This window comes from Wolffia australiana, chromosome 18 (assembly GCF_029677425.1).
Source record: "Wolffia australiana isolate 7733 chromosome 18, ASM2967742v1".
NCBI lineage: Eukaryota > Viridiplantae > Streptophyta > Magnoliopsida > Alismatales > Araceae > Wolffia > Wolffia australiana.
This window is the reverse complement of record NC_135852.1, coordinates 3,219,562-3,291,650: the sequence shown is the minus strand read 5'-3', so window position 1 is coordinate 3,291,650 and position 72,089 is coordinate 3,219,562. Positions and strand designations below refer to the sequence as shown.

Here is a 72,089-nt window from a genome sequence, read left to right as displayed (position 1 = left end):
AAAAGAAATATCATGTTTTCATCAATCTTCTGAGTGGATGGAGCTGATTGAAATCATGGTTCAGTGTGCAGATAGACATAGGTAGACGTCTGATGAGTTTGTACAGATCCCCTCCATGTTATGGGTGAGTAACTAGAACTAGAGTGGTTATATATCTATTCTTATATTTATTTTAAAATTTATTCTTATTGTATAAAGGTCTATTTTTTAACCTTCTGAAATGGAGTAGAATGATTTTTCTCGTGAATTGACATCATGGCAATCATGTCAAGATGGCGGTTATCTTGATTATGTTATGAGGGAAACATTTGAGGTGATGCACCATGATTCAATTGGCATGTGTGTTCCTAGGGAGTATTCCATCATAAGAGCAATATCTAGTTTACTCCCCCGATCATTCCCATGTTTCATTGAAAGTTTTGCATATTTCCTAATGAAACTGTTTAATGGTACTTAGGGTCATCTTCATCTCACCAAAAGGTAAAATTTATTCGAAAAGTCCACCTATATTTCATCCCATTGGTTGGGTTTTCTCATTATGGTAATGGGAACAAACTGAGGGGTTGAGTGATCTTCCAACCTCGTTTTCTCCTTTTCCCTAAACTCTCCCAGTGATAAATAAGTAGTTGATTTGAATAATGTCGCTTAAGCCTTTGACAGATTCAATAATATTTATAAAAAATTTCCTTAGTCTGGGTAAGCAAGTTCAAATTCACAAGGACCAGGTAATGAGAAAGTAATTTTTAATTTCAACTAGTTTTGCATCATGATGATTCTACAAGAGTCTGCAATTTTATGATGATTTTTATGGATTTTTCAGATTTTTGGAGCATAAAATCAATTTAAATATGATAGACCTCTAATAGGCAGAGATAGAGAAATGCCAAAAATCCAGAAAAATATGAGCCTTCGCAAGTATACGGCCAGAATTCCAACACATGAACAGTATAAGATATGGAGTTCTCTCATTCAGAAACAAAGGGGAAAGGGAAGGAGAGGGATAGAGAAGAACTGATAAGAGATGAGTGACTGGTTGGATCAGATGCAATTCTCCTCTTCCCTCAAGTTAGAGTATCTCCTTCTCCCAGTCACAACTATTGGCTAAATATTTCATTGGATATTTCGTCAAATATTTAAACAGACTTCCTCCCCAACTTGAAAGTCCACTGCACGATGCTTTTTATCTGCTTAAGATTTCATTATAGCTTTTGCCTAGGATAAATGATTTTTCAGCTGTGATTAGATATCACCTCCTTCTAATAACAAACAGTCAAATGACTCAATAGGAGTAGGTGGTGAACCATAACAGATTAGATTGGGGGGGGGGGGGGGGGGTGTCTTACATACACGGCCATGGAAGGTGTCATTCTGATAGAGGTATGAAAAGAGCTATTATAATTATACGCAGCCCAATGGAGCTAATGTACCCACTTCTTTGGACACTCTAATGAGAAACAACGTAAGTAGCATTCCAAAAAATGATTTGTAACGTCTGTTTGTCCATTATTGATGGCGCATGCCCTCGAAGATCGTCGACGACGTCGTCCACGCCGCCCGCCGCCATCGTCGAAGACCGGGTGAAAGATGCTCGATTATCACTTTGTTTTCATCGTTCTTTTTCTCGTGTTTTGTCTTTTTCCCGTTCTCGTCGCTTTGTTTTCATCGCATTTGCGATCCGCCACCTATGTTCGTCTTCCTCGTCATGGGAAGGGGCCCCAAGTCCTTTTCCCTTTCCCTTTTCTTTTATATTTTCAATCTCCCCTTTGTCTTTGTAATGGGGGCCCATTATATAAGGGCCCCCTTAATGGACCTTTTCTCCCTTGTTGACCCAGCTAAGGGGGGCCAAATTGACCTCTTCCCCTTAATAAGGGAAGAGGAGGCGCCCTAATCTTTCAGACCAAGAAGAAGAATATCATGTGTTTTTTTTATCTTGGTCTCACCGTCAGATCAGAGGAGAAGAGGCTTGGGAAAAGAGAACGAGAATAGGATAGGAGAAGACGCAGATTTGAGTAGGTGGCCAGGAGGAAGAAGATATCCCTCAACTTCGCACTGCCTGCGATCTTGATTCCTCCATTCACCGCCGTGAAAATTCAGGAGCATTGGCGATTCTGGCCAAGTACCCTCTAGCATCCACGCCGACCGTCGACTTGATTGAGGTTATGATCTCGGAGGTAACGTACGGGCATTTCGGGCCAATCTAAGGCGCGAGATTCCTCTCACCAATGTGGGAGGCAAGCACCATTGCAGGTACGGATCAGCGCTTGCTTCCCCGTCACGCGATTTACCGCCCAGATTGGCCCATCTGCACTGAGCGCTCGTGACGCATTACGCTGCTTGCCAGCCATGTGCTCGCATTAGCTGCCCGCACCTATCTGTATCGAATCTCAATTCAGTCACGCTACCGGGACTAGTTGATCGCTTGAGCCAAGCTGCCACCAGCCCCCTTCTCGCCCTCGCCCTTGCATCCAAGCTCCTGCTACCGCTCCGATATGCCAGCCGAGCCGTTGTGCACTCTCCGGCGCCTCTCCGCCACACCCGCTTTGACCACCGCTGACTATCGACAAATTCTGCACCACGAGCCACACCGATGAGGTACGCCGTCCTCTCCCGTCACTTGTTTAATTACCACTTGCAGTATATTTTTGTCTTGACTCCACCGCGCTCGGGCTAGGTAGGTGAGAGAGGTATTGAGAGAAAACTATGAACAAGTTTGAGTGTCTTACTGGTACATACGAGTATGTCCGTTACGTGCGAGCCCTACGGATAGATTTCGTTCGACCGTAGACACCTTCGTCGCTCTAACGAGGTTCGAGAGGCCAGTCGCCGTCGCCCGATGACCCCCCCTCCAAGCTTGGAGCTCAATGCCTCCCTCAAGTCGGAGCCTGCACGTACGACACGTAGGACATTCATACTTGCATCGTAATTGCATTGATCCATTAGGGTTACCCGTCGCAAGATGGCACCGTGAACGTTCGATACCATCATCACTTATTGGCACCAAGCCATCATACTCAATGCCAACTGGACGCCGTCCTAGACGACATCCAACATCAATTAGCTTCTGGGTGGTAAGAAGAGCTAAAGCGTAGTCGGGTCCCTTGCAAATGGTGTAATACCTCCCAAAAGGAATTGATAAACACACTACCACTGTCTGAAATGATGGATCGAGGAACTCCATCTAGTCTGACCATTTTTTTCACAAAAATTTTGGCAATGTCTTTTGTTGAAAACGGATGTGTAATAACTACAACATACGCAAATTTACTTAGTCTATCAATTAAAACCAGTACTGTAATGTAGCCCTTAGAATTTGGAAGACCTTCAATAAAATCTAAAGATATTTCTTCCCAAATTTTGTCAGGTATAGGTAATGGTTGGAGAAGACCTGCAGGAGATAACATTGATTCTTTTTAAGTTTGGGAAATATGAGAAGCTGAGACGTATTTCTTTATGTCTTGCATCGTACCTTGCCAATTAAACTGTTGCTAGACTCTTTTGTATGGTTTTAGGAAACCCCCATGGCCCCCAACTTTGGCATCATGAAGTTCTCTTAAGATTAATGAAACTAAAGGACACGCTCTAGGTATAAGCAGTCTTTCCTTGTAAAGTAGTAACTTCTGATGAAGAGAATAGGATGGATGCTTTCCATCTTGTGAGGCAACAGATTTTTGGATAGCAGAAATTTTAGCATCAGTATCTGATAATCTCAATTTTAGGGGTTTAATTTGTCATTAGTAATTTAGATTATTGAATAAAAATCAGATTTAACCGTACTTAAGAATAAGCGTCTCCACAGGGAACAATGATTAAGGATTTAACTTTCTCACTATCGTGATAATCGGTATTAGAAGAGATAAATATGAGAATAGCATAGGCGAGGTAGTGATATCAAGTAAAAAGATGCAAGTTATATGTAAATTTAACTTAAAGAAAAGATTAAGCGAATGTCACACACATGAGAATGGTCAATGATATGAACAAGGATAGTGGTTGGATGTAGAGTAGTACAATGGAGAGCATAGAGAGACAAGATAACGGGGGCGTAAGTAAGTGAAATGATAAATGAAAATTTGATAAAAAAGATTAATAATGATAACAATGATGTCGGGAGAGAAATAACGTAAGGCGTAGACACTTACCTTAGATCCTTACATCCCGCCAGGATCGCCATGATTTGCGAGTACCGGTAAGCTCAACCTCTTCTCTTATGCTTCGTCCCACACACCCAAGACACCAAGAACACACTTGATGGATCTCAAAACTCACTATCTTTCAATCAGCCCACACAAGAAGGAAGCAAGTTCAAGATGAATTTTACACTGATCCAGGCCTCTATTTATAGATCAAAGAATATGGATGGAAAGAGGAGAGGAAGACAAAGCAAGGCTGAAAATTTCAGCTCAATCAAAGTTGCAGATCAAAAGTTATGGCCGTTTGAAGTTGAGTCAATCCTAGCCCTTGATTTCCTTATCTCTCCTTGTCAGCGTCCTTGTTTTCAATGCCCGCTAAGAAGTCAAAGTGCATGGTATTCTGCACTTTTTGTATTCCGTGCGGGTGTTCTTCGTATTCCGCACCGTGTGTACCTGAAAAAGGACAAAGAAAATAAAATAAAAAGCATTAAAAAACTCTTTCTCGAGTGCTGACGTGGCGGCGCATCAATGCACCATGTCACCCTTTTCTTTCTTCTCTTTTGTGTTTTAAATGAGTGGACGTGAGCTTGCCACATCACCCTACGCCAAAAAAAGCCAAAAATACTTCAAAATTTCTTATTAAATAAAATAAAAGCCAAACAAATACGTATGAATATACATTTTGACTTCGAAAAATCATATCTTTTTAAATTGAATGTCTAAAAATTCCAGAAAAATCATATTCTGTGCCAAAACTTATATTCTTTTAGAATCTATTGTTATAAAAATTCCCAAAATGCATAAAATTCATAAAATCATTCTAAAAATATATTTAATCATTTTTAGTTTGATAAAATGCAAAAAAAAATGATTTAATGCAAATATACATGTAAATATGATCATATTGAAGCACTAAACATGCATGTTATCACTATCAAGTTCACGTTCTAGTTGAAATCTGTCCAACCAATGAATTACTAATACATGGTGCATAGAAATAGCATTCTGAGTTCTAGAGAGGGAGTCAGCAACCACATTGTTTTTGCCAGCTGCGTATTTTATCTCAAAATCAAAACCCAATAATTTATGTATCCACTTATGGAACTGTTGTGATATTTCTTTTTGGTCATTGAGAAATTTTAGTGTGACTTGGCATGTATGGATATAGAATTTTTTGAATAGGAGATAATGTTTCCATTTATGTACTGCCCATACCATAGTCATAAGTTCACATTCTTAGGCAGATTTAGACTGAGCTGTAAGAGAGAGAGCTTTGCTGAAGTATGCAACTGGGTGTGATTCTTGAAGAAGTATGGCACCCACCCCATAATCAGATGCATCTGTCTTAATGAAACGAGGTGTTGAGAAGTCTGAAAGGCAAAGGACTAGAGTTAAAACCATAACTAAGTTAAGGGTCGTAAAAGCTGGTTTTGTTTCTGGTGACCAGATGAATGAATTCTTCCTAAGTAGCTTAGTCAATGGTTGAGTTTTAGACGCATAATAAAGCACGAAAGGTCTATAATAGTTGGTGACACCGAGAAACCCTCTCATCTACTTCAATTTTTTGGGTGCTGGCCAATTCTGAATGACATTATTTTGTCTGCATTAGTGGAGACCCCCTATGTGGAAACCCGCCCCGAATATTCTGTTCGCCGTCGGAGAAAATGATACTTGTTGATGTTTATCCTAACCCAATTCTTCTGAAGCAAATTCAGAACCAATTTAAGGTGATGCTGATGAGCTTCTGAACTGTTGCTGGATATCACTATTTCATCAAAGAAAACCAACACAAATTTATGAAGATAAGGATTTAAAATAGAATTCATCAAGGCTTAAAAAGTTGCTGGGGCTGTAGAAAGCCCGAATGGCATGACTGTAAACTCATTGTGGCCCAAGTGAGTCCAAAAAGCCATTTTGTAAATGTCTGCCTCGTACATACAAATTTGATAACATGCAGATTTAAGATCCAATTTGGTAATATTCTAGCTCCATGAAGTTCTTCTAATAGTTCATCAACAACACAAGTGGGGAATCTATTAGGAACTGTGATTCGATTCAGAGTGTGATAGTCTACACATATGCGCCAGCCACCTCCCTTTTTCTTGATCAATAATGCTGGGCTGGAATCAGGGCTAAAATAATTCCAAGTAATTTGTGAATCAATGGGTTCCTCTATCAACTATTGTAACTCATTTTTATGCAAGTGAGAATATCACTATGGTGTGATGTTAACAGGTTCATGTCCAGGAATTAAATGTATCCTATGATCACAAGAGCGTTTGGGTTGGTATCATAGTGTCTCATCAAATATTGTAGGATAAGAAACTTTAAGATTATAAACATAAGAAGATAGTTCAAGAGAGAGTACTGAGATTTTCTCTGGATCACATTTTGTGTGGAGTCAACAGACTTGCCCTTTGTTCCTCAAAATTTGTTGACCTTCATTTGATGAGGAAAGTCAGCTGGTCTGAATTCTTCATCTGTTTGTAGAGTATATATGTGATTGTTCCATAATATTTTGAGAGTCAACATTTTATAATTGGAAATAAACCAGACTAGAGATCTAAGTCACTGGACTCCTAGGATCACGCCAACATTAACTATGGGTAATGGTAATAAATCCTGCTCGATAGTTAGCCCTTGTATGTAAATCAGAATATTGAAACAGATTCCATAATATGATTTCATGTTACTTTCTCTCAGCATCACGTCAAACCTTGGTCCTTCAAATATAGGAATGTCCAACATAAGCAAAATGGTAAGATTAATAAAATTATTAGTGGCTCCTCCATCAATGAGAATAAGTATTTGGAATCCCCAGATACTACCTGACAAAGCAAAAATGGGGTGTGAATTTTGTGTCCTTGTTATTATTTTTGCTTCAATCAAATAAAGTTTTTAATTTTTAAACTTACTCAGAATTGTATAGTGTTGAGTAAGGTTGTATCCACAGGGATTGGATCTTAAGGTTGATATTAACTATGAGTTGGAGAGTAAAAAAAAGGAAGGATCTAATAGGAAAATACTATCAGGGAATTTAATGATTATTAGTCTTCACTTGCATTCAGAATTAGGAAGTGTGGTGAATCTTTAGAAGAAGATTAAGTGAAGCTTTGATAAATTTCAATGGAACTTTCCACAATATTGATAAACAAACACCACTAGGTGTTTGTTGTGATGTCTAAGAGAAAACAAGGAAGAATTTAATATTTTTTTATGAATAAAGTCCTCTCCACAGATTTTATTTAGACTTCTCGATTCATATATATGTATTAGATATATATTAGTGATTTTAAGAAATTTTTGTATAATTTTTAGACGTCATTTGATAGGATAACTTTGAGGATCAAGGCATTGAGTAAAGGTGTTTGATAAAACGCTTTAATGAAGAAAAAGTGATGGCGCACGCCATCTTAACCCATCAAAAACGTCACCCAAGCCGCCATCACTGTCATCAACTGCCCGCCGTTGTGCTTGGCTGATCCGCACACCAAGGCGCCAACGAAGACACCCGGTGCTGACAACCAGGGTGAATTATGCTCATTTATCGTATTTTGACTTCGCTCGTACTCGTTAGTCGCGTTTTGTCTTTTTTTTGGATTGCCGAGTTGCCTTCATTGCATTGTGACGCGTCTGTCATTTTGTTTGTGTACTTGTGTCTTTGTCGTTTTGTAGGGAGGGGTCCTTAGCCATTGGATCTCCTCCCTTTCCCCCTTTCTCTTTTTATGTTTTGTTTTTTCCTATATTTTGTAATGGGGGCCCATTATATAAGGACAACTATATCCTCCCCCCCTTGTTGTGCTCCTACAGCCCAATTAACCTCCCGCTTATAAAGGAGAGGGGCGCCCTAGGAGAAAGACCAACCAGGAAGAATAGTATTGAAGTTGATTTGTTATTTTCTGGTCTCACCCCTCGAGAGAAAGAAAGAGGAGGATAAAGAGGGAAGGAAGGAGAGGGTCAACTGAAGAAGCTGGGAGGGGCAAGGGACTCCATCATCCCTGTCGATGTTCTCCCTCCGAAAGATCATCGCCACCGCCGTGCGTGCATCAACCACCCACCGATATGCCCGACGCCCTTCTGCGTGAAAGATTCCAACCACGTCGTATGCCGCAGAGCGAACAGAGAAGAAGAGAGACGGAGAGAAGAGAAGAGGGAAGAAGATGTGAAGAGGCTAGAGAGGGAGAGAGAGAGAGAGAGGAACAAGACACCCACACAAGCGATTCAATGATCGTTGTATTCCCCGCACTTATCATCTAACATTGGTGGTTTATTTATACGTTTATGAGTAGCTAAATATAGCAATGTATATATATATCCGTTGTGGCTGTTACAACGGATATATATTCGAAATACCGTTTAAAGATCTTGACCGTTATAGTGATTGGGGTGCACCGATCCAACGGCTGGATCAGTGCCGTGGACATTTCATTATAACGGTACAATAGAAATCTAATCCTGACCGTTGGATCCTGTTCTATGTTTAATCCTAACTATATTTCATCCTATCTATGTTTGGACTTATATGATTTCCTAATATCTATTCTCTAACGAGTATAAATATAACATCAATCATTACTAATCTAATCTTGTTTAGAGTCCTATCCAGCCGCTTCGTCTCCGCGAGTCTGCGACTCCTCATTACTGCAGATCTACAATCGACAAACGACTCGCGGACGTGCGCGGACCCGGAATTCCACCGTGTTTCACGTGTGAAAGTCCAACCGGACCAGTCCGCTACCGCAAATGATTCATGACCCGTCAGCGCCGAGTGCACGCCATGTCCATTCGGCCTGGACTTGCGACGGAGGGTGGAAACTGCCCTCCCAACCGGCTCCGTGCTGACCGGGATCACGCACCAACCAAGTCAACTGACGAAGGTGCGCAAAACTCCCGTGGACAACTGGCGTCTATTGACTTCTCCCGACGTCCTCAGCGCTGCGAACGTGTTCGGTGATGTTCTGGATTAACGCACCGTCTCCGCATCGCTCCACTGAACTGTTGACCGCCGAATCTCCCTGCTCAATGATCCGCCCAAGAGTCCGCTGTCAAGTGCTCTACACCCCTTTGCTACGAGCTCCAATCATGCACACAGGCTGTTTGATGACATGCCCTGATTGTGCCTCCCCGAAGACGCTTCCATCACGTCTACTCGTACAAACGAACACATGCCCCGTCCACCACACTGTTGGCTAGGGGCGTTGTATCACCGTATCGTGAACGGTCGATGTTGCTTCAGTCCACTGACAATGAATCAGCCATCCACCTATGTGTTGTCTCCGGCCACTGCGTCCACCACTTGGCCTGCCAATACTGACCTATCCCAGGTCGTGCTCGCCACTCGAGCCTGATTGCTCGGGTCATGTTGATCCCGACTTGCCCCTTCCCTTTCCATCACCTCCAGATTCCTCCGACCGCTCCTGTGCTGCGTCGCCAGTCGAGCTGCCGACGCTCTCCGGTTCCTCTCCACCGCAACCACTCCTGGCTGCTGCCATCAACGAGGACTCTGCACGACAAGGCGCACACCGACGAGGTGTGTCGTCTCACCGTGCTTCTTATATTATCCTTTGAAGTTTACTTTTGTATTGGCTCCTCCACGCTTGGGCTAAATAGGTGAGAGAGGAAAGCGAGAGATAACTCTCGATCAACGGTTGTGACAGAGCCGTTGATCGAGAGTTTCCGGAGGTGATCTTTAGCCGCCAAAACTTTGAATTGATCTTTTGAAATTAAATTTCCGGAGGTGAAGATCCTCTCGATCAACGGTTGTGACAGAGCCGTGGCCTGAGGGAGATTAGAAAGAGGGAATGGTTTGATTATCCTAATACTCTAAATCAATTAAACATCTAACTAGAAAAATCAAATCACTTACCAGATTTATGTACCAGCTTGAGGTCGCCAACGGCTCCAGATCCCATTTCGGCTGCGTTGTCCTTCAAGTAAGCGTTCTCGTTCTTCGTCTTCCATTCTTCCCTCTTTCTAATCTCCCTTCAGGCCACGGCTCTGTCACAACCGTTGATCAAGAGGATCTTCACCTCCGGAAATTTAATTTCAAAAGATCAATTCAAAGTTTTGGCGGCTAAAGATGGTTTTCGCGGCAATTTACAATGTCTTTATAGATCAGGAACGGTCCAATGACCCTCCTAACCGGTATGGGATAATTCTGGTGTGTCTCTGGCGATGAATCGGCAGAAATTTGGCTTCTTGTTGACGGAGTGAAGTCTTTGGCGACAAAGACGGCGGTGGGAGGAAGATGATGATCGAGAGTATTCTCGAGCGTTGGATCATCTATAAGAGGGATCAATGGCTACGATTAAATCGTAGCCATGGACCCTCTTTAGCTCCAATGGACCCTGCTCCATCAGCGGAACCACATCGAGCGTCGGATCATCAATTGCCCATGTGTGCGCATCTGATTTTTCCACGATAGCGTGCCTGCTGAGTTGTCACCTGAAAACAGAAGAAAAACATATTAGGAGATGATCTTGACCGTTTGATCTTCAAAAAGAAGATCGCCATTCAAGATTATATCAACATCTTTAAGAAAAGCCCAAACCAACACGGACTTCGGGCCCGGTTGGCTCGAAGCCCGATTTAGTTTTTGCTTTTATTTTTATTAAGATCGTTGTCCGATGGACTGCGATCACTCTCTTGCCATTTAGGGCCCAGCCCAAATCCTTTGAAAAATGGTGTTAGTAACAATCCCATATTACAGATTTTAGAAAGCAAGAACAGTATATAAATTTTGAAATCCATTTCAAAGCGAATTGAAATAAACCTCAACTTCCCTTGGGCACGGGCTGCTCTTTCCCTAGGGCCCCTTTGAGGAGCCGACCTTGGCTGTGGCTGCGGGTGCCGCATGTGGTGTGCCACCATTGGCTGTGCGCCTTGGCGGCTCCGTAGGAAGCCTTTTTATTTATTATATATATTTTATATTATTTTCTTTTATTATTTTTTATTTTATTATTTTATTTCTACTTGATCAAAAATTTTCATAATATTTTTTATCAACGCAAAAACCCATTAAAAACATGACATTTTACATCATAACTGACTAATTGCATGAAAATGGAATTCAACATAAAAATGCATGTTCATTTCATTATATGCCTTCATAAACCCTTAAAAATGTTGATTTGCATGCATGATTTATGGTACGTCACTACCCCACATTTTGAGAGAACTTGAAGAAAGAGGTCTATGACCTGGCCTGATATTGACCCTTGCAAGAAATAGTGCCCCTTCTGTGACAGGTTCTTCATCAGTATGCACAAGAGTGTCTAGTCCTTTCAAAGTCAGTGTATTGCATGACATCTTCTTGGACAACGATCAGATTCAAATTTTCTTACATCTATGACCTGGAGTAAAGCGATCATTGCAGTAATAACATAAGCCCTTGTCTTTTCTTTGTAGTAATTATGTGTCAATAATTCTTAAATTTCATCTTCTGGTATATCTTTCATATTGGTGGTGAATTTCTGGAGGGTGTATAACATTAGAAGAACTATCGCCTCTCTCTAGTCAGATTTGTTGCCTTTGAAATTGGGTATTAGACAGATGAGTAGTCAATACTTGTGCAGTCTAGATACGTAAGAAGCTTGAATTTTCAAATCAGCATAAGGAGGAGGTGTCTTCCAAGCTCGATATAATACCCCAAAATCAGCTTTAGTTCTAATAGATAAGTCTATCATTTCCTTGAGATTATAGAGCCTGCCTTTCAAAAATTCGTGTCTAATCTCTATGGGAACCCTCTAAGGTATGAACTCTCTTTTATCTCAGTTGCAACTAGTGGTAGATGTGAGACAGTGGTCTCAAATTCTGTATGATGTGCACTAACGGAAGCAAAATGCTTAACTTCAAATAAACTTTGATGAAGTGAGTGAGTGGACATATCGTATCTCTCAATGAGTTGTCTTGTATCTGACCAGGTAATCATGCTGAATTCTACCTCTGCGTATAGAAACCAAGTGAGGCTGGGTCATCCAAGTTGAGTGTTATAAGGTTCATCTTATCTCTGTTAGAGAGTGAATGGAGGCGAAAAAAAATGTTCGACACTTTTAAGCCAAGATTCCAGTTGATAGCCTCCAAATATTGGCAGATCACCACATTCAAATGAGATTCAACCTTGAACATTCTGTCTTGAGTTACTTGCAGTACTAACAGCCTTTGAAAATCCAGATCTGCATCACTGTTTCCCTGATTTACTGATATGGACCCCTTGTTTTTCATTCTAGCTGAAATCAATGCCACCTCTTGCATCAAGTGGTCTAATAAATTAGCCACCCTCTTTTGATCAGTTGTGACTCTATTTGCGAGATCTTCAATTCTCGTCTCTAGATCAGATATGATCATCCTAGGATTGTTAAGCTCTGATACCAAAATGATAGGACTCTAATAAGCAAAGATAGAGAAATGCCAAAAATCCATAATAATACAAGCCTTCACAAGTATATGGCCAGAATTCCAACTCACGAACAATGTGAGATATGGAGTTCTCTCCTTTAGAAACAAAGGGGAGAGGGAAGGAGAGGGATAGAGAAGAACTGAGAAGAGATGAGGAGTGATTGGCCGGATTAGACACAGCTTCTGCTCTTCCCTCAAGCTGGAGTATCTCCTGCTCCCGCCGCAACAAATAACTTCCTCAATATTCTTGTTGTCCTCCGTCAATACGCTGCTGCTTTAAAGAAACCCTACAAAGATGTTAGTTTGGTGCCGCACGTGCGGCTCCCCCAGCATGTTTGGAGTCAAAGGTCATGTGGCATGTTTTCATTCTTTGATAGGTCCACATAGGGACCCTATCAAAATAATTGATGAATTCACTATTTATAGCATCAAAATTTGTAGATGGTTGCACTGGCAAGAGCAGAATTTGTAGGTGGCGGCAGATGTCGAGCGTTAGAATTGATCAGCAGCTTGTAGTGGAGGAGAAATGATGTCAATTTCCCTACATGCAGAAAGTTTTAGCATCGTTTGATGCGTTGCAAAGCTTATCATATAGGTTATGCACTGAAATATCTTAAAAATGAGAGAAAACTTGAAATCCAACATACATGAGATCACAGAAACCTCATTATCACTTCCCCCAAAGGGTCAAGCGGTGCTTGTTCTCCAATAATATTATTTAAATATTAATCCTATCTCCCACACTCTAGGAGAATAATAATAGATCAAATAAATCTGATTCATCAGGTTGAAATAATTTGGGGGGGAATCTAAGATGGGGTATAAAGTGAGATGAGTAGACTTTAAATAGGAGCGCCCTAACTCTCCAGTCATTAGGGTTCTGTTCTGAGGTTTGGAGGTATTACTTGTTATGGAGGGAGAGAATGCACTAGGCTAGTAATGACAAGTTGGGAGAAGAAATGTAACATGGAATACAAAGTAAAGAGAGAAGAGTTAAAATAGGAGTGCCCCAACTCTCCAAACCTTTGAATTTGATTCCAGATATTTGTGGGGCTGGGATTACTTGATTTCTAGCATAGATCCATATGCCTTCATTTACATATGAAAAAACTGGATTTTCAAATTCAAATTTGGGGTTAGTTCCACTATTCATGCTTTATTTGATTTGGTTCTTTAAAAGTGATGAAGAATTCATCATTTATGATTCCAGACTTGTCTTGGCTTTATTTTTGTAATCTGATATGTGTCTTGGTTTTTCTGTTTCCTCCTGTTCTTATCCAAAATTCATCATTTTATTCAACTAGGTCCTATATTGAAAATAAATATCTAAGAAATGTGAGAAAATGTACAAGACTCTTATAAGTCAAGAGGTGTTAGTCTTAAAAGGAAATAAAATATATAATTTAGAGCTTAGGAAAGTAAATTAATCAATGCATAATGCAAGTACAAAACTAAAAAATAAGTGATAAACAATGAAGTATAGACACATATTTTTATTGACCTAATTTGATGGTATTATACATCCATAAAAAATTAATCTAGTCCAACTGAATGTATCTTGAGAGAGAAAATTTTATTTCTCCCAAAGTGGGTAAGAAAACATTTACAAGTGGATCTTATATTGATCTCTGGTTCATATTTACTCAACCAAAATTTTGATAGTAATTTTATTTCCAGTTCATGATTAAGTTAAGAGTCATTGCTTGATGTGATTATCTATTGAGTGGATGTATACCTCATACTTATCTGTGACACCAAGATCATATGGGAAGGTATATGAGAAACGTAGTACTGTTCTTGATTGAATAATGTTTACCTATGCTTCTAATTATGTCTTCTCATGAAAGGCATCACCAATTCTCCTCATTATCTTCACTTGTCTTCAAAAGAGAAAGCCCTGATTGAAAGTTTTACCTTGACATAGTTGAATGTATATGTAGGTGATGTTAGAAATTCTAAAGCATATATATGAATAAAATACCACTATGATAAAATAGCATTTTACTAAATAAGTATTTTGTCTATAATAGAAATTTAAAACCAATATCTAAGTCACCATTACTTTTCAAGACTTTATTTGAGTTAGCTCAAAAAAAAACACAATTTTAACTCTAAATCAGGTACACTAAAATTACACAATCGCCAGCTATGGTAATAATTTGATAAACAAAATTAAGGGGTGTAGAATTATATGGATGTCTTTAATTTGAGTTTAATTAGAAACCTTTGTAATAAACTCGGTGATAAGGTGACGAGTAAGTCCAACTCCTTAGGTATTGGTAAGAAGGAATAAACGTATCCAAGAGTCAGTTCAGAATTATGATCCTTCCATTGAGAAAGAGGATAATGTTACCGTAAGGGTCATAAAGAAAGATTGTGACGAAGAACAAACTTGTGCTAAAAAATTGAGAATAGGTAATAGAGATATAATGTATTGTCTAGTAGAAGTATTTTTTATATAATCTATGGGGGACATAAGGGAAGATATATCTATTTTTTTATAATGCGTGGGAGATATATGAGGAGAGAAAAAAAAAGGGAATGAGAGGAATACTATGATATTTAAGAGGTAATGCAAAGAATCAGTTCAAGAATTGGTTTACATTATTTCTGAAAAATTAGAAGTGAGTTAGGTATGTAAATTTTATTATTTATTTATAGTATTATGATTTTGAATTTGAAGGAAAAATAATAAATAAATGTCTAAAGAAACTTATATTAGATGATTTGATTCAAAACCCACTCAAACTATATCAGTCCAATTTCAGATAATCTAAAACTCTAAAATTCATCCAGATTAAGGTCAAGGTAACCTCTATCATCTTAATTTCATGATGTAATGGAAAGGGGAATGATTGACAACCCCTCACTTTTGTGTGCTTCATTGGGCTATGTCCTCCGTGCTAGCAAAAATGCAGACGTCCTTGAACTTCTCATGCACCCCACCAAGCTTCCTCAATGATACAGTCAAACTACAGCACAGATTGTCTTGAGAAGGAATAGATCTTACGGAATTAACTACCCCTAGATAGTGAGGTAGGATGAGAAGGAATACGTAAAGCATGGGAGGTAGTGATTCAATCAAGATGGTGAGATTAGAGAGGAGGGAATAATGATTTAATTAGGATGTGACAATTAATTAGACTAGAAGTATGTAGGATGAGATGAATGGGATGAATAGAATTCAGGAAGATAGACAAAAATATAAAAGGAAGATGATGGATGTAGAAAGTGAGTCAGAAGAGAGTGAGGAAATAAGTGATTTTGGGTTTATGATTTGAATGGAGAATAGAGCAAGGGATGTGATAATGATGAGGTAAAGTATGTGTGATGATGATGTATTGGAATTGATGTGATGAAATGATAAATATCTAGCTCATGAATGTGTTGAAGAATCATCAACCTAAGGCAAGAGACTAACATCCAATCCTTATGTGTTGTCGGGAACAAGACAATTTCCTAATTTAAATCAGCCTTTCCCACTTCTTTTTTTATAATTTTCAAACCACTTGGGACACTCAGCGACCTTGATGGATCTTCAAAAAATTTTCTCTCTTACAATCAGCCTCTCTACGAGGAACTGAGTTAAAATCAATTTTTTAACAAAGATCAGGGATTCTTTTTATGGATCCAATTTTACGAATAGATAGCGGGGAGCATTTCTGGCATATGAATGGACAAGGGGTAGACTAATGTTTCCTCAATATTTCAGCTCAATTGGCCTTATGGATCATCAAATCGTAAGCCTAGAAGTTGGACAACTCTTGGTCCTTGAATTCAACCACAGATTTCTCTCTCCTCATCCTCATTGATGCTTATCGTCACTTTTAGGGTTTTTGTCTTTAGCTCAACATCAAATTTAATGATTGACCAGAATTAGTATGCATCATTCTCTATCAACTTTTCTTCTTCCAACATGTGTCCCTGAAGTAAAAAGAAAAAAAAGGAAAAATAAATAAATTAAATACGTTTGTTGTGATGTGGCACCACGTCAGCATGTGCCACATCCATTTCTTTTAACGTCCTGTTAATTGAATAGCTCCATGTTGCACCATGTACACACATTTGTGCCATGTCTGTGCGCCGCTTTTCCTATGTGTGACATGTGTCCTGCACATAAATTTTGACTTTTTAAAAGTGATTGGGAAATTATTATTTGATTCTCCCTTTATCTACTTTTGATGTCACATTACTTGTGAATAGAATTGGGCATTTTGTGTTGGGTCATGCGATACCAAGCATTTTATTAGGTTAAAACAACCATATTTACACAATTATTTGCATTAAATTTATTTTATATGCGTGTTATCAAGCCTAAAATGATTAAATTTATTTTTGAATGATATTTATAATTTTATAATTTTTAAAATATTTTTACTATGCCATCAAATTCTGAAAGAACATAATTTTTTAGTGGGAACATATTTTTCCTGAAATTTTTGGCATTGTATTCAAAGAGAGATAATTTTTTGAAATTACAAATGTAGATTTCTAACACTTCAACAAATTAATATATATTTTTTTGGAATTATTTAATGGCTATTTGACTTTTTAGCCTTCTAAAGTCAGAGGAGAGAGAAAAGCAGAGGGTTGAGATTGATCTAAATTTAAATCCTGATATCTCACGATCTAGAAGGAGCTTTGGGCTTAAATTTTAAGTGCATCTTCCTTTTGTCTTCCTCTTTCTATCTATATGATTGTATCCACAAATAGAGCTTTGAATTTTTTAAAAAATACTTTAAACTCACTTCGTCCTAGAGAATCACATTGAAATAGAGTGACATTTTGAAGGTCCATCAAGAGACTTCTTTGTGTCTTCAGTGCTTGGAGAAGGTCAATATAGAAGTGGAGAGAGTGATCTGTGTTAGGAAAATGCCTTGATCTCCATGGAATATAGAGATCTAAGGTTAGTCTCTTGCCTAACATGGGTTTCTTTCCGTCACATCCCTTTAGTTAGATCTATGTTCTTATTTTCATCAATTGATTCTCCACCATCTTCCATCCTCTCACCCTACCACTGTCATCTCCAATCTCGATCTTTTCACCTTATTCTCTTATCCAGGTCATCATTCTCTTCTCCATCTCACACCCACCTATGCATTCTTCCATCACATCCATTTGATAGATCATTATCATTTCTTCTTCCGCCATTCTATTTCACCATTATCTATCCACATCCACTCACATCTATTCACCTATTTCATTATCATATCTTCTTATTAAACTTCTACATCCATCATCAATTCATGTATTCATCTATCTCACTCTCTCATTTCCATTTAATATATCCACGTCCTCCAACATGTTCTTCATATTATTTTCATATTTTCATTCCTAAATTATTATCAACCTCCCACCACCTCGTATTCATCAAATTGCAATATCATATATAAATATTTATATATGCCCTCATCCCTCTTGAATCATCATGTAAAGAGTATGTAAACCCTAACATCCATTTCCCTGTGGAGATGATCCTTTCTCATCACCAACTAATCAAATCGTCAATGCGTGCCACGTCCATTTCTTTTAAAATTCTGTCAATTGAATAGTTCCATGTAAAACCAAGTACACACATTTGTGTCACGTGTGCCTGAAGCTATTTGTATGTGTGACACGTGGCAGTCACATAATTTTTGAAAATTTTAAATTGATAGGCATGCACATATTTTATTCTCCATTTCTATATTTTCAATGTTGCATTACTTGCAAATAAAATTAAACATTTTTTAATGGCCATGTCACACTTGTGATTAAAAAATAAAAAACCATTAGAAAATTATTATTCGCAATGAAATCATTTTTTAATGCCATAATGACATTTTTGGGAAACATTGGGGATCTAATCATCACAAAAAATGGTCATTCATCGCCTTTTAATAATTCAAATAGTGCCGCCTGGGATGGCATAATGATTAACCCCAAAAATCTTTAATTTATTATTATATAATGAAATATAAGTATAAAAATAAAAAAAAATTAACATAGAAATTCATATCCACATGATTATATTGACCCAAAATTTAGGAAAATCATATCTTTACTCAAAAGGTCATTTTTGTTGAGAATCTAATGTCAAAAAATCCACTTGGAGCCTAAATATTAAATAATTTTAGGATTGATAAAACCAGGAAACGACAAATATCATCTGTCATGTCATTCATCATGGTAGTGATATAATGGTTGATTATATAATTATATAATCGTATAATGGTATAATGGTTATAATGGTATAATGAATGACATGATAGTGACAGACGACCTAACAAAATATATGTAGCATGTGACATGACAGTGTCAGAGGGTCTCAAACGGGTGATGTGACGAGAGGGCCAATACAGATGAAGATGGTGACAAATTTCAAAATGATAAAATGAAGAGGAAAAAGGGGGAAAGGGCATAATAAACGTGTGTTACGTTTAGAATTAAAGGAGAGAGAGAGAGTCTGATAGAGATTGAAGTAGACTGGGAGAGAGAATGAGAGGGAGTTGGAGTGGGAGAGAGGGAAACCAACAGATAGAGAAGGAGCCCAAGCGAGATAGAGGGTAACATAGAGAGAGAGAGAGAAAAAAAAAGACGGAGACGGAGCACGAGCATGAGAGAGTCCGAGCGAGACGGAAACTGAAAGAGAGAGAGGGAGTTCAAGATCGAGAGAGAGAGAGAGAGAGGGAGGGAGAGAGAGAGAGAGAGAGAGAGAGAGAGCAAGCACATAGAGAGAGGGAATATGAGAGAAAGAGGTAGTCAAAGGGATACCGAGAGATGGAGAGAGAGAGAGTCAAAGGGAGACAGAGAGTTGGAGAGAGAGTGGGAGTCAAAGGGAGACATAGAGATGGAGAGAGAGAGAGGGAGTCAAAGGGAGACATAGAGATGGAGAGAGAGAGAGAGAGAGGAAGTCAAATGGAGACAGAGAGTTGGAGAGAGAGAGAGAGTGGGAGTCAAAGGGAGATAGAGAGATGGAGAGAGAGAGGGAGTCAAAGGGAGACAGAGAGATGGAGAGAGAGAGAGAGAGGAAGTCAAATGGAGACAGAGAGTTGGAGAGAGAGAGAGAGAGAGAGTGGGAGTCAAAGGGAGATAGAGAGATGGAGAGATAGAGAGAGGAAGACAAAGGAAGACAGAGAGATGGAGAGAGAGAGGGAGTCAGAGAGGGAGAGAGAGGGAGAGAGATGGAGAGAGAGGGATTCAAAGGGAGAGAAGGAGACCGAGAGAGAAGGAGAAGACGGGGAGAGAGAGAGAGAGAGAGAGAGGGATTCAAAGGAAGAGAAGGAGACCGAGGGAGAAGGAGAAGACAGGGAGAGAGAGAGAGAGAGGGATTCAAAGGGAGAGAAGGAGACAGAGAGAGAAGGAGAAGACGGGGAGAGAGAGAGAGGGATTCAACGGAAGAGAAGGTGACGGAGAGATAAGGAGAAGGCAGAGAGAGAGATAAGGGATTCAAAGGGAGAGAAGGAGATGGAGAGAGAAGGAGACAGAGAGAGAAGGAGAAGACAGAGAGAGAGAGAGAGATAGAGAAAGTAAAGGGGACAGAAGGAGATGTAAAAAGAGGGAGATGGAATGAAAGACATTACTTACTCCACATCACGATCTTGTCTGTCATCCCCTCACATCTGAACCATCATGTTCAGGACCTGTTGTCCCTTGATAACACGATATATAATCAATTTAATACAAATAAATATCTAAATTCAATCATATTTACCCATTAAAGATGCATGTTATCACTAACAGTCACACAATTTTTCACCTCTTTCATATGCTTTTCCAATATATGAGAGGGTTTCCCTTCAATTTTCATGTTCCCAAATAGAAGATGCCAAAGATCCATTAAAACTAAAACTTTAATAGCTTTGGAAGGAGATTGATTGCATGGGCCACTTCTGGGAGCTACTATGGATGATATAGGATCACTTATTAGTATCCCCATTACCAGAATATAATGTATGTTTGAAGGGAAGGGTATCTGTAATGGAGACTAATGGATTTTTCCCTAATTATCTAATAAGCTTAAAATTAGTGTTGATTCAAGGTGAACTTAATCTGTAGTTGGCTATTAAGTTTATGCAATAAAATTTATAACTCTCTTTTTCAATTTGCTGATTAAAATGATCAGAAAATATAGGATGAGAAAGAGGTTGATCCACAGGAAGGCTTACATATATGAAATTCTAATTTTATAACCTGATATAAATGGTTTAAGCTAATAGAATTTAGTAATTACTTATAGAATTCTTGTTTTATGGTTTTCAAATTATTATGAGATTTTTATAGATTTTTCATTTTCAGACAAGGTTTGGTATTTCAGCAAAAGCAGAAACCAATTTGCAAATATCAATTAATGTTAGATTAAACTCCTAATGTTTTGTATTTATTGAAGAATTTGAAGAACAAAATTGGAAATTCAAATTGAGGATGGAAACGAACGAATTCTTTTCTGAACTTTTAGGGAGAGACAAGCTAGATAGGAAATTTTTAAGACCATTAAACTCCAAATCTACAAAGAGATAAAACAGAAAGAGTGATCTAGAGTGATAAAATAGATAAAAAGTGGAGAGAAATTGGGGAAATTAGATGTTTAGAATTTTTTGATATAGATCTACGAATATCAGATGGTAACTGAGATAAAAAAACATGTTAGATAAGTTGTTCGTGCTTGGATCTTGATTTTGAATTCAAATAAGCCCTATCAACACTCAGAAATCTTCCTAGTGCATGATCATGATGCACACACATTGGAGTGTTTGTAACAGCCAAGAAGTAACTTACATATTAGATCAAGAATCAAGTAGTTTCGACTTCAGAAGCAGCAACTGTGTCCTTCCAGGGAAATTAGGTTGGTGTGAGCTTCTTCAGTATTTTTCTCTGCCTTCTCATCATCAATTTTATAATCCAACCATATGGATGGATAGAGGGGAAAATTAGGAAAATTCTTGAAAATTTTCAACTCAATCAGACGGTTCCATCTCAAGATTTCATCATTTTAATTTTGTTTAATCTCCACAATTGGGTCTTTATTCTCTCTCATCCATGCGGCACCACCTTCATCAGGATCCATGATCTGATTCATTAATAATTATTCCTTGTTTTCTCCACGATGCAATGATTGGCGGACACATGTCTTCGCCAGACAGAGAGAGAATAATTTATAAAAAATGAAAAACAAATGAAGAAAGTATCCTTTAATGCCCTTGTGGTGCTGATGTCAGCATCTCAAGGATGCAGTCTGGCCCAAGTAAGGTGCCACATGGTGAGGTGGCATTAAAAATGATAAAGCCATTAATAAAGGGAAAAAATGCCTTTCTGTTTTCTAAAATCCATTTCATAGTGGTTTTGTCATTTGAAAATTCTGAAAAAAATTCAGAAAATTTTTAAATTTAAATTAATATATTTAATAATTCAAAAAATATTTTATAGATAAAACTAATAATTTCTTAAGTAATTTAGTGTCATAAATTCTGGAAAATACCAGAAAGTATAAAAAAATCATAAAATCACACAAAAGGGTATATAAATCAGTTTAATCCATGATATATTAATCCAAATTTTGATATGATATGTAGAATATGTAATTTTTAATGTGCATGTTATCATTGTCTGATACTAGAAAGAGCTGGTTCAAAAGCTGTGGTTAAATCATTGGTGTGGACCCTTATCAAATTGTAGCCCCTCATCGTCATCATCTAATTTAACCAGTCACCATATTTCAACCTGTACTCCATCCTCATTAGCAACCCTCCATCAATCATCAACCTGTGAAAGAGAGAAATTATTAATGAGATTAAAGCATTTGATTTAACCATCCCTGAGACTATAACAGGGAATTTTAAAGTTGACATGTCACAATGTAGGCTTTGGATCTGATCGGCCAACCTGAACTCTCTTTATGCCTTGCTTCTTTAATGTTTCAACCCTGTCATGCTGTGATCATCTCTCAAAATTTTTGTTCTCCATCTCAGATCTGCTACAACTGAAAGGAACAAAGACTTTATCCCCATATCAAAGTAATGTTAAAACATGGACTCTGTAAAAGCTTCTCCCCATCCTTTAAGTTGTCTTCTAGTAGCCTATGTTCACATGGGGGCCATTAACTAAGCCCACCCATTTTCTATGCAAATGACTGTAGCACCAAGAGCAGACTTTCAAAAATATGGGGCCAGCTCGGGAGTACCCACCAATGGGTGCTGGCATGTGAGACTGTTTGTGTTGTTCATATTGACCACGAGTTTTTTTCCATGTCAGCTTGGCCTTTTTGATAACTTTTCCTTATTTTATTCAATGCTTTGCCTATAATAAGTGTAGTATTGATAAATCCCATATGCTTTTGGCTTTCTTATTCCTTATCTGTTTTTTTATCATTTGGTTCTTCTCCAGTTAAAAGCCTGAAAGTCAAAGGCTCTCCAGGGAAGCATCAAATTTGCATCATTTTTCCTAGTAACATGAAACAGTCATAACAACTTGATGGAATCGTCATTCCAGGACTATGTAAATTTGAATTCATGATTAAATACTAAATTTTAGCTAGAAAAATAAATTTACCAATTTACTTCAAGATTTAAAATGGAAGGATTATTCAACTTTTTTTTCATGATGTCCATTTAAGTATGAAACTTTTGTAATCATAGTAATAAATTCAGGCATTAAAATTTACTTATCAACCCTAGAACAAGATGGTTTCATTACAAGGTTGCAAGTAAAAATTTAATTCCGTCCATAAATCTTCTCAGGAGCGAGATATTAGAATTTAATCAGGTTTTGTATCCCTAATTGACCTACATCCTCCAAGAATATGCATTCCAACTTCATTTACACTCCTTTTTATTGGATAATAATCCATTAACCTAATAAATTACATATACCATGAATAAGCTACATTGTAAACTTGGAGCTAATTTCATCCCATACTTTTGGAAAAGTTGCAGGATGAGGGATAATTACAACCTCCATAAATATAAAGCCTATAATACATGCTTTGACAATATGTTTATTTTTTCCCATTTATGAGACTAAAAATAGTTATCACCACAACGTGGTGGAGTTATAACTTCAAGAATACCCAACATTTTATTTTTATTTGACAAAAGTTTTGGAAAGTTAGGTAAAATTAGCATAATTGGCTATCCAAAGAAACTTACATCTCAAGACATAAATACTGGCATCTTATGAAAGAATGATGAAATAATATTAATCATGCAGTAAGTCAAACGGTACAATACCTTTTGAAAATCCTGCATTTTTTGAGAATATCCTTCCATGATATCATGTGAAAATAAATGAGCGGGTTTATTTTTTTGAAAAAAAGCCCTGAACATTTCTAATTGTAGGGACCAAGAGAAACCCCAAAATCACTTTAAGAATTAAAGGCAAGGTGTTGATGCTTCTAGAACTAGTATATGGATATTTTCATGAAGTAGAGAGTGGGATATTCTTTATTGTACAGAAGATGTTCATGTATGATGCACACACGGTAAAATATTTGAGGCAAAAAATGAATAGAAATCATAATCAAATCCCTACGATTAGAAAATGGTCACTATACTTAGATAGCATTAAAAGTTTTGAGAAAAATTAAAGTCACCAACAAAAAATTGAATATGTATCTGTGCACCAAAAAAATAAAGCATGAAAGTACCATAAAATTATAATACTTCCCAGTTCAAATACCGCATGGTTATTGCTATAATCAATACACTAAAAATAATAAGGTAATAAAAGTATAATATGTGGGTTCGAATTTGTTCTGAAAACCATTTCACTGATACCTCTATTATTGATTGAAAAACCCTGGAAAATGTATGAAATATTCAAGATGGTGAGATGACTTCTCATCAATCCCATCCAAATAAAAAACTAGACCCTTGAAACTAAAATTGTTTCATTAGTTGATCAAAACTTCAAGTTATCATTGTTCATCGAGTTAATCTGTATAGAATATCATCAGGGAATGGAATATAAAATATTGATTTCGAAAATATTTAGGATGGGATTACCTTATCTGATCCCTCTATGGATGAATATACTAGATGGTTTACCTTATCTGATCACCAACATGATAAGCACAGTTATTTCTTTGGATGACATTAAGTTTTTTGGTTGATATAGTTATGTATGAGTGTGTTTTGAGATAAAAAGGTTAGGCCTTCTTTAGAAAAAGGTCTATATCCAACTAGAAGTCATACACATTAAGTTCCCACCCAGACTTGGATAAATTTCGTGCACAATGTTTGGTTATTGGTCACATAATTTCTATAATCTACTCAAAATGTAAACTTATAACATTATTGGTGTTAATATCAAACCTTTTCAACCAGCGTTCACTATTTTGGACTCAAATTTTCTTAGACTGGACTAAACCAAAATTTTTGTTTTGCAATTCTAGGGTGGACCAGCTGGCCAGTCAATTTTTGGTCTGCGGGTCTAACTAGAGTAAGGATTCATAACATGCAAATAAGAGCTAATAAAGTGTTAATATCATCATTTTTGGGGCTTTTAATGCTTAAAAACATTAATATTTAATGCATGTTATCATGATTTTTGGTTAAAAGAAGAATTTTCTTAAATTTCAAGTTAAACAACACTTTGGACAAATAATTAGGTCAATTTGTACATTTTATATGTTTTTAAAATGATGTTTATAAGAAACTAAATGTTTTAATTGACCTATTTCTATAAATAAAAAAGAAATTAAACAATAAAACGGATTTTAGATATAAATAAAGTAGTTGGTAGGCATTAATAAACAATTTTTATGATTTTTTAAATTGGTTTTAAATAAAAAATATTTTTTTATCGAACTGGCCCTTATTGGGCCAGTTTAAGCACTAATCGGATGCCAAATGCACAGGAAACGCACCAAGAAGAGCGTGGGCCAATCACAGGCTGCGTTAGCGCCTTCGTGTGTGACATGCATGTATGTCACTCTGTGCGTGCCGTGCACCACACACAGCATCGTGCGGACCAATCCCGTGCAACTTAACATGCTGTGTGCGACGCAGCGAGTTAAGCTCGTGCACAGCGCTACGTGCACCAATCCGATTGCACATGTCAAGCTGACCGTGAATTCTCATCCGTGCAAATTGCACGCACACAGTGCTGTATGTACGAAGGATGACCAGTACACAACACCACGCGGACCAATCACGACGCTCCGTGCCACCTGCGTACAAAGCCTAAAAATCAAAATTGAGCTGGGGGTTCTTGATGTGGAAGCGAGAGGAGAAGTCCCGAGCTCCCTCTCTGACTCAAGAGCAGCCTGGAGAACTTTCAGAGCTCAATTGGGACAGAATTTTTGACGATCCGGCGCTGCATTCTGCCTCAAAATCAAGCATCAATTCAGTGGAAATCGGATAGTTCGTTGCGTGAAATTCACCCCAATCGACTCGAAATCGTTCCTGGCACTTGTCAGTTTATTCTGAATCAATTGTACTTTTGATTTCATACTCAATTTTAGCAATTTTGTAGTTCCGTTCATGTTTGCCATTTTTTTTCCTAAATTCCAATTCTAATCCTCTTAATTCTGAAATTTACCTTGTTTTCAATTCAATTAGTATTCCTAGAGTTAAGATTAATCATTTCAAATGATATTTGGCCTTCAAATCACTCATTTTATTCCTTTATTTCTCAAATTTGAAAATCGTATTCACGATTCGCTAATTTAGGACATCTTTGCCATTTTGAATTTATTAGGATGAAATAAAAATTCAATAAAAACCTTCGTAGCATTCCAAATCCGTGAGAAAGTAGCATTAGATCTGCAAAAATTTTAATCAATCAATTAGGAGTATTAACTTCCCTAACCCTTTCAAATTCACTTAATAACCTAAAAACATAATTCAAACTGAATTAAGTTTTTGGGTAAAACAAATGAGGAACACTAGTGGTAGATTTTGATTTGGGATTAGTGATTAAAACAATTTAGTAAAAAGTAATGCTAAAATATCTAAAAATTTAAGGTCAACTGGACACACAGACAATCTAGTTAGGAGATTAGATAGTAATTCTTATCAAGAATTGCTAACTAATCATCAATCCAATTCTCCTTGATAAAAATAAATTATAGAAATTAAATCTCTGATTAATTGAGAATGTTGAATCGGAAAAGGGTATAGGATTAAAGATAATTTTCTAGCATTGTTTTCTCTTGATGAAAAAGAGATCATAGAAGTTCAAATACGGTTTCTAGACCCTTATTCGATCAAAATTGGACATACCACGGCCTCCCTAGGGTTCGACCCCTTACTTAAGCACTAAGGGATAAATACATTTTAATGATTCAGTTCAAAAAACCCCTAATAATGACATATATAAACACGTATTTTGAACGTATCAATTGGCGCCTTTGCTGGGGATCGAACCCGGGTCACCCACGTGACAGAGGGGAATACTCACCATTATACTACAACGACGTATTTTGAGCTTATCAATTGGCGAACGCGTATTTTGAACTTATCAATTGACATATACACACGTACTTTTTGAACTTATCAAGGAATAAAGGTATTTAATAAACTATTTATTTAATATTTTAATCGTAAGACACTAAAATCCTCTCCACTCACTCATACCCTCTCCTCCCCCTCCATTTAATTAATGGCTTGATAAATCCAAATTAACGGCTATTGTCTCATTGCTTCAATCAGACTTAAAAAAATTAAATTTATTTTTCTACGTAATAATATATTGATATTATAGGTTAATTAATGCATAAATACACATGGAAACACAAATTTAATCTGAAACTTTTACTAAGCTTGAAAATGGGACAAGTTATTTTACGAGTAAAAGTTATATTTCTAGGATTTTTTGACATTTCATAGAATCTTAGATAAGTTTTCTCATGTTTATATTCAATAGGAAAGGTAAAAAATTTACCAAAACTAATTTCTAAGCTTTATTCCAAATTCTTTCATCTTGAAAAAGAAATTGTTCTGCATTTTTATAATTTAATATTATATAAATTTTTAATACAAATTAAAATTTTAATATAAAAAAAATTTGTCAATTTACAAGTGAAAAGTGTATTTTTGGAATTGATTTTGCATTTTATACAGTCTTATATAAAATTTCCCATGTTTATGTTCAAAAGAAAAGTTCTAAAATTTGCTAAATTTAATTTTTATAAGTTATTATATATTATTTGATCTTGAGAAAAAATTGTTTTCTTGCATTTTTATAATTTAATTTTAATTTTAATTTTTACATGAAATTTAAATATATAATAAAAAAATTGATGTAAACAAAATTAGTTATTTTACAAATAAAATTTATATTTTCAGAATGTTTTTGAAACTTTGTAGAATCTAATATAATTTTTCTCATGTTTATATTCAAGAGGAAACTCTAGAGATTTACTAAAATTATTTTCTATATGTTATAATAATTTATATCATTTTGGAAAAAAAATTGTATTTGAATAATTTAATTCTTAAAATTAAATTTTATTAAAAACTTTGAAATAATATAGAATTTTATGCTTACATCAACCATGCTAAGAGAACTATAATATTTTGGAGCCTTGTCTTGAAGGTTATCCAGTGCTAGATTGCATCCAGAATGAGGTAAACTTAGAGATGAAGAAAATATCTATATAGATTGCATGATTTCAAATTCCATTCTATTTCCTATTATTTCTCCTTCTCCTTCATTTATGTTTTCTTTTTGGTTGCAAGATTCATTGTTTGAATTTTATGCTGCACTTCAAAAGTAAACATTGAAGTATTTTCCAAGGGATCTAGGATGTTACACGAATAACCCTCTCATTTCTGCATTGAGACACAATACCAAAATGTATCCTGTCCATGGATTGTCTTCCTATTTAATTCTTGTAAATTTCTCTAAACATGGGACTTGAAAACACTCATCATCAATAATAATACTTGACATATAAGTCAAGAAGGGTTATTAAAAAACACCCAAAATATGCATAATTTGTAAATTATATAAAATTTGGAATTATTGAAAAAAGTAGATTTATTAGCATGATAAGTGCTTAAATTTATATTAAATGCCTGAAAGTATGGACATGGCTATATTCTTATCATGGTTCCCATATTGGTAGTTCACCATCCTCCTATGACCCTTCCCCTCAACATCCTTGCTCCTTCTTGACTCTATGTTATCCACTTGTTGACTCCCTGCTCGATGGCTTCCCATCCCCTTCCCCCCACCCCTTGCTCTAGTTCAGGCTCCTCCTACACCTTCTCAATACATGTTCAGACTCTCCCGTTCCCTTACCATACACTCCCCCCCAGGAATCCCTCTCTAAAGAGATTATCCCCTCTACTCACCCTCTTGCATGGGTTTCTCTCTCTCTGACATTTCCAAAAAGATGGTATTCTTGATTTACGTTTGCACGGAGAAAAAACCTCATTACAAATAAAAATATTTCCTCAGTTTGTTGGTGCTTGAAATCTTATTGTGATTGAAGACATGATATTGGCCACTTCAGGTAATTATCTCTTTGTAATTTCTAACTTTAAGAAAGAAGTCACTTGGTTGAGAAGTTATGTTCAATCTAGATAATTAGACAGTTTTGTATGCTCTATCATGTGAGAATTGAGAGCAGTGTTACATAAGTGACCAATAGTGTCCTAAAGCTTGACTGATAAATGATAACATGGACCTAAGTCCTTAAGGGAGAAGAATTTATTCTCAATGTTAGTTATGAATTATTTTCATTGAAATCTTAGTCAGGCTTACTTTGTCGCAATTTCAAGTCAAGTCTATTAATTTGAGAAATCCTTTGGATATTTTTAGCTATTTATTTTGACCATTCACTCTAACTGAAATAGCTGTTCATTTTGATATATACCTCCCAGATTTAACAAATGAAATAAATTTTATAATATTTTTTCGTTCATTTTCACTTTTCTATACAAAAAACAAGTCTCAAGTGATGTTTTTTTCATGTGTTGATGACCAAATGGAGCCAAGTTGATCTAGGAAGTGATGGATATTATCTGGCCATCAAGCCAAATCACACCACCATGTTTATTTAAGTTCATTGAATAAAATATGACATTCATTACTATTCCAATATTATATTTATAATGAAGTTCATGAATACATACAATGACATAGTGAATTGTGAAGAGATCATAATACAGTGATCACTAGTCTTTAAACATGTATTCCAAATATTCCTATTCGATGGATAGTTGCGATGGATATCAAATTATCTAGATAGATAAACACTAACTGATCCTAATTATATGATAAATATAATTGATCTTGTGGCTATTAGTGTGGCGACATTAAGGACAAATAGTGGGTGATCTTTGGAGAAAGAGTTCACTGAATTGATCCAAATAATCCCTGAATGGTATTATACCTAAACGTCAATAAGGCTGATTAATGTCACGGCTATATAAGTGATCCACTCACCTGAGACACCAAGGATATCTCGTGGATGCATGACTACATTTTGACAATGACTCACGAGCCTCTAATCATGTGATTCAAACAAGTCATAGCTCGGATGTAGTAAGAAGCTCACAGAGATGACTGAGTGTCAAGACGGGATCATCCACCCTCGATATATGAGGAGATTGACTCAAGGAAGATGATATAGAAAATCCCTGACCAAGGTAGTGAGGACTTTAGAGAAGGCATTCTACAATGATCCCCGTTACGCATCAGTACTAATTGAATGACAGATTACGGTTTGACGATCAACCATACCCTAAGTTGTTCAAGAGTCGCACGTGAATGAAAGATTATACCTATACAGTAACCGATGACGGCAAAGGTTCCATGAGAGAGTTTAAACACTATTCGCTATCTTCTATAGCATGAGGTGTAGCTTGGCACCCCACGGGCTGGAAACTTAACCTATCGATTGGGTTAAATTGATCCTTCGTTAATTAATATATATGTTGATATAGCTAATTAATAAGGTTGGCCAAAAATTGTTATTGGGCCCCAAAAGTTATTAACTAGAATGATACGTGGGCCAGAGCATCCAATGCATAAGATCATAGTGGCATTTGTGAATATATTTTACTTTATGGGGTTTTTGAGAAAAACTTAAGTAAAATATTAGAAGGGAAGGGGTAATAATTTCAAGCACTCAGGTCAGCCAGAATTGAGAGTCCCCTTTCACCAGTCAACCAAGGAGACTGTCTTCACGGTGAGAAGATGTTAAAGATTTTCAAGGAAAGTTGAAGAAGAAGAGGTGGAGATCCAAGAGCAACATGATTGTGTGGATACTTCTAGAGGCGGGGCACATGAACGGCTGCAGAACGATCTCAAAGTGAGCAGGTCAAGGATGGAACAAGTTCCACATAAGGTACATGCGATGTATGATTTCATAGATCAATTTTGAATCAATTATCGCTTCTGCATCCATGCATAAACTTATTTTCCATGATTGAACCAAGGCACATAACCCAACAGGAATTAGTATTGATTCTTGTATAGGGAGTCCCTATCCATTTTTTGAAAATTTTTGTTTTTCTGATTTGACTTTGACATTATCAACAGACTGGGACCATATTAATACCATTATTGGACCACTTTAGACAAGACCAAATCATAAACTCAAAAATTAGGTTTTTAATTATTGATTAGTATTTTTTGAATTTAATCAGTAAATTTAGCTAGTGATGAGTTCTGAATGTCTCTACAGTAAATTGTAACTAAGGATTTTATATTCTTTAAATAGTGATTAGTGAGATGACAGGAGATGAGATTTGATATTAATAAGATACATGGTAGAGAGATAAGAAAATTTAAGGCAAGATGGTAATAATTATTAATAAAATTAAGATGATTATAGTAGATAGTATATGATTAAAATTAATAAAATTAAAACAGTGATAACCAGAATTTTTTAAGAAAGATTGAGAATGAGAATCCAGCGACGATAACGAGTAAATACATGGGAGAAACGTGATGAAAAGAATGAGTAGTGTAAAGGGATTGATGGGTGAGATGACAAAGATATGGTGTCATGAGAGTTGTATGATATTATCAGACGGAGGACGTAATGTGATGTGGGACGGGACGCCGAAATAGTTGTAACCAAATGAAGATGCTGAGAAGAACCAATGTAAGGTGAGGATACTTACCATTGATCCCTAGGTTCCACAAGGATCACAGTGATTTGGGAGTGAATTTAAGGTCTTCTCTCTTCTTTGTTACCACTTCTCACACATCCAAGACACCGAGAACAAGCTTGATCAATCACAGAAATTTACTAGCTTTTTAATCAGCACACAAATGTAGGAACCAAGTTTAAGGATTAATTTGATAAGGATACACATCTCTATTGATGTATCTTAGGACATGGATGGAAATAGGGGTTGAAGACAAAGAGACACACAAAGTTTCGGCTCAACCGGTGTTCTGGATCATTAGATATCAAGCTTTCAAGTTGGAGAAATTGTGGTCGTCCATTTTTCTTCTCCGCATCATCATCAATGTATCTTCCTCATTTTTTGAGAATGTTAAATAGTCATTCATTTTAAAATCATCTCAATCACCTCATTTTCTGCGATTGACTACTCTAATAGTAACATGTGGCTCTACGCTGAGGAAGAAGACAAAAAGGTACTTTCATCACTTAAATAATCATTGTGATGTGCAGGCCCATCATTGCATGCCACATTACCATCATTTTTTATTTTGGTTATCTTCTATTGTGTCATGCTGACATGTGTCATTCACATGATAAATAACTAAAAGATTGTCGATGATTATGCCAACGCAATTTCGCACTCAGCATCATTCAATTTTTTAATCAATTACTGTGTCACATATACTGCCACACCTTTTGGATTTTTCAAAATATTTATCCAATACATTTTTATATTGATCTTTAAATAGGATTTATTCCAATTTAAATCGAGTACTTTTTTCTATTGGTGCACATCACCCCTTCAAATAAAAAAACAAAAAAAATGTACGTGCTGATTGGGCATTATGACACCGTAACTTTAAATGACATGTTGCACCTTTTGCAAATGATTACTGCAGCTAATCATTACCGAAGCTCTTGATTGGTAGCCATACAATCAAATGGAATGGCCACACATGGCAAGCACACTTTTAAAATGAAATATCTAAATAAATGCTAATAATATAAATCAAAAGTCATAAAAATATAAAAAATATATGTATTCAAACTTAGAAAAGTTTATCTCCGTGAATATAATGTCAAACAAATTCCTATGTATTGCATCAAAAAATTAATTTCTTTAAGAATGTGAAGTCAGAAAAATCCATAAAGATACCATAGAATGCCCAAAAATAATTATTACATTGTAAATTTTATTTATAATTTTTAGGCTTGATAAAACACAAAAATAATTATTTTTAATGCATAAAAATATGTAAACTGCATATAAATAACCCAATAGTTCGTGTTATCACTAAAATTTAGGTAAGGTATAGATATTTTCAAAAACAAGGGTCCTCCAACCTTAATTTCAAGTTGACAACCCTGACATCATACATTGTATGTTATGAATCCACTCATTTACGCATTTTCTAGTAAGAACATTACATTAAATTTCCATGTGAAAAGGTTTCCCTAACATAAATCATTGGAGTAAGTTTCTAGATGCTACAGAAATCTTAAGATGTTCAATTAAAGGTGCTCACAATTAAATAGATAAATACTGAGTAGATCATCCTAAGAAAATTCAGAACTATCTAAATAATTGAGATGTATCTATTAATGACATGAAGATATATAGATTAGAGAAATCTAGATACCAGAAATATATTGCCTAAATATTTATACATGTTTTTTCCATACATTCAATCTCATTGAGCTCTGTCTGCATTGCATCTGTTAAAAACCTTATCAATACAAAAGATTGATTATTTAACTTTGACATAAAAAACTTCCAGGAATAGGTTTTTCTCCTCCTATGTGACCTTAGTCCCACCAGATTTATCATGAATTTTTCTTATCCACGTCATTGAAATCTCAAGTTCCAATATCCTACTTAATTTTTTATCCTTTTTATATTGATACAATTGCTAACTCATTTAATTATAATACCACTGATTTAATAGCATTTCTTTATTCATAATTCATAGAAATATATATATTGAAATTTCTTGTATTATCTTGAACCATACATCGATTAACTATGTGTTTGCCACATGAAATTTCTTGAATTAAAATTTCAAACGAACATTTTTAGTGTAAAGAGATCAGAAAACCTCTATTTATAGACATCGATTAAAAATATGTAGGAAAGTAAAATGCCTGATGACAGCATAAATCTATGCAATAGATAATTTGGTCACAAGGGCCATCATCATTTTAGAAAGCTGATTAGAGTAATCCGAGTGAGAAGAATACTCAGTGCATCTGAATCACTTATAAGACATGGTCAACATTTGTCAAAGCCAAGATATTAAAGGAGACATTTTGACTGTAAACTGTAAGTCTCCTCCACAAGACCACTAGAGCTGCTCCATCTCAAATATATAAATATTTTATAAATTGTATGTTACTTCATCCACCCCCTTTTAGATGAATGCTTAGGCACATAAAAAACTTGTATTAATCTCACAAACTCTAATACTAATGAAATATGGCCTTAATATAATGTTAAAGTCGAATCTGATTATCCCAATGGTGATTTTTCCAGGTATCTCAAACTATCAATGATTTGTAACACAAAAACGCCAACCACTATTTGAGTATATTAATTCAAAACATATACCTAAATTCAGAACCTGTAATTTTCGGACCATTAATTTTGGATGCCCAAAATAAATTGGAAAAGGTTCAAAGTTGATGAGGTATTGCATGAATATTCAAGATATCATTAGTTTAAAGATTTATGAAAGCTAATACAAATCCGATGGTGATTTTTCCAAATATTTTGAATATCAGATTCAAAATGAGTATACTTTATAATTAAAATCATAAATATAGAAACATTATTTTGGGATTCGTCAAACTGTTGATCTCGCAGATATAATGGCAAAAAGTGCTAATAAGGAGGATGATAATTTTCCAAATATATCAGATTAGAGATAATTTCTTACACAATCATAAACAGAGTTAGCCTTTTTCATTATTTTCTCATTTTTAAAGGCAAAAGGAAACTAAAGATAGATCTAAATATAATAGCACAAAGTCAGAGTTGATGAGTTTGGTGTAACTTTACCAAAATTATATCAATTATTCAGGATATTTTAAATATGAGGGTAATAAAATATTCATGTGTATCTTTATCCCAGGGATTCTCTTGAATTTAATCAGTTTTCTATATTATTACAAATTCATTTGAATTCCCTTAAATTTAGAAAAAAAATAGTGAAACAATGCTTATTTATAGTTTTGTATGGTCAAGTTAGGATTTCCTTTGGTCATTTTAAATATTGTATGGTCAATTTAGGATTTCATGAAAGCAAATAGAATTCGTCATGGAGATCTGATCAAATTTCTTGCATTATCAAAAGTTTATAACAGTAAAGGGAAAATATAATATTTATTTAGATATAAATAACTAGGGTTAGATTACTTTTGAACGGTATCATCTATTTTTATATTGCTTGGTACTAATAAAACTATGGATGAATCAGATAGAACGGCAAATAGTTAGAGCTGAAGATTCTGGTTGTGTTTCGTCAATTGCTCAGATTACCATGGATTTTTTACATGATAGAACAGAAAAATAAAGTGTCTAATAAATTAATCTATATGCTTTTATGATTATATCAAAGTCCTTTGGGCTCATAAAACCATAAGAGATTCATATATGATGAATCAGGTACTGATTTATCAAATTCCCTCAAATAAGCAAGAATTTCTGATACGTGAGCACAAAGATGGCTTGATAATATTTTTTAATCCAACAATGTTTGATAATATTTTTTAATCCAAAATAGTCTCCTAATTTGCAATATTTATGGTCTTCAAACTATCACCCAGATTGGATGATGAGCTGATGAGCTGGATTGTTATTTATATTTATCTCAAATTAAAAGGATTTTTTCATAATTAACCACAAAAATTTTATTAAATTATATCTTCATCCCTATAAATATTAAATTATTTTGAAGATTATGTCAGCCTCATCAAGTAATGAATTTCCTACAGATATTGGGATAAATTTAGAGGTGACGATTATGATGGTCATTGTTCTAAATTCCACATATTAGGAAATGTGTTTTATTTTTATTCTCCAAAATAATAGTCATGCATATCTGACCCCAAGGACTACTTTTACATAATTTTGTAGTGTCACAAAATTATACAGGGCTGCGCATATTGAAACAAACATTTGATGGCTAGGTGGTAATTATTATAAATAACTCATGTTTTTAAAGATTTCAGACACCTAAACTCATAAGAAACATTCATTTATGTTTTAGTCCCAAGGATTATGATAAAGTTAGCCAATATCATAGATTTAACGAGAATAGAATATCAAAGACGGAGCTGAGATGTTGAATGGTAAGTTTCTATATGACCCATATTTTAGCAAGGATTTCTGACAGCAATGAGCTGTCATAATATTTGTGTATTATTTTTTTCCCGATAGTTCTCCAAATTTTAGATTCCAGTTATAGTTCTAAAAAGTCAGGCCAAATGAAATGGGTGGTGGGTTTCCAAGTAGCTAAGATAAGGAAGAATTTCTGACAGTGAAGCACAAACTTAATATTCATGAATATCTTGAACTCAAATATTATCCTAAAATTGATAAATTTTACAGAAATTGTATGTAATTTCGCTATAATCAAAATTGATGAGTCAGCTGGGCGTTTTCCATATTACAGATTTCTGACAGAAAAGCATAAACTGAACATTCATATATATCCTAACCCAATTATTTACCTAAATTTAATATATTTTAGTTGTGTTTCCCTACTTGATTATGCTGATCTATCAATGGATTGCACAAATAAAATGTCATAGAGTCAGACCTGACGCACCATGGGGTGATTCTTGCATAAAACTCAGATTAGCAAGGATATTGGAATGTTTAAAAACATCATACTCATATATATTTTAGGCGCAAGGATTCTCCTAAATGTAGTTAACTTTTTTATGTAAATGTTTCCATATTCTTTTTGGCTCATCAAACTACAGATTGCCCATATTGAATGGAGTAAAGTAAAAGCTAATTAGTCTGGAAGTGAATTTCATAAAGAGTTCATATTATCAAGGATCTCTGGATCCCATTGGTTTTATCAAATGTAGTACATTGAATAATTCTTTTTCAAGTTTATTTGGGTTAGCATATAATAGATTTCCAAAATATAACGGCAGAAAGTATAGGATAGGAGGAAGCGAGGAGGTGATTTTAGAAAATTTACCAGATTAGCGAGAATTGATGATAGATTATCACAAACAAGACACTTATTTATAGATTAGTATCTATCATTATCTTACATATAGGGCTCATATAGATTTTTCCCTTATTCTTTTGGCCTAATGAACCCATGAATGGCCCGGGTAGAATGGCAAAAAATATAAGTTTTGGTTTATCAAGGGATGGATGTCTCAGACAGAATGGCAAAAAATCAGAGTTGATGACTTTGGTTCCTGATTTTCATTGTTTTAAATATTTAGTTCCCAGGATATTCCTAGGACTTCTGACAGCTGAGCTCAAACTAAATATTCATGCGTATCATAGTTCCAAGTATTCTCCTGGATCTAGTCAATTTAATAGGTTACTAATCAGATTCATTTGGGTTCTTCAAGTTACGGACTATCCATACAGAGAGGCAAAAATTGATTGGTGATTTTGCAAAACATATCAGATTGGCAAATGATTCTTACAGCTGAACAAAAGTAATATTCGCTTACATGTTTACCCAAAGTATTATTAATTTTGGTTTTTCTCGCTAATCAAATTATGGATGGCACCTGGGCCAGAAGAATCAGGTTGTGATTTGTAGGCATTAATTTGAACGTAAGAGTTTGATGCTTATAACTTAAATGTCTATGTTATGGTTATACTAAAGTTTCCAACAAGATACAGTAGATTATCTGGCTTGCAGTATTTCAAACCGTTCGAATAAACACCTGACCAATTTTATAAATATCTATAAATGTACAAGACCAGTACTTTGGCGTTATGTACATCAAAAACCCAAACAAAAAAAATCAAATATTGAATGGCATAATCAGCCTTACCATGGATACAATCCGCGGCCAAAAGAATATCAATGAAGCATCAGCAAGTTTGTAATGAGTGGGCCTGCCACATCTTTTCTGCTTTAACCGTCCAACCCGCCAGGCCTCTGCAATCAAACGGTAAGCCAAGTGGAAAAACAGAAACAGAAAAAGATGGAAATTTCCTCAACAGTTCTGATAATAAATGCAGTAGACGATTGATAAAATAAAGATATTAAAATCAACTTTGAAAACATTCAAACCAAGATAAATGTACTCTTATGGAGTAATAATAATGTTTCCCTTCAAAAGGAGTAAATGAATTAAAACTCAAGTTCTGACGTGGGCTCACCAGTTTTCAGCATCTTCGAAGCTATCTTCATCACTGTTTTCGTGGGCTTCACTTTCTTTGACATGATGACTTCCATTGGCATGCCCTTCCAGAGGAGTATCTTCTGAATTTTGACCACCAGTATGAAGAAGATGAGAAAACCCCTCTCCAATCGATCTCCACAGCCTTGAAGGTAAAGAAGACTGAATTTCTCCTTCTCTTTCATCAGATGTTATTTCATAAAGACCAGCAGATTCAGGCTGTAACTGTGAGAATCTCACTGCCCCTAAAAGCCTCTCAGGGAGCTCTTCCTCAGTCTGGCCCTCGATCAAGAAAGCCAGATCCACTGTTAACGACGTAATATAACCAAATGCCAAGTGCACAATAGCGTTGGCCACCATATTCGACCCGATCTCGAGATCAACCTCAATGAAATTCTCTCCAATTACGTACTTGCAAGAGACGGCACGACCGATGAGGCAGATGGCTTGCTCCCCCACTGCAGCTCTTACAATCCACGGCCCTTCGACAATGTTTGCAATCAATTTCAGCCTTGAGTTTCTAAACCTGTCGTCTCCCTTCAGAAACATGTCCATTAGAGAGCCCTCGGGCACAGGATCAGTAGAAACAAAGTACATGATGACGCTGTAGTTATCCTTGCTAGGGAGTTGCAGATTGAATGCCCAAACAAAGGGTTTATTGTTAATAGAGTTTGAGTCAATGACCCTTCTAACCCGAGAATCTGAGTTCTTAAGAACTTCACTGATCTTTGAACTGCTCTTCAGCCAGTCGAATCCGAGGGGCTTCAGGAGGTATTCACCAGCAGGGATCTTTACTTTGGAGGACAAGTAATCGGGGCCTCGGACTTTGAAGATGTCACCTTCAGGGCAGGCCCAGCCATTGGGACATTTATCTGGCTGAAGAAGAGGAACAGATCCTTCCAACTTGACTTTCTCTATCCAATCAAGAGTAGACGACTCCACATCAAGACCAGATGTCATTTTAGGGCAAGAGGATAGAGTAGAAACCTCTGTAAAAACTAAAAAAGAACAAGTTGCAACAGATAATCAGGGCAAGTCAGAGGTTTTCATGACTAAAATTCTAACTAGAACAGAATTTTTTTTTGGTGTTCATCTTCGTGGCTTCGCAATAATCAAGTGACACTTTAACAAAATCAATTTTTGCGAAAAATTCAAATCCAAGAGCGTCGTAATGATACTACCATCGCATGAAGACCGTAATTAAAAAACTTTATTTCATGAATATGAAAATGAACAAAGAAAAACCCACCAAGAATATTCCTGGATTGTTCTGATGGTCTTAATGTCATCTGTGGTATCAGGAATCATGCAGATGCAAGAGAAAATGTATGAGTAGAATGCCACCGTGAAATACACCTAACTACTTAACAAAGACACATTCGTACACATTCGTACACCACAAACTTATCAGAGACGAAATGATTTAAGAATATGCCTCTGAGGAGTTCATATCTGAGAACCCCGATGATCTAGAGTAAAGCTCTGGGCATAGATTTCCCGCTATTCATTCCGTTGCATATGCCTAAATTGGAAAATGGATCTCTACGTAGACTTACACAAAGTACCACGATTAATCTTAAAAATATAAACCAGCCCTGTCATCTAATACCTGGTGCTGTGAGATAGTAGAATAACTCCTAATCTCTATCATTAGGAGAATAACACCTGTACAAGACTGTGACATGGAACAAAAAAAAATAGATAGGTCGATAGAACATGAACATGTCCCTTGACAAGATGAACTATGCTGATCTGCGTTTCATTTACCATTCCATCTCTTTCATCATGTTCATAGTTCACTTAAATAAGTAAGTGCCGTAAGAAGAAACTGCAGCATCTCATTAACCATATTGATAAATGATGATAAATTTTGGACCTCTTGATTGCGTCACAACATGCTGATCCCTTCCGTTTCTTTTTTTAAATTTCTATCAATCAATCACACATTAGTCCCGAACTTTTCGTTTTCATTTTATTAAGATGATTAAAATTATATTCCTTGACCCCACATTGACGGATGGGGATCAATCCATTGAGGGCCTGGTGGCAGGGTAGAGAGCAAGTTGTTGTTCCACAATGTCAAATATGAAGAGAAATTTCATGACCAGCGGTTTTTATTCAAGAGTCAGAAAATAACTACCCGGAAATTATTATAAGAAAAACTAAACAAAATGCCCAACGCGTTATCTCTGAACGCAGTTTCAACTCATTCATTCCAACTGCCCTACCTACTGGACTTAACACTTGCAATCAATAGATATTTGGCTATCACTAGTGCATCACTTAATTAGAACGCTTTTGGAAAGATCGGGCATATATGAAAAAAACAGGCTGATTAAATAATTGTGCGACAAAATCAAAAGAATATAGAAGAAACTCTATGAAAGTGGTGTTGGGCTGGGGGAGGAGAATGATCCAGTAATAAGGGTTTAGCCTCACATAAGATATTTCACACATTGCGTGTGAAATTCCAATTAAGTCCAGTTTTCTTGCCTACAATTCCTCCCAGAAACTATTGTTTGCTTCTGTAGATATTGGAGTGCTTAATTGGGTAAGTGAGCATCATATATTCTAACGGAGCTCCCAAGCCACTCCCATTAATCAATTTATATACTCTCGATCTATTTCAGTATGTTACAGTCCAGCCCACAAAGCTATAGTCATTATAACTAAAAAAGAAAATCTGGGCAAATTCCAATACATCGGGTATCCATTCCCGCATGTTTTTCATCAGCTAGCGATGACCGTATTTTTATAGTTTATATAATAAAAAAAGTCTTTAGAGAGGATGAGAGCGTCATGAGGACATATAGTAAAAGAACCAGACCTATGTTCAACATGTATACTCATGAATACGGTCATAAATAAGATCATCGAGCATGTACCATGATATAAACACGGAATTCGTCATCTAATTAAATCTCCCTATTCGGATTCTTCCTCCTTTCCCATTCCAACTTTTTCAATGCTTCCTAAGCAATGGTACGCATCATTTTTCATTATTTACAGATTTTCCTCGTCACTCTATGTTTGATATGTGTTGCAGGAAGCAATTGAAAAAGGAGTCAAAGAAAGATGCAACTCATTTTTTTCCATTTTTCACGATTAAGGCAAACAACCACGACGGAAAATCTTGATATCTACGTCGAGGGGAGAGTTATTATGGCGTCAAGTTCCCATAATAATCAAGCTAAAGGGTCGTCCGGCATGGAGAATCCATGCTTCGGCATCGAGAAACCCAAAAATGAAAATTCGATCATTACAAACAAGAAAACGCAACCAATAATGAAAATTCAAAATAAAAATTGAAGTAAACCCATCGAGGAGTAAACGGGTACAAAATAAAATTGGGGCAGCCCAGGATTCTCACCTTCCCAACTTCTTCAAATCGGCTTTTCCACCAACCCAAGAACAGTGAAGTGCACCCAAAAGAGAAGTTTTTTTTTTTATTTCCGTACTAAAGGGGGGAATTCAATGCAGACGCGGTGCAATAGTAAGCAAAAAGGATATGGAATCCAATCCAGAGAATACACAAATCTTCTCTACAGTTCTCGGAGAAGTCACGCCATCTGTCCACCTCTGATTCACGCAATCTCCTTGGGCTTGGGCCCCAAATCCTTCAAGGTAGGGGCCCTACTTTAGGGATATTAGTTATCTTGGTTATGCTGGTTGTTCTTCAATTCTTCACTGCCGATGACAAAAGAAGCATCTTTATTGTGTTGGTTATGCTGATTATTCTTCAACTCTTAAAAAAAAATGGGCAATCTTTGTTATGCTGGTTGTGTTGGTTATTCTTCAATTCTGATTACAAAATGGGCAATCTTTGTTATGCCGGTTGTCTTGATTATTCTTCAATTCTGATTACAAAATGGGCAATCTTTGTTATGCCGGTTGTCTTGGTTATTCTTCAATTCTGATTACAAAATGGGCAATCTTCGTTATGATGGTTGTCTTGGTTATTCTTCAAGTCTTCATTTGTTCAATTCTAATGACAAAAGAGGCACATTTATTGTGTTCGCTATGTTAGTTATTCTTCAATTCTTATAACAAAAGAGGCATAGTTATGGTATGTTAGTTGTTATTCGATTCCCTAATTCTTCTAACAAAGTGGGCAAGCTTTGTTATGTTGGTTATTCTTCAATTCTTCAATTCTTATAACAAAAATAGGCATTTTTATTATGCTGATTGGGGTTCTCCAAAGAGGTATCTTTATTGTGTTGATTGTGTTGGTAATTCATCAATCCTTCAGTTCTGATAGCAAAATAGGCAATCTTTGTTTTGTTAGTTATATTGGTTATATTAACGTCTCATTTATAAGTCACAATTATAAACAAGACCAGAATTTGAGTGTTTGCAATATGAGAGTATGGGATTAAAAAAAACATTGGCAACGCCATAATCGGCTCGAAGTATTAGCACCTATTGATGCACAAAGGACCATCATCCATTGATTTTTTTAGATTTTAATGATGCTAGCATATGATTTTAATCTGGATATTTTGGGATTAGCAAGTAATGTTGATTCTTCAATAATGGTTCTCAAAAAATAAATGTAACATTGATTAATCACATTTTCAAATCATCAATTTGTTATGTTCAATGCCATTATTTAAGGGTATTTTAGTACAAATCAAAAGTTACACTTATATAAATGTGAATTACCTTGTTACATTGTTAAAAACAAAATACCAATATCTGATATCTGGCATCGGCATCTGGTATCATTCATAATGGGGCAATATCATGACTGCTATCTAATATCATCACTATATATCCACTATAGTGATGGCAATCTGGACTGATATCTAATATTGCTAACTTTGGGTTGGATCAACCTCGTGTTTTGACCCTACACCCTAAATAAGCTGAGCAGTCCAAGAAGACAGGTCAGGGGTTCCACTTTGATACAGGTCAACTATCTTAACTCAACTGTACAACTCTGATGAAGATTGTGCCAACCAACCATGAAGAATGAAAACTAACACAAAGAATAAATTATGCTGAAACCCTAAGTCTTTTGAATGAATTTAGCTTCTTTTTTATATAAATGAATAATGATAAAACAATCACCTGGATATAAAGGAATAATGATATGAATATTCAGTATTATGCACTTGCCAAACTCATTCTCCCATTTTGAGGGCAATCGTTTGTAATCGTTTCAATTTTTGATTTTCAATTTTGAGGACATTCTCCAATTCGTTTGTAATCCTTTCAAACTCAATCTGCAATTTTCAAAATAATGAAATCCTTTCAATGAAAATTTATTCAGAATATATTGTGTAGAAAGGGGGTGATTGCAAAAGAATTAATCATTCTTCAGTGTCATGTCATGACGGTCTATGGGTGGATCACTATCCAAGAAATTAGGCTAAATTAGTAAATAATTTATTTTCTAGAATATTTTCAGCATTTACATGTGAAATAAAAATATTAAAGTAAAATTGTGAAAAGAGAAGAACATATGGTAAAATTTACTCATATTCATCTTATACCTAGTTTTATTTCAGTGGGTAGTATATCCTTTACAGTGGCAACCCTTTCTCAATAACCAGAAAATTTATACACTCAAAGAGGAGGATGAGAAGAAGGATCAACTATGTCAATAAACCTCTAGAAATTATTCATGACGTATATATTCATATAATCAGATCGATTTGGTAGGTAACTCAGAAATAAATCAGCCTAGATACCACACAAGAAACTCACACTTATAATTAATATTAAGCAGTTTGGTAACAAAATGTGGGATCTCAAGTATCATCGAGTATAAGACCATTTTGAGGTCAATCTAGTGCTTATGGTTGACTTTTGAAGAAAGACTGGGAAATATTTAAAGATCGAGGATTTTATCCAAGATAATTATATACCATAATAACTGGTCACAGATGACGGCCGTGACAGATTTTTAAAAACTTTAAAAATGTCCAAAATGGCTTAAAATCATTATATTTAAGCTTTACGACGTCCGAGATTTCCTAACTCGATTTCTTGGCGTTTTGCAGAAAAGTCTCTGCATTAATTTGCACGTGCAAAAGGACGCTGCCCAAAAATAATTGGAGATATGCCCTCCATTCTCTCTCCCTATTTCCCTAACAAAAACCATAGAAAATTCTCCTCCATGTTTTTCCCATCACACATGACAGTGACGCCGTCCAGTGACAGGGATGTGACGGGACACCGCAAAGAGGGACGCGTGATGCAAACATGACAATTTTTTCCAAAATCTGTGGACATGTGACGGGATGGCAACATGACGAAACTCTCATCGCATCACCGTCTGTCATGGATCGTCATCCATTACGTCCAAGACATGCATTTCCCTTCTCCAGACTTCAATTAAATATAAGTATTTCAGACTTTTAATGTTGAAAATCTTTTGAGTGATGCTTTTAATCTTCTATTTCAAGATTGACTATGGGCGAATCAATATGTGTCTTTACTGCTCAGTTCAAAATTCGTTCAATTGGGGTAAAAAGTTATTAAACCCACCAAGCTTCTTGAGGATATAAACTACACCATATTGCTGGTGACAATTATTTATAATAAAAGAGGGGTGTTGGGGGGGGGGAATCATCATCCGTCCCATCACGTCCGGGATGTGCATTTCCCTACTCCAGACTTCAATTAAATATAAGTATTTTAGACTTTTAATGTTGAACTCTTTTGAGTTATACTTTTAAACTTCTATTTCAAGAGTAACTAAGGCCGAATCAATATGTATCTTTACCACTGAGTTCAAAATTCTTTCCATTGGGGTAAAAAATTATTCAACCCCCCAAGCTTCTCAATGATATAAGCTACATCATATTGCTGGTGACAATTATTTACAATAAAAGAGGGATATAGTTCATGGACGCGAGTGGGATGTTTTTTTCATCCCGGGACAGAAAAAATCGTCCAGCTGTCTCGGATGATGGACGGATGGATACTGACGAAAAACCACCGGATTCACATCCGACGGTTGAGATCTCAGAATTAATCATACATATGTCCATTTGCATTCTCTTTCCTCTATACTTCCCTTAAAAAACTTAGAAAATATATATATTAATATATATAAAACATAAAATTTCGGGACGAAAATTCGTTCCGGGAGGACTGGATGGGACGAAAAACCATCCCGGTATGATTGGGCGGGACGATTTTTTATCGGACGAAAAAACCGGCCCATCCTTACTCTGGACGTCCCACGGGACGAAATTCGTCCCGTCCTGTCCATCGTCCACGTCCGGAACGATCCGGACATGTAAAAGAGAGTAGGGTTTGACATTTTCGACCGGGGACCGGTCAGACTGAATTGAACTGGGACCAAAAAAAGACTGGACCGGAAGTGGACCGAACTTTAGGTAAGGTTTAGGTGCATGCGAAAAAACCGGACCAGACCGGACCCTATCCCACATACTACCCACTCCCCTCTCCGTCTCCCTTTCGATGACCCGCCCCAAAGCTCATTGATGCTGCTTCGCATGCACAACGCCTCTGTCCTCCCCCCTGCTTGTTTGCCACCCTCGGTACCAAACCGGACCATGACCGAACAAGACCGGACTGGAACCGGACCGAACTTCAGGTACGGTTTAGGTCCATGCCATAAAACCGGACCGGACCGGTATACTTCCGGGACGCGGACGGGACAATTTTTTCGTCCCGGGACGAAAAGTCGTCCCGTCCGCGTCCCGGAAGACTAATGGGACGAAAATTCGTCTGCTGGCCACCGGACGGGACGGTTTTCGTTCCGTGAGACGAAAAAATTGTGCATCCGGGGCCCCCGGACGAGGGACGAACGAATCTGGGCATACAACCGCCGGATTCACATCCGACGGTTGAGATGTTGCCACGTGGCATCTGCGGAGGCGAGGGAGGGGAGGAGCGGGGAGAGGGCGGCGGAGGAGAGGGGGAGGCCATGGCAGAGGAGGCGGCGGAGGAGGAGGAGGCCATGGCGGAGGAGGCGGCAGAGGAGGAGGGTGCGGCGGTGGTGGCCGGCGGAGGAGCAGGCGGCGATGGCGGCGTTGAAGGAGATAGCGTCGGGGGAGGGGAGGCGGAGGAAGACAGAGAGGGCAGAGGGGAGATGGCCGCTGCGGGCGTGGGCGGCGATGAGGGATTTGAAGAGGAAGAGGGAGGCGGGGAAGGAGGGGGGAAGGGAAGTTTGAGCGCTGCCGCGGAGGTCGGGGCTCTGCCAGAAGAGCGTTTTTCGTCCAGGACGAAAACAATTCGTCCCAGGAGGACTGGACGGTACGAATAATCGTCCCGAAATAATTGGACGGAACGGATTTTTTGTCGGTGGACGAAAATCCGTCCCGTCCTTCGTCCCCGAGATTATGTCGGACGTAGATCAGGACGAAATCCATCCCGTCCCGTCCTTCGTCCCCGTCCAGGACGATCCGGAAGTCGTCAAACCCTAAAAGAGAGGTTGGGGGGTTGTTCCAGGTAGGAGAATCGGCCATGGAAGAAGAAGAGAAGGAGGTCGATCTTCTTCCTCCCGGCGACGTGTTCCTGCTCGCGGGGCAGAGCAATATGGCCGGCCGCGGCGGCGTCGCGCACCGTCGCTGGGACGGCGTCGTGCCAATTGAGTGCCGTCCCCGCCCCCAAATCCTCCGCTTTTCCGCCCAATCCCGCTGGACCCTCGCCGAAGAGCCCATCCACGCCGACATCGACGCCGCCAAGACCTGCGGCGTCGGCCCCGCCATGCCCTTCGCCTCCGCCCTTCTCTCCGCCTCCCCCCGCCCGATCGGGCTCGTCCCCTGCGCCGTCGGCGGCACCGCCATTGCCGACTGGGCCAAGGGGAAGAAGCTCTACGAGAGAATGGTGGGTCGCGCCAGAGAAGCCCTCCAATGGGGGGCCGAGTTGAAGGCCCTGCTCTGGTTCCAGGGCGAGAGCGACGCTTCCTCTCGCGAGTCCGCGTCCGCCTACGGATCGAACATGGAGAAGCTCGTCTCCGACCTCAGATCTGATCTGGGTTTGCCTTCTCTTCCCGTCATCCAGGCAGGCTCTCCTCCCCAGAAGCTCTAATGACGTTTTCCTTTTCTAATGACGTTCTACTGACGCTCTAATGACGTTATACTGACGTTTTGCTTCTACGGTATAGATCCGGGACGCGGATGGGACAGTTTTTTCTCCCCCGGACGAGAAAATCGTCTCGTCCGGGGGCAAAGACGAATTCTGGGACGAAAAAATCGTCCGTCTGGAGGTCTCCGGAGGAATTTGGATGGGAAACCCCTGGATTCACATCCGACGGTTGAGATGCTGCCACGTGGATTCGCCAGGACAATTTATAATATATTAAAAATATATAATATATTTTTTCGTCCGGGACAAATTTCGGAACGAAAAATTGTCCCAGGATTATTGGACGGGACGGTTTTTTTGTCCGCGCACGAAAAACCGTCCCGTCCTTCGTCCCTATGCTAACATGGGACGTAGGACAGGACGAATTTCATCCCGAACCGTCCACGTCCCCGCACTATACTTCTTCCTAGGAATTGTGATTATATATGGTGCACAATCATCCAGGACAGGGACAGTTGATGGGATAGGATGAAGATAGTCCGTCCCAATTTTTAGAAGTTTGTCCAAACCATCCCGTCCCGTCACAGACATTATGAAAGTTCGGCTCCCGCTCGGCTTTCCCTCTTGGCTCCTATTTGACCCCTGAGGGGCGAAGAAACTGTCCCGTATGTCTTCCATGGCCACCGGACCGGATGGTTTCTTCATTGGGTTTGGAGAGATGAGTGCAATTGTCCAATTGTACATCCCATCATTTGTCTGATTTTTGGATGGGACATTCTCATCCAGTCTGATGCCCGGAGATGAGAAAAATAAGTCACCCTTATGAAAGTTCGGCTACGGCTCGGCTTTCCCTCTTGGCTCCTACTTGACCCCTAAGGGGCGAAGAAACTGCCCCGTCTGTGTTCCAAGGTCGCCGGACCAAATAGTTTCTTCATTGGGTTCAGAGAGCTGCATATAATTGTACAATTGTACGTCCCATCATTTGTCTGATCTCCAGGATGGGACATTCTCATCCTGTCTGATGCTCCAGCTCGGCTTTCCCTCTTGTGCTCTGGGTTCTGCCTTTTCGTTCCCTCTTAGCTCTTGCTCGACTCCCACTCAGGCCCCACTCGGCATTCACTCACATAAGAAAACTCATATAAGAAAGCTTTGGGTCCATTATAAAAAATTATATTTGGAATAATGGTCACGAAAGTCCGAGTATGGCAAAAAATCATACCATCTGGAGACCCACATATAATTCTACATCCCATCATTTGTCCCGTCTCCCGGACAAGACATTGTTTTGTCAATGGATGGAATAACTGCCCCATCCATGTTAGTGCATTATAATGATGATAATGCTCTCTACATCCATGTCAGTTTTCCTTTTTCTAGGGGATGAACCATAAAGACTCATTGACATCAGTAAACCCAAATGTGCAGTTGTCGTCGTCATCGACCCAGGAACGGCAGTAATGATCTTTACGTCTAGACAGGCTCTCCCCGAAGGCTCAATGAACTTTTCCTTTTTTTGGGGACGAACCATAATGCCTCCTCAGCATCAGTAAACTAATGTGCAGTCATAGCCTACCTAGGAATGATAATAATGCTCGTCACATCTAGGCGGCCTCTTCCCAAAAGCCCTTTTGACATTTTCCTCTTATAAGGAATGAACCATAATGCCTCCCTAGAGCCAATAGAGTCTAATGTGAATTGGTCGTCGTTGACCTCAGAATGACCATAAAGTTCTTCACATCCAGGGGTTGGGCTTTCCTTGGAAGCCCTAATGACATTTTCCTTTTACAGGGGATGAACTATATTGCCTCCTTATCATCAGTAAACCGTAATGTGCATTCGTCGTTGACGACTTAGGAATGATGATAATGGTCTTTACATCTTGGCCAATGTGGCTAGTCAACTAGACCAATATCAACAATTTGATGAAATTCTGCAGGTGGCAATTTGCTCGGGGGAAGGGAAGTGGGTGGAGAAGGTGAGAAGCGCACAGCTGGGCATGACGATTCCACACGTGGTTTGCGTGGACGCCAAGGGTCTACAGCTCAATGAGGATCATCTTCATCTTTCTACACCTGCGCAGGTCAAGCTTGGGAGGATGATGGCCGAGAAGTATGTGGATAATTTTCTTTCTCATGTTCCTCTTGAGGAAAATGATCCTTGATCATTTTGCTCTTCTTTTGGGTTATCTTGGCATCCAATTCAAATTTCTTCATAGTCATTTTCTTTGAATTAAAGTGGCTTATGAGTTTGTATGATATAGTGTTAGCTCTTTGAAGAGAATCTTCTATGCTGATCTTTCAGAACTCATTTTGATGTTAACAACTCAAGGTCATTCTATCTACCAAGGAATGTTAGAAAATCGAAATCTTAGTTTCAAAAACTGATTCTTTTGGTTACTTCTTTTTAACTAGCGGTGATGAAAAATCTGTTGTGAGACAAGAAGCTTTATTTGTTTGTCTAAATATAGTGTGGAAATTTAGGTGGTAATGATAAAGTTGATAAGCACAAGATAACCTAGTATATTAAAAATAGATGATTCCGTAATATAACTGCACACGGTCTGGTATGAGGTTAAGGGGAATGAAAAAAGGGATGAAAATAAGTTACGTTAAATTAATAAATTACCTGGATTATGAAGGCATTTTAAGTGTCTCATCCATACCTGGATCCCAATTATTTATCTGGTCAAACAAAACACTCTTGATGAATCCTATCATTACCTTAGTGATCCCTATGAGTGTATTGTGTATCCTACCATTGATATAATGAATGTTTCTTAGAGTTAAGTCCGAGTATGGCTTCCATGAACTAGAAAGAGTGCTAAAATAGTGAAATAAATTCTTCACATAAGAAAACTCATATAAGAAAGCTTTGGGTTCATTATAAAAAATTATATTTGGAATAATGGTCACTAAAGTCCGAGTATGGCATCTATTATCTTAGTTCCTTATGAGTATATTAATTTCCCCAAATTATATCCTCAAAATGGGTTTTACGCCCAATTTTGATTTACACTCTATCAATGCCAATATAATATTATTTTTTAAGTTATATGCTCATCTCATCGTCCTTGCGAACCATACCTCAGATTAATGTCCCAAAGCTCTCTTGTGTTCAAGCTTAACTCACTGGTTATTCTGAGCATTAATCAACTCAAATGATGAATGTATAATGTTAATTAGATACTAAGTTAGGATTAATAAACAAACTATAAATGAGTTATTCTTAACATTCTCATAATTTTATGTTGTTTAACTAAGTACTGCTTGTCATAATTATTTCTATATGTTGATGGGAAAGCAGTGTGCGTTCCTTTAGTACCTACTCCTGATGGGGCGCTTACGTGTTATCTTTAAATTATTATCTAATTTTATAAGAATAAAAAAAACAATCATACATGAATGTTTTTAATCAATTATAAGATTTTAATGTTGTCCACAGGGCCATCCTCCCTATAATGTTCTTAAAAACCATGTACTATATCAAACCACCAAATCCCTTCAAATGGTTTGCAGCTGCAAGTATACTTCCACAAAGAAAGTATTGTGTTTTTGACGTAGGACGACTATGGGATGGACGATTTAAGGCGGATGACGAGGCTATGGGTAGGAATGGGTTAAGGGATAAAACAATCCACAGAAATCACGGTCGATTCTCGGACTTAAAACCGATGAAATCTGGTGGTGCAGCTCCGACCCTTATCAAGGGCGGGAGTACTGTCTTCCCCCACCGCGACGATGCCTAAGCACCGAAATCAATACCTCGAATTCACGTCGCGAAGAAACACTCGAGAAAAGGAGAGAAGAAGAGGAAATCCAAGTCTAATTCTGACGGCGGTGGAAACTTCCCGAGAAAATACTGAGCGGAGAACACGCCGACACCACAGGGTTCAGGTATACCTCAGCACCGTAGTGCGTGTAAAGGCTGCAGGTAATTCTGCTCGTGGCGACGAAGGCGGCGTGATACTGGAACGGGCACTCCGGGCGTTGTCCGGCCCTGGTTGACGTTATGAAGCGGGGACGCCGGGTCGGGCGCGACGAACTCCCGCGCGCGCGAAGCGCGCGAAGGGTGCGCGGAGCGCACGGAGCAGCACGGAGCAGCGCGCGGCTGGAGCGCTGAGCGCGCTGCGCGCTGGAGGCGAGCGCACCCGGCGCGAAGGCGCGCTGCTTGAGGCGCCGCGGCGGCGCGCAGCGCCACAGCGATCGCGGCGTGGAGGCGCACGCGGCGCTGGGGATGGCACGCGATGGCGTCGGCGGTCGCGGCGTGACCGCGGCTGCTGGCGTGTGACCAGCGGCTGCGCCAGCGGTGATGACGAATGGCGGCGCATCGGCGGCGGTGGCGGCGGCAGCGGTGATGACGCAGCGACGGGAAGGTTAGGGCAAGATGAGGGTAGGGCCATCCTCCAAGAAGAGTTGGCAGGAGAACTCACTTCTTGACTTATGATTGCCTAATGAGTTCTTGAAACAAATGACCTTATATAGGCCTTGGAGGAAAGAGAAAATAACTAGAAAATAAGACACGCAAGGGAAAACGTGCATCACGTCACGCCAAAGGGCAGTTGTGGATCTGCCTTTGGCGTCGTGTCATGACGCGCGTGGAGACGTGCGCGGGTGGTGACGTGGCGGACGACGGTTGTGGCGTGTTGACTTCTTCGTTGACTCCTGTTGACCGAGGTGGGTTGACTTCTGTTGACTTCATCTTTGGATCCGTAACGTCTGTGTTGACCCCGACTGCCTGCGGTGACGTGTCCCGGGCTGATGCATTGGCGTCCTCGCCATCAGTTTTATTTATATGAGACTCCATGTCTAACCCCTTCGAAGGGGCTTTTGTCTGATACTCTGTCCAAGGTAAACAAGCATATATGGCTTTGAATTCGATGAGTTATGTTAATTATTTTGTGTTTAGCTTCCCCATAATTTATATCAGCCGTGCCCATTTCATGTACAAAACAATCACCATAATATGATAAGCATGTTTTTTGTTCATTGTTTAATTTGGATTGTTTATCTTATATCCAACGTGTTGCATATATTCTTGGTTCATCACACTTCAGTTTCATCAAGTTGTTATTTGAGATGCATATATGACTCAAACAAGTTCATTGATGAAAAGATGGAAATTTGAATTACCTTCAATTATAAATATTTCTCCCGAACAATATGATGCTGCTTGCATCCTCAAGATTATTGGCACTGACCAAGTCATGTCAAATCTATGTTTCGGCAACAAATAAAAAACTAGAGCTCATTTCTGAACAACACATTATATAATAATTGATGTTTAATGAAGGGGTAAGGACTTGGTTATTCACTTAACAATGTCAGGATAATTCACATCCCCTCCATTTGTTATTATTGTATCCAATAACCTATTTGCATTTGGATACAAAATAGGTGAAGAACCACAAGGTAATTATTCCCACGACTTTTATGTTTCATTGTAAGAAAGAAACATTTTGTTTTATGAAAGAAGGGCAATGACGAATTACACTACCTATCTACCTTTTTATTATAAAAATATAAAATCCTGAAATGCTTCTTTCTTATAGGTCATTTGTTCTGTTTTTATAAAAATTCTATAACCTCACGTGGAGCAAAAAGATACCCTTGAACATCTAAAAATAATCATAAGAAAGTCTGAATATGTATTTGTTGATCCAAGTAAACCTAATTTGATTCATTTGTTGAATATTCTATCACGATTTATAATGTAATGTAGAGAATAGATAAATAGCTTAATTTGTGAAAAATAATTACTTGGTCATTTGCATTTTGACAGTGTTAATATTTCAAATAATGTTTCATCGATTCCGAAATGATTCTGAAATGAATTCTAAAATGTAGTAAAACCCATATTCATCAATGGACACCTTATTTTAAACACATTGCATATCATTTATTAAATATATAAATACTTTTGGACTTGAATATGTTGAATTAGTACCTAATATTTTCTCGATCACAGAGACAGTTCATTTATGTTCTTAGACCTTGTAATATAGGACTTGATTTTGAAGATAACATATACCATTTAATAAAAGCTTATAACAAATACTGATTTATTTGACTAATCAAATAACACAATCAATACGCATGAGTGTAGACGTGATGGAGAACGCCCTCCCGGGATTGCCGCCACATCATCGAAGCTGTTATCATCGTCACCGGCAATCCGCCGGCTCGCGCGCCACACGACCGGCATGCCAAAGCATCCGTGAAGACACCTGGGTTTAAATACCGTGGGTAGAGCACATCCGTGCACATGTTCATGTTTAATTTTTCGTTTCGTTTGTCCAATTCATGTTTCATTTGCATCATGACGAGTTCACCGTACTCGTCGTGACGCATCCGTATCATCTCATTTTATCTGTTGTTTTATTTTGAGTCGTTTTAAGTTTTTCCCCTACATTTTTTTTCATTTTAAGTGTTGTAAAAGGGTCCCTTATTGGGCCCCTTATGTGAACTGTTGTAATGGGCCTTTGGCAGATTCTAGAGTCAGATATGGTTGTTTGTTCTTTGGCAGTTACACTTCCAGGTTTCACGAGAGAAGGAGGAGAGGAAGAAGAGGAAGGGAAGAAGAGAAGGAAGAGAAGAGGGAAGGGAAGATAAAGAGGAAGAAGAAGAGATAGCGTCAAATATGGTTGTTTGTTCTTTGGCAGTTACACTTCCAGGTCTCACGAGAGAAGGAGGAGAGGAAGAAGAGGAAGGGAAGAAGAGAAGGAAGAGAAGAGGGAAGGGAAGATAAAGAGGAAGAAGAAGAGATAGCGTTAAATGACAAGGGAGCTGTGAACTCCAAGGGTACCCCTTTCCCCTCCCCGACGCCTTCATCATCCGGTCGCAGGCGAGTGTCAATTGCGTGGCTTCCTTACGGTGAGTCACGGTGAACATAAATCCCGCCCGAGATACATTAGTGGGAGTCTCCGCATAGCACCGGGATCCGACCAGTCAAGGCCGACGTGGCACGCTCCCACTCGCGTGCATCCATCCGCTAGGGTGGGTTACGGGACAATCCCGCCAACTTCCTGTCTGCGGTGACGGACAGCCAGCGGTAACTGCTCCGAGCGCTGATCGGTACTTTCATTAGGCACATCCCAGGTTCGATCGATACGCTCTTTGGCATATCCGCGATCGATAAGTTCTTTGGCACATCCGCCAATCGATACAAACGAACCCCCCCTGCCGGCTGGATTCATCCGACGAAATGTTCATCTGCACTCATGAGTTCAACCCCGACCAGAACTGCCCAGTCAACCGAACAAGCATCTTCTCACCGACAATCTTCACCAAGCCAACGGCCAGGCCCTCTTCAACAGCACCGCCGTGCTGCCCAACCACCTGATGTTGAAGCACCGCTACGACTGCCGTGTTTCTAGGAGCGATTGTTCTGCCCAGGCCGTCGTGTGGCATGACCCAAGCCACGTGAGCCGCTGTCACGCTCAAGGAGTGTCTTGTGACACTCTTTGATCTAGAAGCTGCTCTAACTTGTTCGAAGCCAGGCCATCTGATTGTCCATTTCCTATGGCGGTCTTATCGCTTATTGCTTGCACGAGTCGCTGCTGTCATTTGCCCAGATTCGTGCGCCGTCGTTGCCGCTCGCCACTGTTGACTGTCTCCACTCGCACCATCCATCATTACGTTGCACTCGTCGAGTTCAACTGTCACTTGAGCCATCTCGCCGTGGGTATCCTCGCTCTCCTTGCCTTTGCCCCGCCTACTGCTCGCGCGCTGTGACATTGCCGCCGGTCAAGCCAAGCCGTACCGTCGACGGCACGCCACCCCCTCCCTGCCTGTCTCGGTCTGTGCACTGATGAATTCTCCGACGATGAACACCGCCACTTACGAGGTATGTCGTTCCCTTTTGTTTGTCAGTTATATTACTTTCTTTAGTATATTTTCGACTGCACTCCACCGTGCTTGGGTTAGTTTAGGTGAGAGCAAATTATCGAGAAAATTATGAATTAAGTGTTTCCCTAGGCACGGGCCAACTCGTCCGTTACGTACGAGCCCCTACAAAATTATTCTGTTTGGCGCCGTAGTCGCCGTTGTCGCTCCAACGAGGGTCAGGAGGTCACCGTCATCGGTCGCCTGCCCCAGAGCTCGGAACTCAGTGAATTCCCATAAGTCGGATTTGCATGTACACTCCAGCTAGGTCATTTGCATTCGCATAGTTACATTCCTGTTACGGAATTACTCGTCGGATGATGCCGTCGACGACGTTCGACATCAAGACGAGTCTACGTGGATTGAAATATTTCACAATTTCTAGCAGGATAATGCTCAAAGAAAAATCAAGATCTTTACATGAAAAATGATTGAATTGAACATTATTATACAATTCATTTTTGATTCTTTAGATAAAATTCAATGATTTTATTGGGTTTCTTTGCCCACTATTGCAAAAAATAACAAATATGCCTTCATAGTCTTCTTCTCATGTTGCAATGTGTTTATTCATGCAACCTTTCTAAATATAATTTTGAAATTTCTTAGTCATGATTACCTTCTCAGTTGATCACATGGCTCGTTGATCTAGTATAATCTGACAGACATATATGATTGAAACACTTTATTTTATAAACAAAAAGGACATTTAGATTACATTTTATTATAAATAATTGTTACCAGCAATATGATATAGCCTAAATATAATTTGGAAATTTCAAAGTTATGAGTACCTTCTCAGTTGATGGCATGGTTGGTTGATCTAGTCATAATCTGACAGACATATATAATTGAAATACTTTACTTTAAACAAAAATGGATATTTAAATTACATTTTATAATAAATAATTCTCACCAGCAATATGATATAGCTTATATCCTCAAAAAGCTTAGTAGATTAAATCATTTGGCCCCCAATTTAACGAATTTTGAACTCAGCAATGAAGACAACTATTGATTCGCCCGTAGTTAATTTTGAAATAGAATATTAAAAGTCTAAATCAAAAGATTTCAACATACGGTAAATTCTTATATTTTATTGAAGTCTGGAGTACCGCATTCATTAACTGCATACCGGTAAAAATATTAATTATGCTGCATATACTAACATCACGAATTTCCAAAATGAGGGGGGTAAAAAATAAATACCATTTAAATCGAGTAAACTACGAAGATCAACGCTCTCAATTATAACTGGCAGAGACTTTGTCGGAAAGCGTGGGAAACGTGGGTCCCACAACAGACGAATTTGGACTGTCCGATCCAGGGAACACCAGATGGACGGTGGACAGAGCCCGCTTCGAGCTTTCGCTGGACCAGCCAGTCCGGCTCGCAGGTATAAAGCGCGGTCCCCAGCCCGATTTCGAGCTAAACAGAAGCAGAAGAGAGAGAAAGGAGTTAGAGAGAGAAAGAGCGCGCGCGAAACCCTAGAAGCGCCATTGATGGAGCGATGAGCTGGAAGGAGATCGTGCGGGACGGGCTGGGGAGCATTTCGCGGAGAAGATTCTTTACGCGGAGGAAATCTCAGGAAAGAATCTCGATTTCTGATCCGGTGGATGAGATTTCGGCGGAGGAGGAGTCTGGAAGTTGGGCGGGACTGCCGCCGGAGCTCCTGAGAGAGGTCTTTGGCCGGCTGGAGGAGAGCGAGATCACTTGGCCGTCCCGGCGGAATGTGGTGGTCTGTGGCTCAGTTTGTAGATCATGGCGGCGGATTTGCAAGGAAGTCGTCGGAGTTCCCGAGATCAGCGGCAAGATCACGTTTCCCGTTTCGCTCAAGCAGGTGACCTAGATTTTTGATCGCGCTTACTCTTGATTTTAGTGATTCTGCTTTAACGGATTAACCTCGTTCTCTTGTTTGTTTTGTGGATATGGCCGTCAAGTGGAATACTGGTTGTGGCTAGGATAAATGTTGGCAGCTTTTGATGGTTGATTCGTTTATCAACCAAAGTTGTGCTGCTTTTTTTCCGTTTCTGCTCGAATCCTTGTCACGTTTGATTGCAGTAATTCTGCTTAAACATAATAATATTGTTCTCTTCTTTGTTTTGTACATGGAAAATTGAAGGTAAATACTAACTGAATTAAGAATAAATTCTTTTTTATGATTTATTCGCATATCCGCCGAAGTGAGCTTCATATTTCCCGGTTCTACTCGAATACTCTAATTACTGCCTCAAGAGAGATATATTGACTGTAAAAAGAGTGCCAGGGGGATTACACCTACGATTTTTCTCCGTCATTTCAAGTAGCTAGTCTCTTGCAGTCAATCTCTGTGGGCCCTGTATCTTCTTTTTCTTTTCTGGCTTCTTTGTTTTACCTTATAAGGTTTACTTTCTTGGCAATAATTCTCGAGATTTATTCGAAAGTCTGATGCTCTCACGGGTACGTATTGAATGCACTCATGCGTATCACATCAAATTCTTCTATGGAAATGCAAGTCCAGATTCTAAATGTAGATGCAACAATAGAGAGAGAGGAGAGGAACGGATTGGAAGAATAAATCTGCAGAATGAGACGTCGCAAAAATGGAGTTAATCCCGCTGCCTTGCAAAGGAACAGTCATTTGTTGCTGGGAAGGAGTTAGAGGGAGAGAGATTAAAGGAGGGAGGGAGCCCAACTGTGGAGAGGGCGAGAGAGATCAATCCGGCTGGTTCGAGAGGATGATCACTCCTTTTTTTTTGTAGACTGCGCTTCACTTATAAAGGGCATGTCCTTTAAAAACCCAATACCGGGCTGATGCTTTTCGTAAATCTGTTCCAGTGTCGATCAAATTTTTATATTATAATTATTTTTATTGTGAATTAGCCTTCGGAAGTGGAAATTTTACTTGTGCTTGCTCATTGTCGTTGTCTTTTGAAACTCTGACTTCCTCGTGACTCTCTGGCTGTTTATATTGCTTATTTTTTACACTGCTTTATTTATTACTTTAATCCTTCAAGATCTTGATGAGGAAGTGCAGGAGTCATCCATACTCTTTCTAGCAGTTATTCTTCTAATTTTATTTTAAATTCATTTTGATTTCATTAGATTTATGTCAACATGAGTGTCTTGGTATATGAGATTTCACAATTTTCTCTTTTGTAACCATGGTCAGTTCAATACTTTACTCATGCTTGCTCATTGTTGTCGCTTTTAGAATCTCTGCTTTCCTTTTGAATCTGTCTGGCTACGATATTTGGTGGTTATGCTGATAATTCCGCCTTTTTAAAATTTTAAATGAAGCCTGGATTTCGCAATGCAACTATCCAATGCTTCATAAAGAGGAACAAATCATCTTCAACCTACCAGCTTTTCTTGGGACTTCATCCAGGTGAGCACCTGAAAATAATCTCAGTTACAAACCAAGGCATGATAATATTTCTTTTAAATCTTCCATTCTTTCCTCGTCACTAGAACTTTTTAGCATAATTCTTTCCCTCTCCACTTGATGGTTTGATAAAACATTCTTGGTGTGATTCTCTGGAAGTATTTCCTTCATTATAACGAATGATGTATTAACATTAAATTCTAATTTACAGGAAAAAAATATTTGTGAAACTATTTTATTATTTCATGGTGACTCTCTGAATTTACCATCAATTAAAAGTCCAAGTATTGGTTAATGAAGGCATCGTTTTTATCAAATAATTATTAAATCAAAATTCTGAATGCTGAGGGGTATAATTGCATTTTGGTTAGAACATTACACCTTCCTGTTTAACCTTTTAATGTTTATATATTCTTCACCTCTGAGGACTATATCCATTTCTGTCGGCGTTTTTTCAATCCAGATAGTGGGGGAAAGTTCCTCCTTGCCGCCCGCAAGATCCGGCGGCCAACCCACACAGAATACTTCATATCCTCCGCGTCCAGCGACATCTCGCGCAACAGCGTGAGCTATCTCGGCAAGCTGAGGTAATAAAAAATTTTCTATCTCCCCCTCGTCTTCATGACCTTCTCAGAGGACTAACAATGCCTCCAGATCCAACTTCTTGGGGACCAAGTTTGCCATCTACGACACCGATCCTCCCCCGGGCCTTGCAGCCTCGTCCAGCCGGTCCAGCCGCCGCTTCCACAGCCGCAAGGTCTCGCCAAAGGTGCCATCTCTGAGCTTCGGCGTCGCCCATATCTCCTACGAGCTCAACATGCTCGGCAGCCGAGGCCCCCGCCGCATGCGCTGTGTAATGCACTCCATCCCTGCCTCTGTCGTCACCACCGCTGGCACGAGCACGGTGCCGTGTGCTCCAACAGACGAGAAGCGCGGTGCCGCTGCCTCGGTGAGGATAGACGACAGCGCCAGGTTCATGGAGAGCTGGCGGTTTGCCGAGGCGGCAGCGGCGGCGGCCGACAAGTGTGGGCCGCTGGTGCTGAAAAATAAGGCGCCGAGGTGGCATGAGCAGCTTCAGTGCTGGTGCTTGAACTTCCGTGGCCGGGTGACTGTCGCCTCGGTGAAGAACTTCCAGCTGGTCGCGGCCAACGACCCCGGCGGCGGCATGGTAGAGGCGAGCGAGCTGGACAAGACGATTCTACAGTTCGGCAAGATCGGCAAGGACCTCTTCACCATGGACTATCGGTACCCCCTCTCTGCCTTCCAAGCCTTTGCCATTTGCCTGAGTAGCTTCGACACGAAGCTGGCCTGCGAGTGACCGTGCAGAGTAAGTATCTTGGCTCGTGTTCTGTGCATAATTCAGTGGCAGAGATGGGAATGTTCGGCTCTGTTCTTGGAGCTCACCTCCCTTGTTTCTATTGTAATCTTTATGTATGTTGGTGTTTTGTACTCTGTAAGCTATCATCTGTAAGAATTTGCAGCATAGTGTTTCCCTTTGCAACCTCCCAAGGCTCTATTAGAGAAAGAGTAAGACGAGAACTCTTTAGAATGGGCCACTTTGGCTTGAAAAGGAGATACTATAAGTAAGACCTTTCCCTTTGCAAGACATTCAAGAAGAATCTTACGTCAATTCGCAGAAGCGAATAATCTTGTCCACTCACGGATCCCCCTATTTTGATGTCCGTTCCTTCCAAGATCAACTAAATTGCACTGACTACCTACTGATATAGCAATTTCTTGATGATTACGATTAGAGCATTCCGGTGCGTTGAATATGTTGTTTCTCCTTATTTTTCCTTATGTACCTCTGCTTTGCTCTATCTCTCTCCCATACTCTCTTTATATGTACTTCTGTTATGGAACCTTGAAACCTAATGAGAACATTTTCAGTTTCTCTCTCAACCCATCTCTCTCCTCCGGGTTTCTTGATGGTATCAGAGCCATTGCTCTTCTAGTTCATCCACCAGGATCAGCTCCGTTGCTGGGTTGCTCACAAGCCAAAGCTTGTTTGCTCACCCGTTAGGTCGAAACGCAAGTCGCAGCCACAGACGACCCACAGCCACAGGACGCTACCTTGCAAGCTGCAGCCGCAGGCTACCCCTTGCAAGCCGCAGCCGCAAGCCGCGGCTTGCAAATCATTCCCCGTAATAATAATGTCATCCACGTACACCAGAAGGATGGTGACTCTCCTAGATGTGGAATGATGGTAGAAAAGTGTATGATCACCATTGCACTGAGAGTAGCCAAATAAGGTCATAGAGTGTGTAAAACGACCGAACCAAGTCCGAGGAGATTGTTTCAAACCATAGAGAGCCTTCTTGAGACGGCACACCAAGGGAAGTGCCAAAGGGGGGGCCGCATAGCCTGGAGGCAAGGCCATATAAACTTCCTCATGGAGATCACCATGAAGAAAGACGTTCTTGACGTCGAACTGCTGAAGAGGCCAATTGTAATGAGCCGCAAGGGCGAGAAGAAGATGAACCGTGTTCATCTTAGCCACGGGAGCAAATGTCTCCAGATAATCAACACCAAATTGTTGAGTATAGCCCTTAGCCACAAGGCGTGCCTTGTACCTTTCGAGAGTGCCATCGGACTGATATTTGACGGTGTAGACCCATTGATGGTAGGTTAAGGTTTAGTTGACTTTGGGTCGGGTTTACTTAGGGTCACTTTGACTTTGGGTTGGCCCAAGTGACCCCTGGGTAGTCTAACTTGACATACCTAAGAGGGCAGGCTGGTAGGGATGGGAATTTTTATTATAATACAAACAACACACTGTTTGCAAGCCGTTCACAAATAACAAATCATTTGCAAATCGAGCTTCTTCTCCCTAGATGACGGGGGTGGGATGAACCCAACTAACTTGGGGGGTCTACTAAGCCTACTCGTCCAAGAGTGGCAGGTTCCAGAAGCTGGGTTGACTTTGAGTTGGGTTGAAAGTAATTATTTAACCCTCCTAAAACATAATTCTTAAAATTTTGTCATAATATTTATGGAACCTCATTATGAAATGGAGATCAAGCTTAACTGTATTGAGTGATTAATCTTTAATAGAGCATTGTTGTGGCATAACATACAAAAGTTCAAAGCCAGTGGTTTGAGGATAGAAAAGCCCATAGCATCTTACTCTTCAACAGAATCTTCATTTCAACCCAAATATTATCTAAGTGCTAACGGTACCATGGTTTTTGTAACCCTAGTTGGTGATAAACAAATAAATGAGGAGAGAAAGAAAGATAAAATGCCTACTTAACTTCATTCTCCTCTTATTAAACTATTTTATAAATAAATTGTGGGGTCATGAAGAAGTTATCTGAAGGTTAAAATGTGACTATGAACATGAAACATAGTATTTGTGAGGTTAAACATAAGTTGAATACATAAATAGTAATATCATAGTGGCATGGCTATTAATGATTACTGTTACTCACATCCTATTAGATGTACCTAGAACATAGTACCCAGTGAGGTTAAACATTGAATTATCTGATTCAACCTTATAATTTTTTCTCCGTCATTAGAAACCAACAGTGTGTCTGGAGCTAAAGCAAAATATGTTTCACCTCAGGGACATTCAAGAGGTAAGGATTGGAGTTTTATCCCAAACCAGTAGATTTGACCATAAATAACTTTGTTATTTATTTATTATTTTATAAATATAAATGGTTTACTACTTTGGGCTAAAACAACTTTATTACATTATGTCAAAATATTTATTAATATGGATATCCAAATAAAGGAAATGAAACAACTATACTGATTACACAGCATAACACACAAAATATATACAATAATCTTAGAATTAATTATTATACATATGAATTATCAGTTTACTCCATAAATGATACATATTTTTTGTATTATTGATGCTTACAACTAATATATTGTCCCCAACCAGCTTACGTTTCTATCTCAACATACTGTCTTGCTAAACCCCTAAAATCATCAACATAATTGAATATTCAAATTATGTTTATGCAAAGTTTATTTACTCCCTAAAACATTTTGAATTTCTGAGAAAATAATGGATGCATATTTCTTAAACAATTTATGTAAATTTAATTTGGATACTCTTATATTAAATTTGTGTCAGTGTGAAACTTATACATTTACTATTATGTTAAATTAATATACATTTGTGTAAATTAGTATTTACGTTAAAACCTTAGTGATATATCTTAAAAGTTTTTAATATTTTTGACCTTTTCACAACTTTGGATTTATTGTTTTGTGAATTTATGAGGTAATTTTTAAAGTTTCAGAAAATATTCACTGAAGTTGTATTATTTTGTTGTTTTTAGAATTGTCCACACACTTAATTTTTTGATAATCAAAATTTTTCATGGATCACGGAAAAATTCAAATTCAAAGGTTGAAACTGGAAACCTATCTGGCACCATGTAGTGGAAAAAAGAGAAAATGGACAAATAGTATTCTGGGTTCTGATCTAAGGTATTTAAACATATGGAAGGGTAAATAAGGTTATAAATATATAATTTAATTTTTTTTCTTTGTTATCAAATTTTATTTGAATTCTTTACTTAATATAAAATCCTCAGTATTTCAGTTATTATATTTTGTATTTGGTATCTATAGGTTGACTATGCGGCGTACTCACATGTACATTTAAACTTACAATGCATTTAGGCCTGCAACTGAAAGCGTAGTAGCCTACATTTAGGGGATACTTTTTTTCAAATGGGCCAAAAATATTTCTGGAATATAAAAATTCCAAATTACTTATTTTTATCAAATTATATTTAATTATTTGTATTTGAAAATTGGTATCTCAGAAAACGAGTGTCTATTGAATATATTATGAGATCACACATATGTATTTAATATATTATCTTTATGAGATAATATATTATGACCCAATAATGTAATTTATTCAATAAAAAATCAAGTATTACATTATATTCATGATATTCTCATTAATTCAAGGTCACACATAGTTCCTCCAACTAAATAAGGTTCTGCTATCCATAATTTGAATCATATGAAAAACTTAAAATGAAACTGTTTGGATGGCTAACCCCTAGATATTTGGTTATGTGCCATGTAAAACCCTGATGATTTGGCTTTAACAATGTTATTCTACTCATTTTGTTAAGTGATGTTATATCTCAGATTGGTTTGTCATGGAGCTCACAAATTCAATGATAGAAAAATTCAAAAAAAGTGAACAAAAAGATGTTCAATAAACTTATGGGATTTACAAAGGTGTTTATAATTTCATTCTTGGATTCATCCTTGTTTTTCTTCTATTATGTTATTCTTTTTCAGAATTGACTTTCTACAAAAGCCTTGTAGAACATATTTCAAGTATAACAAGATCCATGTAATTAAATTTTAATAAAATATAAATTTGGTCTTTAACTCTAAACTAAAAGAGGATGACGTTCCCATTTTCTTTCATAAACCCTACCACTCTCTCTTCTCATTTTTCTTCAAGTTATTTTCAAGTAATTGGAAGTTTAGTAAGAGGAAAAGTTTTAGACTATTTTTCATTAAAATAGAAGTCAAGACAACCTACTTTACGAAGGACTTTGAACTTGAAAGCCACATAAGGCATCTATTAAATTTCGTGTATTTGGCTTTCAATTTTTATTTCAGGAGAATGATCATTGTTTTTCTGAAAGAAATACTTTGAATGTGAGATGCCATTAATATTTTTATTTTGAATATATATTTAAAATATGAAGATCCTAAGTTCCCATTACTGAACTGTTATTAGAGGCTTGCCTTTTCATAAATCATAAATGGTAGATATTTAATGTATTTTTTTATGAAATCAAAATTATAGATAGCCCATAATATGATGTAAATTCCTTGGAAACAGTGAAATTATAGAATTGAACGTTTTGAAAATAAAAGAACTAAAAAAGAGAATTTGTATCAATTATAAAAGGTATAGTTGCATGTAATGATTTCATAATAACATGCTGAACTTTGAAAATTCCTGAAAAACTATCTAGGGTCCTAAGAACATTTCTGAGAATAAAAATTAAAATCATGCTTATCGAAAGGTTTAAATATTTAATTGAAAAAACTCACTAATGGCCGAATTGATTTGTTGTCTTCCTGAAATTATCTTCCAAACAATATCATAGATTATCTTAAAATTCTATGCTCAAAATAAAAATTAAAGTATTGATCGACTAGGATGGTCCTTGACTATCAGATGCGTCGAGATGTAATGTTGATTCAAAAGGATATATCTCTTACAGAACTGATAAAAGGGGAATATTTATTATTGAACCGGTTCGTCTCTCTATAAAATGGGATGAATAATTTCTTACAAATCAAACCATAGGTATTTCATTGGTCAATAAGAGTAAACAAAAATCAAAAACTGATAGAAGATATAAAAAATATCTTGATCAGAATCCTTTTCAGAAATCCATTTCACTCATAGCATTATGCATGTGAGTGATTTATTTTTTTCCTGAAAATATTCTCTCTACTAGATGTCGTAGAGAGTTGAGAATTGTAATTTGTTTCAATTCCTGGAAGGGGAACGTTGTAGATATATATAGAAATCTAATCTTTTTCAATGAAAACAACATAAGGAACTGTGGACAGTTTTTGAAAAAGGACAAACATTTTAATACAGATCCAAATAAAAACATATTAATGAAATTCAAATTGCTTCCTTGGCCCCATTATCGATTAGAAGATTTAGCTTTTATGAATCGGTATTTATTTGATACCCATAATGGTAGTCATTTCAGTATGTCAAGAGTACAGATGTATCCACAATTAAGAATTTATTGATGGTATATTTTATATTCTATATAACGATATAATTAGTGTAGTGTGTAGTGTGTGAGTGAGATATTCAATATACAAAAGCGGAAAGATATACACATATGCTATGTTACAATATGATACATTATACTGAATTTAATGGCTTATAAACTGAATCTAGAAATGAATGGGAAAATCCCCTTAGGTACTATTCAAAGAAATCATTCTCCTTGTTGAGTGTAGAAATATATTATCCTTTCTATCCAAATCAAATTAATAAATAAAAATTCAATCAAACAAATTTGATTTGGATGGAAAAAACCACATACATAAGAGTAAGAGGAAACCTTTTTTGTATCTACAGAAAAAAATGACTGAAATTATTTTTTCTGATCAGTAAAATAAAAAAATGGAAAATTCTTTTTTATGGTAAAAAATCATTTATCTCAATTATTTTGCAAGAAGAAGAAGAAAAAGAAGAAAAAAAAGGTCTGTCAAATTTCAAGTAGTCAGTTTCACCAATAAGATATGAAGACTTACTTCCCATTTGGAGTCGAATAATAAAGATTTTCATCTCAGAGAAGTTTACAAATAATGCTGGGAAAACATCAATGGTTGCTGACATATTTGTCAAAGAAAATAGAATACATTATAAGAATTTAATTGGTCAGTTGGATATTCAGGAGGAACCAACAGTTATTTAAATTAATGAAAATATTAATTTGAATTTTTTTTGACAAACCTAGTTTTATTATCGAAAGTTAACTCAAATTGCTGAAATTGCTTTTCATATTCTAGTTCATTTCTGTAATAAGTTATGTATGAATGTGATAAATCAGGAAAAAAGAGATAGATTTGGTGAAAAAAGATATGGATATGAGTTGACCAACTAGAAGAAACGATTTTATAGTCAAGGACCATCCTATCTGATAGATATGGATGTAATAATGTCAATATTCTCCTTATGTGATAATACACACATTTTTTGACTCGACATGAGTTAAGCTCTACAACAGATGCACTATATTAATAATTATTAGAGTTCATCTGAGTATAATTTTTACTTATTTTTCTGGAGAATGGGGAACTCCTCTTATCAAGTTACCTTCACCTTAATTGGTTGAAGCTTATGGTCATTGAACTTTGCTGTTTAATTTTAACTTGAGTGATTTCCCAACAGTGATAGGAACAGTTTTTCCTTATCTTTAGTTTGCCTTCAAAGAAATTCTGTTCAAAGATCGTCACATGATATTGATATGTGTTTTCCATTGACTTCAGAAATATTTTACTTTCCCAATAATTGGACCTCAAACTATCTATAGAGAGGGTGAGCAAGAGATTCTCAAGTGTATTCTACTTGTGATAAATACTGGAAGATGTAAGGCCTGTACCAAGACAGATGATCATAAATCATTCGCATTGTGGAGTAAAATATGAAAATTAACATTTAAAACCACAATCAAAAGATGATCTAATCATCTTGTATTATGTTATATAATCAACTATTCATCTCGTATGAAATTGTCGATGTTTAATTATTCTTTAAAAGTGAACTGGAATCATTATATTGACCAAGATATGGCCTAATACTTAATGACACTTGAGCTCCAACATTTTATCTAGGCTCACTTAGTTCTGAATTATTTATAAAATTATTCTAATTCCATCTGTGTACTAGGCACGAATGATTGCAAGCAGTTGATTGACATGTGGTTGATCCTTCTCGTCATTCGTTTTTTTGCCCATATAATGTCTGATTATAAACAAAGGATTACCATGCGAAAGGATGTATTAAGCATTGAAATCAAACAAGGTACTACAATGAAGATGAGGAAATTGTGGTATAGACCCTTCAATTAGACATTGTTTATTTATTCTTTTATTTTGCATGTAACTGTCGAAAATATGGGAGAAATAAATTATAGATTAATTTCTATGTTTATTTCATGGAACCTGCTCAATGAAGACACTGTTGACGAGTGAGACGATGTCAACAATGATGGTGACGACGACAGTGATGACAAGAGCTCCTGGAGCGCAGGAAGACTTCAATACAAAAAAAACCAGCCCCTGTAGGACTCCCCATGGCCTGCCTCTGCATCTTCAAACCATCTTCATCAGAATGAGGTTCTGATGTAGCCTAGAAGCCCGTTTTCTAAGGCCCGTCATCAACTTGTGCCGAAGAAGGAGATTCTTTTAGAACTAACAAAATTTGAAGAAAAGTACCTAGAGGCCCTTAAAATCCTATGATAGTTTTTCTATGACACAATCCTCTGACAAATTCATATTTGACAGAATCTTCTAATAAATTCTTCTTCTGCCAGGATCTGTGCTCTAACTTGTTAGTGCTGCATATCTTTTGTTTTGTCCCATCAGGATCTTCTTGAGCCACAAGAATATCTCTGATAGCTTTTACATGCCCCATAATCTACAGAATGTCCTCTATCAGGCTGCTTATCCTCTGTTTAAGCTTATTAGAGTTATTTTTCTCATCGTTTTGAGTTGTCCTTTCATGGGTACAATCATTATAAACGACCATGCACTTGTTGTGGCCTATATAAGAACCCATGTACCCTTGAAGGATATTATTGAAGTCTGATTGTTTTGTTGAAACTCTTATTTCTCCCCTCTGAGTGTTCTCTTTGCTGAAGAATGCTTTAGTGCTTATAGATTCAAACACAACCCCTTGTGGACTCAAGGGTTGGAGAAACTTGTTCTGTGGATTCAAGACTTGGCTCTTTCAAGTAGAGCAAGGCTTGTGGTTTCAAGTACTGTTCCTATACTCTTTCTAATTTAAGGCTGTGTCAGGTTCAAACACAAGGGAGCACAAACAATGTCACTCAGTAGACAGTGTTCATCATGACACACCTTGTTATGGGCGGATTTGGTGCCATCAATGTAGCTTCAAGTTCCTTGATTGAGACTCGTACCACAAAAGTTGTTGATTCCGATTAGCCATGATGATATCTCGAGTTCCATCACAGTCACGTCCACCCCTCTTGTAGAAGTTGCCGTCGAAGAGTGAGACGACGACGATGATCACGGTGACGAGTTGAAGGCGTCTGTTGACAAGTTGGACGATCACGACGTTGACGGCGATGTATCTTGAGTCCCATCACAGAGTCACGTCAACCTCTCTTGTTGAAGGCGTCATTGACAAGTGGGACAATCATGACGTTGACAGTGATGAGTGACGACGACACCGTGAACAGCTCCTTAAAGATGATGACAGTGAAGACGACGAGACCGATGGCAGCAGCTCCCAGAGCGCGGGAAAATTCAAATTCAAATTCAAAAAAACCAGCCTGGCTCCGTCCCCTATAAAACCCAGCTGGAGGCGACCTCCTTCTTCAACCTCCGGTTCATCTCCTTCCTCAGCGCCTCGATCTCCCTCCACATCCCCCGGCGCGCGAGCAGGTTCGAAAGCTCCACGAAGATCCCAGCGCTGGCCGGCCTCTCCCGAAGCGCCATGGCCGCCGCCCTCGTCCCCCTCGCGACGTCCCCGCTCTCGCTGCTCGCCACCAGAAGAGATCCCCAAATCCGCTGCCATTTCCCTTCCAAATCGCCCATCCCCGTTGAAATCACCTCCTCCGCGAGCTCCCAAGCTCGATCCGCCATGCCGGATCCGCACAACAGCCGGACGACGCAGCCGTAGTGCTCCGGCCATGGCGAGATCCCGTGATCTTCCACCATTGATCGCAAGAACTCCACGCCTCTGGCAAGATCCGCGTTCTCGCTGCACGCCGACAGCACCGCCACGAAGGCCACCCCGTCGGGATCCGTCCCCGACGCCTTCATCTCCTCGAAGCTCCGGATCACCGCCTCGAAATCCCCGTTCTTGCCTTGCGCGTCGAGGAGACAAGTCCACAGAACGACATCCGCCATTCCCGCGGCTCTCCCGAGCTCGAACGCCCTCCCCGCCTCCTCCACCAGCCCGCAGCTCCCGTACATCTCCACGACCAAGCTCGAGATCTTCGCGTCTAGCTCGTCCCCGCGGAGGAGGAGCGCGTGGACCTGCTTCCCCAGCCGAGCCGAGGGCAGATCAGCGCAAAGCCGCAGCGCAGCGGAGAAGGTGAACTTGTCGGGCTTGATCTTCCTCAGCAGGGCGAGGCTCTCGCGGTGGAATCCGGCGTCGACATAGCCGCGGAGGAGGGCGTTCGCGCAGGTGCTGCTCTTTAGCGGGATTTCCTCGAACACTAGGCGAGCGTCGGCCATGGCGCCGAGCTTGGCGTAGAAGTCGACCATGGCGCCGCCGAGGAAGGTGGCGGAGGCCCAGCCGGACTTGGCGGCGATGGCATGGGCTTGCTTGCCCGCGGCGGCGGCGGTCGCCGCCGTGGCGGCGGCGACGGCGGTGCAGAGAGAGAAGCTGCAGAGAGGGAGGTCGAGCGCGTGCATCGCGTAGAAGGCCCGCCAGGCGAGGGAGGGGAGACCTCGGCGGAGAAGGGAAGAGAGGGAGGCGTTCCACTGGATTGGAGTTCCGCCATGGCCGGGGAAGAAGAGGCCCGATTTGAGGAGTTGCGCGTGGAGGCGCGCTGCGGCGAGCTCGGGGAAGACCATGGCAGAGTTCTACGAGGAATTGGCGCTGTAAGTTGATCGGCTCTGGTTTCATTGATATTCGAACGTCGATCTTGATGGTGGATCGTCGGCCGTTGTTTCGTCCGGTTTTTCGATCTTTGCTCTTGGCGAGATCGAACTGGCACTGCTCGGACTGCAAAAATAGTGCAGGGACGCGGACGGGACGATTTTTTCGTCCCCCCGGACGAAAAAATCATCCCGTCCGAGGATATGGACGAATTTTGGGACAAAAATTCGTTTTGGAGACCACTGGATGGGACAGTTTTCGTCCTGTGGGAGGAAAAAACTGTCCGTCCAGAGCTCTCGGACTATGGACGGACGAAACAGCCAGATTCACATCCGATGGTTGAGATGTTGCCACGTGGCATAGCAGTGACAATTTGCACCAAAGTCCATGTATTTTTAAGTGCGTGCAAAATGGACGCCACTCAAAAATAATTATAGGTAAGTCCGTTGGCATTCTATCTCGTCAGTAATTTCCTAAAAAACATGAAGACATCCATATGAATGTATCAAAAATTTAAAATGTGTAATTTTCTTCCCGGACGAATCTTGGAACTTAATTTGTCCCAGGAAGACTGGGTGGGATGAAAAACCATCCCGAGATTATTAAACGGGACGGTTTTCTTGTCGGTGGATGAAAAACAGTCCCATCCTTCATCCCTGAGTGAACGTCAGACGTAGGACGTGATGAAATTTGTCCCATTCCATCCTTTGTTCACGTCCGGGACGATATGTAACTATAACTGCAATCTAGAGAGAGAGAGAGAGAGAGAGAGAGAGAGAGAGAGAGAGAGAGAGAGAGAGAGAGAGAGAGAGAGAGAGAGAGAGAGAGAGAGAGAGAGAGAGAGAGAGAGAGAGAGAGAGAGAGAGAGAGAGAGAGAGAGAGAGAGAGAGATCAACTATAGTGCAGGCACAAGAATGCACAATTTTTTTCATCCTGAAACTAAAAAATGTCCTGACCAAATATACAGACAAAGCTTGGGACGAAAACTCGTCGCAGGGACCACCGGACAATGGACAGATGTATCTAGGCAGAAAATCGCCGGATTCACAGTCGGCAGTTGAGATGTTGCCACGTGGCCTCGCAATGACAATTTGCATCAAGACCTTTCTGTGCGTGCAAATAGATGCCACTCAGAATCATTGTACATATGTCCCTTTGCGTTGTATCTCCTCAATAATTCCCTAAAAAGCTTGAAAAAATTCATATTAATGTATTAAAAATATATAATGGTCTTTTTCATGCTGGAAAAATTTTGGGACCAAAATTCGTCCCGGGAGGACTGGATGGTATGAGAAACCGTCTGGGTATGACTGGACGGGACCCTTTTTTTATTGTTAGACAAAAAACCGTCCCGTCCTTCGTTCCTGAACTTACTTTGGACGTAGGACGGGACAAAATTCGTCCCGTCCTGTCCATTGTCAACGTCCGAGACAATTGAGAACTATAGTCAGCATGACATTGAAATGGATCCTGAGAGATCAGCATAAAAGTTGAGCTAAAATATATTACACTAACACTTCAGCCACTTGAATTCAATAAATATTGACCATGAAGAAATTTCAATGGGATGTAAAAATAGCTCAAACGAATAGCACAAGGACCGATCAGATTTTCCCTCAAGAGGCACGGGAAAAAGAAAATTATCGACATACTTATCCACCATCATCCTCCCAAGCTTCAGGTGCGCAAGCATAGAAAGATGAAGACGGTCCTTATGGATCTGCAGGCCTTTATCCAAAACAATCGTTGATCCGCACAGCATTTGTGCTAATAACATGCCTAGCTGTGCACTTCTCCGCATACTCTCTCTCCGTAGAGAAGATCATCATCTGCTACATTTTATTGTTGGTATTTACCAAGTTGATTAGCACATCTAGAGGGCACTATTATCATTCCTACGCTGATAATTACACATTAGGGTTTACAGATGCTAAGCAGTCACCGTGGTTCATGCTCTATAAAAGAAAAAAAAAACGTCCAAAGGGCTTCAAGGGTGAGCCCGCTTGGATGTACGGAACACTATCGTTGACGTCGGACGTCAACAAAGGCGTCATCCGACGGGTAAATCACTGTAAATGTAACTACGTGATGCGAATGTCCTAGATGAAATGTACGTGCATGGGCCGACGAGTGGGGTGCACTGAGTTCTGAACTCTGGAGTGGGCGACCAATGATGATGACGGTGACCTTCTGACCTTCGTCGGAGCAACGACAGTGACTACGTCGCTGAACGATATAGTTCTGTTGGGGCTCGCACGTAACGGGCGTGCTCGACCTGTACCTAGGAAAACACTCAATTCGTAGTTTTCTCGAAGTGATTCTCTCACCTAATCTAACTTGAGCGTGATGGAGTGTAGTCTAAAGATATACTGTAAGACGTAATATAACTGGCGAACAAAGAGAACGGCGTACCTCGTCGGTGGCAGCATTTGTCGTCGATGTCTTCGTCGAGCACGAGCCGGTGCGGGTAGGGTGGAGAAGAAGTGCCGATGATGGGTACAATTAGCTCGACTGGCGACAGTGGCACGACACA

The 72,089-nt window shown here is 38.5% G+C and overlaps 4 protein-coding genes across 5 annotated transcripts; 2 read left to right on the top strand and 2 right to left on the bottom strand.

Moving 5' to 3' along the window:
- Nucleotides 1-37,499: 37,499 nt before the first annotated feature.
- Nucleotides 37,500-41,516, bottom strand: LOC144715079 (ENHANCED DISEASE RESISTANCE-like protein (DUF1336)). The gene is made up of 3 exons (XM_078589962.1): nucleotides 41,345-41,516; nucleotides 37,955-38,972; nucleotides 37,500-37,730 (listed from the first exon to the last, which is right to left on the bottom strand). Coding segments are annotated over exons 2-3 (981 nt in total). The 5' UTR covers nucleotides 38,935-38,972; nucleotides 41,345-41,516; the 3' UTR covers nucleotides 37,500-37,729.
- Nucleotides 41,517-46,406: 4,890 nt separating this feature from the next.
- LOC144714923 (carbohydrate esterase, putative (DUF303)) lies at nucleotides 46,407-49,235 on the top strand. Of its 2 annotated transcripts, XM_078589732.1 has the most exons (3): nucleotides 46,407-46,956; nucleotides 47,060-47,208; nucleotides 48,917-49,107. In XM_078589732.1, exons 1-3 carry the CDS (start codon nucleotides 46,417-46,419, stop codon nucleotides 48,957-48,959), a joined length of 732 nt encoding a protein of 243 aa, XP_078445858.1. In that variant the 5' UTR covers nucleotides 46,407-46,416; the 3' UTR covers nucleotides 48,960-49,107. The 2 variants fall into 2 exon arrangements, with proteins under 2 accessions (XP_078445858.1, XP_078445857.1); XM_078589731.1 differs by lacking the exon at nucleotides 47,060-47,208 and having other exon boundaries at nucleotides 48,917-49,235.
- A 7,047-nt stretch (nucleotides 49,236-56,282) lies between these two features.
- Nucleotides 56,283-59,727, top strand: LOC144714898 (tubby-like F-box protein 10). The gene is made up of 4 exons (XM_078589701.1): nucleotides 56,283-56,700; nucleotides 58,140-58,227; nucleotides 58,688-58,811; nucleotides 58,879-59,727. Exons 1-4 carry the CDS (start codon nucleotides 56,371-56,373, stop codon nucleotides 59,540-59,542), a joined length of 1,206 nt encoding a protein of 401 aa, XP_078445827.1. The 5' UTR covers nucleotides 56,283-56,370; the 3' UTR covers nucleotides 59,543-59,727.
- An 8,565-nt stretch (nucleotides 59,728-68,292) lies between these two features.
- LOC144715297 (putative pentatricopeptide repeat-containing protein At3g15130) lies at nucleotides 68,293-69,531 on the bottom strand. Its single transcript, XM_078590224.1, has one exon. It carries the CDS (start codon nucleotides 69,529-69,531, stop codon nucleotides 68,293-68,295), a length of 1,239 nt encoding a protein of 412 aa, XP_078446350.1.
- Nucleotides 69,532-72,089: the final 2,558 nt, after the last annotated feature.

What these genes read in the sequence shown, in the direction of transcription:
- LOC144715079 (XM_078589962.1), bottom strand. Translation starts at nt 38,934, where the DNA reads ATGACATCTGGTCTTGATGTGGAGTCGTCTACTCTTGATTGGATAGAG.
- LOC144714923 (XM_078589731.1), top strand. Translation starts at nt 46,417, where the DNA reads ATGGAAGAAGAAGAGAAGGAGGTCGATCTTCTTCCTCCCGGCGACGTG. An exon ending in CTTCTCTTCCCGTCATCCAG is followed by an intron (nt 46,957 to 48,916) that starts GCAGGCTCTCCT and finishes GAAATTCTGCAG; the next exon opens with GTGGCAATTTGCTCGGGGGA.
- LOC144714898 (XM_078589701.1), top strand. Translation starts at nt 56,371, where the DNA reads ATGAGCTGGAAGGAGATCGTGCGGGACGGGCTGGGGAGCATTTCGCGG. An exon ending in TTCCCGTTTCGCTCAAGCAG is followed by an intron (nt 56,701 to 58,139) that starts GTGACCTAGATT and finishes TTTTAAATGAAG; the next exon opens with CCTGGATTTCGCAATGCAAC. An exon ending in AGCTATCTCGGCAAGCTGAG is followed by an intron (nt 58,812 to 58,878) that starts GTAATAAAAAAT and finishes CAATGCCTCCAG; the next exon opens with ATCCAACTTCTTGGGGACCA.
- LOC144715297 (XM_078590224.1), bottom strand. Translation starts at nt 69,531, where the DNA reads ATGGTCTTCCCCGAGCTCGCCGCAGCGCGCCTCCACGCGCAACTCCTC.